Below are 72,089 nucleotides of genomic sequence, written 5' to 3' on the forward strand. Positions count from 1 at the left end.
TTGGACACATTTCTTAACTTCTTGGCCCCTTTTCCTCATCAGTAAAATGGGTCTAATGATACATACCCCATCAGATTATTGTGAAGATTAAAAGTAAAAAAGTATAGGCTGGGTGCAGTGGCTCATGTCTGTAATCCTAGCACTTTGGAGGCCAGGCAGGCGGATTATTTGAGGTCACGAGTTTGAGACCAACCTGGCCAACATGATAAAACTTCTTCTCTACTAATAATACAAAAAATTAGCAGGGCATGGTGGTTCGCGCCTGTAATCTCAGCTACTTGGGAGGCTGAGGCACGAGAATTGCTTGAACCTGGGAGGCAGGTGTTGCAGTCAGCTGAGATGGCATTACTGCATTCCAGCCTGGGTGACAGAGTGAAACTGTGTCTCAAACAAAAACAAAAACAAAAACAAAAACAAACAAACAAACAACAACAAAAGATGATATTAAAATGTACAAGCTTTGAGGTTAGACAGACCTGAACTTGAATCCTAACTCTACCATTTACTAGCTGGTGGCCTTGGACAGGCTACATCACCTCTTGGTCTCAGGTTTTCTTATTTGTAAAAGGCAGATAACATTCACCTTCTAGAACTGTTGTGAGATTGGAAATAAATGAAATATATTAAGTGCTCAGTGCCTGGCACAGTACAGACAATCACATAAATATATGCTTGTACTGTTATTCCTTATAGAGGCATGAGGAAGAGATGAACTCATCACTAAGTGGTCCATGCCTAATCTGAGATGCAACTCTGCTCAAGTCTATCCAGATAGTTAATGGATTTCATAGATGGGATGAATGAAGCCCTATGGTAGGGCTGGGATTTCTGAGGAGAGGAGATCCAGGTGGTCGTTAGGCATTGCCATCCTTCTGGGAATATGTCCCTACCCTCTTGAATTTAGGCACACCCAGATGACTTGCTTTGACCTATAAAACATGAGAGAGGTGGGTGGTACTTCCAGGTGCAAGCTCCAGGAGCAAATGCATGCTTGGTCTGTGCACCACATGTGCCGTGCCTGCTACGTATTTTCCCTCCCTGATGATCAGTGAAGGTTGTGATGGTAGAATCTGGGACCCTGGGTTCCTGACCGGGGCTGGCATGGCACAGGGACCTCAGACAACTCATGATGGACATGCAGTGTGCATGAGAAATAATCTTCACTATTTGGGGGATCATTTGTTTCCACAAATGGACTTTGTCCAGGGGTCAGCAAAGTGATGCTGGCCAAATGATTGGAGCACAGCCATGTGCATTTGTTTACTTACCATGTAGGGCTGCTGTCACACTACAAAGGCACAGTTGAGTAGTTGCAACAGAGATCATCTGGCCCTCAAAGCCTAAAGTACCTACTATCTGGCCCTCTACACGAAGGTTTACTAACTAGCCTATCCTGATTGACATAGGGGTTATCCATCTTCTGCTCTATCTCAACTTGGGGTTTGTGTGGGGCCTGGGATTCTGCATTTCCAACAAGCTCCCAGGACATGCCAATGCTGCTGGTCCATGGACCCTTTTATGAGTAGTGAGGCTCTAGGGCAAGGTTTCTCAATCTCAGCACTGTTGACATTTTGGGCCAGATAATTCTGTGTTGTGGGGGCTTCCCTGTGCATTGGAGGTTGTTTATAGCCGCATCCCTGCTTTCCACCCACAAGATGCCAAGAGTTCCTCCTAAGATGGGACAACCAAAAATATCTCCAGACATTGCCAAGTGTCCCCTGGGGTGCAAGTTCCCATTAGATGGGAACCACTGCTCTAGGGACTCTCCAATAAGCTCACAATTCTCTGGGGTGTTGACAAGAAACCCTCGGGCCACAGGCTTGGTATATCTCCTGTCTGATTCCAAGAATGATGGAAACAGTGCCAATGATGGAGAACTCCTGAGTCAGGCAGGAAGAGCCAGGGTCAAGGGACATACAGAGGATGCCAGGAAGGAAAACAATGAAGTCGTTATATCCTTCTGCTCTGCTTGGAGTAATGTGTACAGTTTAAACGTTTCACTGAAAACCTTGGATAAGATAGGTGGATAAATATCACTGCTTAGAACGTTTAGAGTCTGGAAAAACAACTCTAATGTGTAGGCTTCTTCATGGATGGCTAAGAGCCTTCCCAGGTGTGTCTGCCAGCCAGACATTTGCAGTGGGGCAGTCCCAGCCTCTTCTGCCTCACTCTTTCTCATCACAGTGCTACCCCATGGGAAGGGGCAGCTGCCTGTCGCCTTCACTCTCACTCTGGAGGAGAGAAAGGGGAACGTTATCACCCTCCACCCTTGCCGTGTTGTCCCAAGGGCATGCTGACTTCCATCTGCTGCATGAACAGACCTCAAACCAGATGAATCAGAGGTGGCGGCTGCCGTGCGGACTGAGGGTGCTTTGAAATCAGGGGAAAAAGAATCGTCAACGTGTCTCAGTTTTCACAATTTGCATCTGACCACAGAAGAAAATCCTCACAGTCTGTGTATATATTTTTTGTAGACCCTTTGACATGTAATATACGGTTTATTATTCTATTTATTTTTCTGTCTTGTCTAAAATTATAAGAGCCATATATAATTGTTATTTTGTAATTTAAAACAGTACAGAAGTGGGTACAGTTAAGAGGGAAGCCCTTCTTTCTTCCCTCCAATGCCACATCTCAGAATGAAACACTAAGAATAGGTTGGGTGTGATCCCTCCAGAGATTTCTATATATTTAATACACATGCATAGTGTTTACATACGAGATCATACTACACATGTGTAAGATGGTTCTGCTTTACTGTTTTCTTTTCATATCAGGGCCAGGCCAAGGGTGCAGAATTTAAGGAGGCACCCACTCTCAGGCTCATGTTAGCCCAGGGACATGGTTTGCACAACCCTGACAGTGAGCACACCCTTAAATTTTGTGTCCCAGGTGTCTTACTCTTAAGGAAGTAATGCTTTTCTGTATGTCCTGGTACTCCCTGCGTAATATATCTTAGGCATCTATGTCAGTTCAAACAGCCCTACTTCATTTTTTTCATAATACAGTTTAAATGTAAAGGTAACTACTGCCAGGGTGGTGGCTCGTGCCTGTAATCCCAGCACTTTGGGAGGCCAAGACAGGAGGGTCGCTTGAGCCCAGGAGTTTGAGACCAGCCTGGGCAACATGGTGAAACCCTGTTTCTACTAAAAAATACAAAAAAAAATTAGCCAGGTGGCAGACACCTGTAGCCCCAGCTACTTGGGAGGCTGAGGCAGGACAATGGCGTGAACCTGGGAGGCAGAGCTTGCAGTGAGCGGAGATCACACCACTGCACTCCAGCCTTTGCGACAGAGCGAAACTCTGTCAAAACAAAACAAAACAAAATTTAGCTGGGCATTGTGGTGTATGCCTGTGGTCCCAGCTACTTGGGAGGCTGCGGTGGGAGGATTGCTTGAGCCTGGGAGGTTGAGGCTGCCTGAGGCTGCCATAAGCTGTGATCACACCACTGCACTCCAGCCTGGGTGATAGAGCGAGACCCTATCTCAAAAAAGAAAAAAAAATAATAATAATAAAACATAAAAATAAAATACAGCGTAACTTTTGCTTTGGTTTCATTTTTGTCTACCCAGTGTGATACCCACAAAGTGATTTGGACATAGCTTTTGGAGCTGTTGCGCCTCTGCTACCTTCTGGACTTCTATGCCTGTGTTGCTTGGCTCCATGGCTCCTTCCTTGAGCTGCCCAGGTTAATGGGTGGAGGGGACAGTGGTAAGAAGCTGAGAGAGACAAAGTAGGCTTGAGTTAGGAAAGGTTCAAGCTACCTGGAAAAAAAGAGGTGCACGAGGTGAGAGAAAGGGGCAAGAGCGGGCCTTTAGGAAGAGGCAGAGAAAGGAGATTTTGGGGAGAGTAGCTGCTTCCACGAGTCAGAATTTGAGAAAAGAAATGTGTGAAGAGGAAATGTAGCCTATGTTCCAGGGTGTGATTCAAGTGTTCTTGGAGGAGGAGATTTACATCACTCCTCAAGGTCTTCTGGAGTTAGGTTTATTTAATGGAGTGCATCATGGCCTAGAGCCCAGTCCCAAGGCTAATTGGCCATAATTGGGTTACCTGTGTCTATTTGGTAAAGTTGAAGCGGGATCACAAGAGCCTAGGAGGGTTACTCAGTTTTCAATAATCAGCTCTCTTACCACTAGGGATTTCTTTTTTTTTTTTTTTTTTAACTTTTATTTTAGGTTCAGGGGTACATGTGCAGGTTTGTTTTACAGGTAAACTGTGTGTCGTAGAGGTTCTGTGTACAGATTATTTCATCACCCAGGTACTAAGCATAGTACCCGATAGATATTTTTTCTGATCCTCTCCTTCTCCCACCCTCCACCTTCTGATAGGCCGCAGTGTGTGTTATTCCCCCCATGTGTCCATGCGTTCTCATCATTTAGCTCCCACTTATAAGTGAGAACAGGTGGTATTTGGTGTTTTGTTCCTCCATTAGTTTACTGAGGATAATGGCTTCCAGGTCCATCCATGTGGCTGCAAAGGACATGATCCTGTTCTTTTTTATAGCTGCATAGTAGTCCATAGCGTGTGTGTACCACATTTTCTTTATCCAGTCTACCAGATCTACACTGATGGGCATTTAGGTTGATTCCATGTCTTTGCTATTGTGCTGCAATGAATATATGTATGCACGTGTCTTTATGGTAAAACTATTTATATTTCTTTAAGAATATACCCAATAATGGGATTGCTGAGTCACATGGTTATTCTGTTTTACTGCTTTCCACAATGTCTGAATTAATTTACATTCCCATCAGCAGTGTATAAGGTTCTCCACAACCTCACCAGCATCTATTATTTTTTGACATTTTAATAATTACCATTCTGACTGGTGTGAGATGGTATCTCACTGTGGTTTTGATGTGTATTTCTCTAATGATTAGTGATAGTGAACGTTTTTCCATATGCTTGTTGGCGGCATGTATGTCCTCTTTTGAAAAGTGTCTGTTCATGTCCTTTGCCCACTTTTTAATTTTTTTTTTTTTTTTGCTTGTGAATTTGTGTGAGTTCCTTACAGATTCTAGATATTAGACATTTGTCAGATGCATAGTTTGCAAATAATATGGGGTCCTAGCCACTTTGAGGAGTTTTGGAAATCTACAAAACTATTCCTCAGAACAACACAGGTGAGCAAATACACATAACATTTTGCCAACAGTTTTTAGGGGTTTTTGAACCCAGAGGCCCAACCTCGGCCCCCTGTGTCAAGGAAGCTGGGGAGGGCTCTGCCTGATGCTGCAGTCCCAGCCACCTGCAAATCAACTCATATTGAAAATGTGCCCAATCAGTGAGCACATTACCGTCTCCAAGAGTGCCTTGTGGAGGCAGATATGAACTTGAAAACTGCATATTCTAGAGTCTTGGCCTTTCCTGCTTGACAGCAAGAGGAATATGCAGGAGTTTGGTGGAAGTTTCTGACACAGAAATCTTACAACGGGAGTTTACCTCTGAAATCCCAGTGGAGTCCATTAGTGGAGCGATTTGCAGCTCCTTGCTTTGCTAGGTGTGCCAAGAGCGGTTCTGGTTTTAGAAGGCAGTCATCCAGGACTGGGAAGGGGCAGGCTGGGAGAATCTAAGCCCCACTGAAGGGTCCCAAGTGGAAGATGAAGAATGATGAGGATGTACATTCTTGGTGTCTGGGAGAAGGCTGAAAGACTGGAGGCTAAGACCAGCTTTGAAAATGTATAACAGGAGACTAAGTGGCATTTTCTTCATAATCTCAGACTGGCTGACAGTGGCACAGAGCTAGGGAGATTTCTGCACCACCGCTGGGGTAGGGGAGAACAAGGAGGCAGCACACTGTCCTCAGGCCTGACGAGGTTGGCAGAATGGTCCCTGTTACTACTAATCATCATTACTGCCTTTCCACAAGCTATCAGTTTAAAAGAACAAAATGAGAGGGCAGAGTCCTGTAGCCTTGGAAGGAGTGTAATTCTCCTTCTCCTTCATCTCTTTCATCTTCCTTCAGCTCTTTCTTTTCCTTCTCCTTCTTCCTTTCCTCCTCCTTTTATTCTTCTTTCTCTTCCTCCTCACCCTCCTCCTCCCTCACTTTTTTTTGTTTTTTAAAGCTATTCTAACCTCACTAGGGAAAGGAAGGGGACTGTGCTTTCTGAGGCCAAACAAAAGGAATTGGAAGACTGTCAGGGGTTGTCTTAGTTACAGTTTCCTTAGATGCAGGTTCTGAGGCAATTAGTTTGTTTAGGAGGGGATTCCAGGAAACACTAATAGGAGAAATGGGGAAGCGAATCAGGGAAGGGAAGAAGTCACACTCTTCAGAGTGTGTCACAGAGCAAAGTATCACTGCAGGCAATAGGAGCTTAGTCCCACTGGGGACCTCTAACAGTCAACAGAGACCATGCCTTCTTAGATATTCCTCACAGGGGCTGGGATACTGATTCAACAACTCTAGAGAGCCATTGATTGCATCCTGGTCTTGAAAGGTGTTAATTCCCTGGTTAATTTCAGCCTGCTGCTTGCTCTGGCAGAGTGAGCTCCAATCCTCAGAGGAAGCCCCCAGGCAAAGAGGCAAGGAGACACAGGTGCTGGCCAACGAAGCTAGGCTGACACATTATTTGATTTCATTCATAGCAAGTTCAGAGAGAAGCAAAACAGATCTATGGTGTTACAAGTCCAGACAGCAGGTACCCTGTGAGGGGATGATTAGAGGAAGGTTTGTAAGATTATGATCTTGTCTAATTTATTGATCTGAGTTTGCACAGATGCGTTCATTTCATACAAATTCATTGACCTGTACACTTGTAATCTGTGTACTTTTCTACATGTCTTTTCTATTTAAATATATTTACAAAAACACTAAGTCTCATTTCTTGGAATGGGCTTTTTCTAGTAACTTAAAGTGTCTGAAAAGTTCCAGAATTGAATCAAGATGTCACCAAGGGAGACATTACCCAAAGGAAAATGAGAATTCAGCTGAGCAGAGATGAGGGCAGCAACATCAGACATGACAAATGACCTGCCGCTCCAACAGAAACCACTAGAATCAAACACAAAGAAAGGAAATGGATGGGAAGAAGTCGATTTTGAGATTATTTCCCAGCCCCAATAAACTGCGATTTCTTGAAAAACCAGTTGCAAATGTTTGGCAGCAGCTTTGCAAAGAAGGTCCTCTGAGAAAGGATTCCAGATGGATAGGATGTTTCCCCAATACGTCTCTTGTCTTCAGGCTCCAGGGAGACCTGGCAGGGGCCGGCGTTGTAGCCCAACACACATGAGGGACCCATTGGCTTCTTCAAACTTCCCACTAAATGTTGTGATTAACCACGCTGTGGCTCCAATTAGATCAAATAAAAGCAGCATGTTAAAAGAATAGCAGCAGGAGGTAATGTGCATATCATTAAAGAACAAGTTACAAATATGAGTCCTTTGGTGAGCCTAATAGAGACATGTCGCATGGAGCTGAGACAAATGCAGAGTCTGCTGGTTTGAGGTTGCACCCTGAGTTTGCCATGGGTTGGGAGCTGGGTAGATATTAGTAAGAATGTTATCAAGGAATAATAGCCATTTTGTAGGGCTTCCTATCTGCCAGACACAGTGTGAAGTGCTTTGCATGCAATGCTAATGAAGTAAGTTGTATTTATTCCATTTTATGTTGAAGAAACTGAGGACCTAAGCAGATGGGAGAATTGATAAAGGTTAAACAGTTAACTAGTGGCTGGGTCTGCCTGAATCCAAAGTCCACCTGATTTTAATTTTTTATTGAAATTGAGGTATAACTTACATATAGGAAGATATGGACATCTTAAGTGTAAGGAACTATTGCCTATGCATACACCTGTGCAATCACCATCTAGGTCAAGCTATGGAGCATTCCTGGCATTCCAGAAGGTTCTCTTATGCCCCTTTTCCAGTCACTATCACTCCCAAAGAAAGTGCTGCTCAGAGTAGTTTTGCCTGTCCTTGAACCTCATAGGTGGCAGCCTACCCTGTGTGCTGTTTTGTATCTAGCCTCTTTCACTCAACTTATTTTCGAGATTTATCCATATGTATAGTGCTTGAATTAGTAGCTCATTCATTTTTCATTGCCGAGTAGTATTCCACTTAGAAATATATTGCACTTGATTGATTTGTTCTGCTGGTAGTACTCAGGTTGTTTCCAGTTTTCAAGGCCAAGTGCTTTTAACCACACATATTTCACTGTAGATTGATGAAGGCAGCTGGGTTACTTGTTTTTGTTGTTGTTTGTTTGTTTATTTGAGACAGAGTCTCAGTCTGTCACCCAGGCTGGAGTGCACTGGCATGATCTTGGCTCACTGCAACCTCCGCCTCCTGGGTTCAAGCGATTCTCCTGCCTCAGCCTCCCGAGTAGCTGGCATTACAGGTGCATGCCACCATGCCTGGCTAATTTTTGTATTTTTATTAGAGACAGGGTTTCACCCTGTTGGCCAGGCTAGTCTCGAACTCCTGCCTGCCTCGGTCTCCCAAAGTGCTGGGATTACAGGCGTAAGCCAGCTGGGTTACTTGTAATAGTCGGGCAGGGGAACTTACATGAAAAAAGAAGGAGGTTTCAGAGGTCACAACTATGAACAGTAAAGTTAAGAAAAAATGAAAGCTGAACGGAAACCTCTTGCTCTCAGATTTCTGCATAGCTCCTGCCCTTGTGTCTTTCAGTCCCGTCTTCTTTCAGTCTGGTCTCTGCTCAGATGTCACATTCTGCATACAATGGCACGTCCTAACAGATGAAATGATGGCATAGGCATGCAATCTGCAAAATCCATACCGCAGGATATTCTAGGGGACAAATGACCTGGCCATTTCAACAAAAACCTGCAAGAAACAAAAACAAAGAAAGGAAATGGGTAAGAACCTAAAGACTGAAAGAGATTTGTTTGAACCTGAATTTAAGTAAGGTTCATAGCATGCAAAAATATTTGCGACAATGGGGAGGTGTGAACACTGATGGGACATGATCGTATATTAGGGAGTCCTGGTTATTTTTTAAGTGCGATAATGGCATTGAGGTTATGTTTTGTAAAAGTCTCTGTCTTTTAGAGTTAAAATAAATGACACCTCTCCACCTTCACACTCTAGCTTGCTTACCTTGTGCAGGGGAGGAAAGATTTCTTTCCTCACCCAATGCTAGGTTTATGATTGAGATACCTATAATAAAAGACAGATTCACAAGAGAAAAGCATAGAAATTTATTTAATATAGTTTTATATGACAAGGGAGACTTTAGAAGTGAAAGACTACAAACAACAACAACAACAACAACGGGGAAACCTATGTATTTTTGCGCTAAATTTGATGAAGAGGTGGACAGTCCTGGAGAAGTGTGATTGGACAAAGGGGGTGTGATCTACTGATAATAACCTGGGGGCCTGTTTGTTCAGATTCTTCGCTGAGTCCCTGCGTCATGGACTCTCCTTTCCTCCGCTTATGAGGTGGGCCCAGCCCACATGAGTATTCCACATGAGGTTCTTATGACCGACTTCAGCAGAAGGTCAGAGGATTCTATGATATTTGATGGTGTGCTTCAGGAGAGAAGGGTGGGGGTCAGAGAGACCTTCCCGCTTCTGCGGTTTTCTCAGAAGCCAAGATGCTCTAGTTTGGGGTAGCATGTCCTAAATCCTATCACCTGCCTAATGTTACTTACTAGCTCTCATTTCCCTCTCACACTTGCCCTTTTTGCTTTCTTGAGTAGAAGCTTCATAAAGGCAAGACCTTCATCTTATTCACAGCAGCTGATTCTATCACCTCATATGGCACCTGACACATAGAAGGTACTCAATAAATATTTGTTGAATGGACGCATGAAGTGTTTGAGAAAGTTCCCCTGCAAGCAAAATGTCAAAGAACTGAAAAACAGAAGGAAACGATGAAGCCTGGGGACATGGTTTCTGAAATCAGTTTTTTTTTTTTTACAGTGCAAAGAGCTGGCTGTGAAAGGCAGCTGTGTTAGAACTATTTATGAAACTCTCACTTGTGCCTGATTGGGGGGAGATAAAAATCAACCTCCCCAAAGGCCCCCCAGCTTGAGTTGTGGCTGCTGCACTATGGGCTTGTTTATGTTTAGCAGCTGGGGTCCACAGGGAGCCTGTGACAAGGGCCGGGACTGCAGCAGTTGAAGATGTGCCTGTCTTTATTTAATTAAATCATCGTGGGCATGTCCCTTAACTTCTCGGAGCCTCAGTTTCATCTGTGGTAAAGGAGGATGATTATTCATCTACTCACAGGGGTTCTGAGAGAAGCAAAGGACGGGCTGGTCCCAAGGAACTGCATTTGATAAGCCCCCTCCTCCCCCAACCCTACCCCTTCCCCAGGTGATTCTCAAGCTGGTGTCCCTGGGAGAAACCACACCAGTGGAAGTCACTTGAAACACAGGAGAAAAGATTGTAAAGTTGTGTCTAAAAAAAAAATTGCTAACAGTCAAACTGCCTTTGAAAATTCTCTGGGAAGGGACCTCCCTAGAGAGGACAGCCATCTCTCCAGGTCAACACAGACAGTGTTTCCTCCAGTGCTGGAACAGACCACCGTGCTTTCCCTGGGCCCCAGATGAACGAGGTGATGTGAGGCTCACCCCCTTTATGGGAAGACACTCTCACTGAGAGGGGCTCGGAGAAACTGGGATCCAGTGGTTGGCACAGCCAGGTTCTGAACGCGTACCATCTGGCCCCAGAGGCAAGGACCTACAACCCCTGTGCAGTATGGGTGTCCAAGGGGACCTCCACGGACCGGTGGTGCTTGGGTTAAAGTAGCTTTAGGGCCGTCGGTCTGGACGCGGCGCACAGGCAGAAGTGAAGACGGGAGGAGGGGAGGAGGGGAGGTGTGCAGTGCAGCGGAGATAACCACAGAAACCACGGCAAGGGGAGACGTGGGCCTTCGCCCGGCTTCGGTGGTCACTGGTCCCACGGGCGGGACTAGGCAGGTGAGCTGTGATTAAAAATTGGCTCAACCACCGCTCCTTGACCCAAGCTGCTCACAAATCAGAGAGGCTGGCTGCTTTGAGTTTCCTCTGTTTCTTTTCTTTTTCTTCTTGGTTATAGGCACTGCACAGTGTTGGGACAGGCTAGCAGGAGACCCCAGGACAACAAAAAGGCCTGCACGATCCCCAGCCTGACCATCAACAGGGACCTGCCATGGGTCAGAAATGACCTGCCCACACACCTCCGCACGTCCTCCGAGGCTGGGGAGGAGGAGGCAGGATTCCTGGCTTCCCTCCAGGCTCTGCAACCACTTCCCCTCCTCCCTCTCTCCTGCTATTAAATTTAGGTCTCTTTCCGGAATGTTCTAAACCTTTTTAAAGGCAGCAACACGCTGTTCCTGAGTTGGCTGTTACCTCTGAGAAACCGGGAATGAATTGCCAAGTAATTGCCGACGGCTTTGAGCCTGGACTCTGGGCTGGGATCCTCCTAGGCCCACCCCTGGGATGAGTCATCGTTCATCGGAAGGACCCCTCCCTCCTAAGACCCCTGAGCTGCTCCAGGCGCCGCTGTAAAAGCTGGCCTCGGCATGGCTCCTGTCTCTCCCCATGCCTGACCGCCCTGCTCCTCACCCCACCGTCCTCTCCCTGATGTCAGCTCATTCATTCCACAGACCCCAACAGGCTCTGCCTGTGGCCGCTGACCCTCACTCCTGGGCAGGCTGATCCCACCCTAACGGTTTCCAACAACTGCTGGCTTTGCCCGAGGGTCCTCTCTGGCTGCCCCAGCCAGCCCAGCCCCTGGTACAAGCCAGACCAGAAGTTCCAGGGTGTTACCCCTCCAGTCTCCAGCTGCCCTCAGCCATGCCTGGTAGACACACATGCCAGCTCCTGTGCCCCTCCATGGGGATAGCTAAGGTGTGTTCCATTCCCCATACTGTGGACCCCAGTTCCCCACAGACACACCCTGTAGGGCTTTTTCTCCCTTCCTTCTCTCACTTCCTCTCTCTTACTGGGTCACCTAACCACTTGCACTGACATCTGTGCCAGTGGGAACTCAACCTTGAGAACGCCTTTCAGAGGCTTAACACATACTCATGCTGAGCCAGGTAACTAACCGCTTGGGCTGTCTTAGGCAAAAGAGGTGTGACCGCAAACAGACAGATCTGACCCCAGACATTGCAGAGGTCAGCCTCACAGACACAAGGACTGCTGAAGCACTACTGCCAAATTTGCAATTCGCTTTTAAAAGATTTGAGTTCCTACCATGGGCCAAGCAGTGTGCCAGGCTCTGGTGATATGGGGTTGAGTAAATTAGACGAGAATTTTCTTTACTGGGATATACGTGCTGGTGGAGCTATCCAATGACTAAGAAAAAAAAAAAAGTCAATTGTAAGTGTTATGCAGAGTGTAATGTGTTACTTTAGGTGCTCAGGGAAAGTCATGTTTAGGCTGAGCTATGCATTATACAAAGGAGCCAAATGGATACAGGTAAGACAGATGGGCCAGGCGCGGCGGCTCATGCCTGTAATCCCAGCACTTTGGGAGGCTGAGGTGGGTGAATTGCTTTAGCCCAGATGTTAGAGACTAGCCTAGACAACGTGGTGAGATACTGTCTCTACAAAAAATGTAAAAATGAGCCATCAATGATGATATGTACCTGTAGTCCCAGATACTCAGGAGGCTGAGGTGGGAGGATCATAAGCCCAGGAGGTTGAGGCTACAGTGAGCCATGATCACGCCACTGCACTCCAGCCTGGGCGACAGAACAAGATACTGTCTCAAAAACAACAACAGCAAAAAGACAGGAGACCACAGATAGAGGGACGAAAGCATGAAAATGGGAAGCTTTCTCAGAGTGCTATGAATGGAGCAACTTCCTGGAAGCTGGGCAGTGACTAAGGGCAGTGCCTGGTACAGAGTGTAGGCTCAGCCTGGTCTTGGAATTAGGGCAGAATTCTCTGTGGAAGCAAGGAGACATAAATCTGAAGAATCAGAAGGAGTAATTGAGGACTAGGAAGAGAAAGAGACTTCCAGGCAGAGAGAACAGCATATGCAAAGGTCCTGAGACCAGAGACCACCCAGTACGTTTTGACTGGCTAAATAGGAATTAAGGGGTAGAGGGCTCAAGATGAGGCTAGAGGGGTAGTGTGATTGATAATCTTATTGTTCGGCAAACGTTCACTCTTCTCCCTGCCCATTTAGGGAACAGGATACTTCCCCTGCCCCACTGACTTGAGTCTTGTCCTTGTGACTTGCTTGAGTCAATGGAATATGAGCAACTACAACATAAGCAGAGGCTTGAAGTGTGCAATTCAACGTGGTCTCTGGCATTCCCACTGTTCACCGTGAAAAGAGTATACTCTGGTTAGCAAGTAAAGAAGATTGAGGTCGATCCTCAGCCTGGAGCTAACTGAACTGTACAGTCAGTGGAGAGAATCAATAGTCATTTTAAGCCACCAAATGTTGAGGTGGATTGTTACACAGCATTGTTTTGGTAATAGCTGACTAATACAAGTGGGTAGGGAACCAATCTTGCAGGGAGGCCACTAGGAAGTTATGTACGAAGCTCTTGCTACCTGCTCAGGTTGGTCAGCTGGGTTGCGAGGTTACTTCTATGCAGTTGTCCTGCAAAGATGATGTAATGCAGGTAAATGAATGATTTATGGGAAGCTGAAAAGTTGCCTTTTGAGCAAGATCAAGGAGCCAGGCTGCTGAGAATAAGCCTTCATATGACACAAATCTTAAGTTTGGCTCTCCTCATCTGTCCCAGGTGAAAGGACCGTCTGTGTGTATGATCTAGAATGTTTAGTGTGAAGTCGGGTCATGCTGTCATTTCCAAGGTGAACTCCTTGTGGGCAAAGATTTAACCGTGGACAGAAGTACAGGTAAACATGCTGACAGAAATGAAGAGAAGATGAGTCAAAATGGAGGCATACAAACTCAGGGAATAAAATGTTATACCTTTCAAAGTGACAGTGGAAGGCTGACCACCATTTCGGCTCCGCCCAAAGGAGCTGCTGTCTCTTGAAATGCAAACTCCCAGCAGTATTGGTGGTTCTGGAATGGGAGCATCTGTTCTCCAAGGGAATTACAGGACAGAGCAGGAATCTTCAGTGTGGGGAGGAGACAGGGGAAAAGAGGTGGGGTAGCTCAGACATGATCAGATGGGTCACTGTCTGGGACAAGCCATTTACAAAGGCCACATGAACAAAGTCAACCTTGATCTGGGTTGGCAGCTGGGTGGTGGTGGGGGAAAGAGCGCTATGTACTCAAAAGCCAGGGCTCCTATGGGACATTTCAGGAAAAGTTCCAGCCTTCCCTTGTCAGCTCTTGGAGTAACTAGATTTCCTTCCTCGTCTTAGAAAAATGCTTCTAGAGTAAATTGATAGCAACTGAAACAGTAGAAGCATCCAGTTTTTGTTAAAATCCTGCTTTCATTACAGCTGCAAGGGATGGATCTAGAACTGATTTATGGAGCTTAGGGATTCTGTGAAGTCACACTTGGCCTTCACAGCAGGAGATAGGGAAAGACAGAGAGAGGGGGAAGCAGTCAGAGGATGTAACCTCTCTACTCGCTTGGGATGAAAAAGCTCCTTCTCTCTCCAACATACACAGGCACAGACATCCTCCCAGGGGAGGTATTGTGGCCTGACTCTCACTTTGGGAAGATTCTTCTCCTGCTGCCTTTTAGGACCAGAGCATGCTTTATCTCCAAAGGCTGGGCCCCTGTTTTATGCCTCCAGGGCAATCCTCCTGGACTCACCTTGTTAACCTGAGTATCACACCATTCTCTGTCTTGATGGTAGAACTAGAGAGTCCTGAGGCACAGATGCTCAATTGCTCAGGTAAATCAAATGGTCTCACATACTCAGCTTGGCAGAGGCTCAGAGCATGAACCAATTACTCCTCCCTTTATTCATGCAGCATGTATTTATCCCTTATCTACTATGTGTCACTCACTGGAGCTACAGAGCTGAAGGCACAGTCTGACCAGTGAGAACAATGCTTCTCAACACTTTTGATGCCACAGCACATAGTGAAAAGGCTCATTTTATAGGACACAACTCTGAGATGCATGGTAGCATTTCAGAGTTTCTGTCTCTTTTCTCTACTTTACCTTCTTCTATTACCCTTCGTTTGTATGGACCACATCCCCAAAGGAGGGGGTGGGGGCTATTAACATGCTAAAATCCATACGGGTGGTGAACGTGTTAATGTTGAAAAATTCAAAATAATCGGAATGACCATCTTAACAGAAGCAGATCCTGAGACAAAGATTCAAGTGCAGTTGTTATTGTATTGGGGGGTGTAGACAGCCCCAGGAGGGAAAGGAAAAGTGATATGGAGAAGGACAGGCAGCCAATCAAGGCAGGTTATTAAGCCAAGTACTGCTGTGGGCAACTGGAGCTTGCAGCCATGGAGAAAGCTCTGGGATACTGTGTACAGCACACACCTGAGTTGTCCCACCCAATGGGCAAGGGAGCTGGGGTATTTACACACCAATTCCCTCTTAGTCATTGGTCAAGAGCTATTCCTAGCAGCTGTTAATTCTATGGCAGTTTTTCCTGCTGAAGTGATATGCAGCATGGCATTCTGCAGATCTGAAATGCAGAGCTGGCAGTGGAGTTGGCTGGAACACACAGAAATGTTAGAGATATGGGCAGGGCATGGACAGATCCTGCTAGATGCATCAATGGGGGGTTAGTAAAATATTTGATAACACATCCTTCAAGCCCAGGACAATGTGGAACTATATTCATTGACATAGAAGTGCTCAACTACACATTATTGAGTGAATGAAAGCAGCATACAGAATATCCAGTAGAGTTAGACCATTGGATTGCTTATTTTTCTCTGTGTGTAAATGTGTCCCACACACTGGAAGGCAAGGCCAGGACCAGGGTGAACCAAGCAAGGCTGTTGCTTTGGGGTAAAGTCTAAGGAAATGTCAAAAAGCTCAGTAATCAAGATAAATATTTCAATGCAACATTTAAAAAATATCAACATTAATACAAAAATTCCATGATGAACAAGGTCAGGAGCTGACCTCGTATTTGCACAACTCAGCCTCATTCACTTCATCCTAATCCCAGCCCTGTTGTATTCTGTCTCCCTAAAATTTTGACCATTTGAGGCAGAGAAAGAGAGAGAGGAGTTGGAGAGAAAGTCTGATTTCTTTCCTCTTCCGGCCCGCCAACCTCTTGCTAGTGCCTCCCTTGGTCAATTCCAACCACAGCTAACATTAGAGCCTTAAAATATCCACCTACAAAGGACAGCGTCCCCTCTCCTCCTTCTCCCCATTCTGTCTCTTCTCTCAGCCTCTACCCCCGGCACAGAGCAGAGCAGCTAAAGGGCAAGGACTGGCATGGTTCCCTCAGGAACCTGTAATAATTTGCAGGCAAAAATAATCGGTTCCCGAGCAGGCCAACAAAAGCCCTAACAACTGAGACGTTGTCTTCCAGGTGCAGGTCAGCAGTGGCCAGTTAACTGCACATGTTAGTTCATAGCCCTCTGGGGTGACAACCTTGGGTCAGGCTGACCCGGCCAGAGAACACAGAGTCAAACGCCAAGTAATCAAAGCCAGTTTGTTGAAACCAAGCCATCTTGACTCCCGTCTCCCAGACAATCAGGCCACAGCCAAGAGTTTCCTACCCCTGCCTCCTCTGGGAGTCTGCGTTCTGTGGGCTTGTGCAGCCGTCCCCTTCCCAAGTTGGCTGATTCTCAATTAATCAGGGATCGGGACCCAGTTTATGCTTCCTCCCTCTAGTAGCTTCCACTTGCCTCCCTCTGGTAGCTCTTACACCTGTGGAAAGATGGAGAAAAGTGAGTTCTGTCTGGTTTTTGCAGGGCAGCAATCAGAGAGACCAAAGTAGCTTGGTTAGGAGCAGCAGAAACTGAAAGGCCTGGCCTCCGAAGATTCCATTGACTCTAAGCAGCATTTTTTTTTTTTTTTTTTTTTGAGATGTTGGCTCACATCAGTGTGAACAAAATCATGTTTCTGTCTCAATTGAGTCATTTGGCTGAAGCATTAATTTCACAGCCAGCATTCACACTGACACACACGACCTTTAGTTTTCTTCCATGAAGAATTAACACACAATGACTTGTTTTCAGGTCCCAGGCCACTGGCAACAGTGGCTTTTGTCTTGTTTGTCACAGTGGCTTTCATTCCCTTCCACCTGATGTGCCTGTGATGAACACATGAGGCTGCTGCAGAGGCAGAAAGGTCGAGAAAGGAGGGGGAATTTTGCAGTATTCCACAATAAGCATCAGCACCTTGTTAAAAACAGAACCAATCAGAGAAATGCATCATTCCCTGGATCTGGTAGTCCAGTGGGGTAGAGGAAGAGGGAGGCTTTGATCTATACATCTTCATCACACTTTGGGCCTGGCACACCGGCGACCATGGGATTCCTGTCTGCACCACCTACCTGTCTGGACATCTTTGGACAAATGACTTAATCTCTCTGAGACTCAGTTTCTTCAACCACAAAATGAAACATAGTAGGACCTGCCACATAGCATTGTTGTGGCGACTGAATAAGATCATGCCCTTGGTCACAGTATCTGACAAAAAGTAAAAGCCTCATAAATGCTGTCTTTTATTATTATTCATGGAAAAGGCCAGTCCAGAAACTTCGTTTTAAATGTCTGCTCCATTTTCTCCAGGGCTTCTTCAGCAAACCCATAATTCTGGGTCTTGGTAAAACACTTTCAATAAATGTTTATAAGGTTGACATATGCATTGCATGTCAAAACCCAAGAAGGATGAAAGGCTAGCTGAGGAAGAACAATCCTTCATCTGAAATCCCAGCCCACCCCTGTAATCCCAGCACTTTGAGAGGCCGAGGCAGGCGGATCACTTGAGGTCAGGAGTTTGAGACCAGCCTGGCCAACATGGTGAAAACCTCTCTACTAAAAATACAAAAATTAGCTGGGCATGATGATGCACGCCTGTAGTCCCAGCTACTCAGGATGCTGAGGCACGAGAATCGCTTGAACCCGGGAGGTGGAGGTTGCAGTGAGCCGGAAGATCATGCCACTGCATTCCAGCCTGGGCAACACAGTGAGATTCTGTCTCAAAAAGAAAAAATAAATAAATAAAGAAACCCCAGCCCGGTTTGTCATTCTTAGCTTGGCTCATTCTTCTTTCTCTGCACTGACCCTGACCCACCCCCTTTATGACCTTTCCACAGAGGAAAGCCCAGAGTAGGTGTTGAATAATTGGCATCTATTGTCTTTGGATGCAGACTCTGAAACCAAGCTGTGAGGGCCTGTACTTAATTTGGGAAGTGAACTAGGAGGTACTAGTAGGGGAGTGGGGAGGTGAGGAAGGGAAAGGAAGGCAGTCCATCAGGGTATGTCATGAGCAGGTCACTCCTGTGGACAACTGGACTCATCCCACTACTAGTTACCTCTGGAGACGTTGTAGAGCACACCCCTGAGTTGTCTCACCCAAGTTGTGAGGAAGCTGGGGATTTAGCCACCAACTCCAATCAATCATGGGCTGCCAGCTACTCCTAGGGGCATGTATCCTGTGCAGAGTTGACGGTGGCCAGAGTGGAAGGCAGCAGTGGCAGAAGGGAAGCCAGCAGGTGTGAGCTGGTCCCCAGGAGACATGGGCAGGGCACTGGAGGCTTTGGCTACACTGTCCTCAGGTTGTTCAAGTTTAGCTAATCAATTGCATTTGACTCAGGAAATGTATTGCTTCGTTGGTGCCAAGTCTGATGGGATTGTGTCACTGTAGTGCCCCAGGACCGTGGGTCTTGGTCTCAGGGGCAATGTGATTTCCAGCCATCTGGGCACAGCTCCTGCTAACAAATCCGCCTCCAGTGGATTGTCTTTTCTAGAAGGCAGCCACAGAGACAGAGTTCCAGTGCTCATTCTTTCTTCAAGAGATCTGTAGAATGAGCCAACATCTGGTGCCTTGGGTTTCTACATGATAAGCATTCAGCTGAGACCAGCAATTCATCCTCTTAAGAAGTCACCAGACCACAGCTTTTGGTCAAGGTGACCTGACAGGGCTGCACTGACAACTAAAGAATAAAGCAGTGAGGTGAAGTCTGCTGACCTGGGGGCACCATGACAGTAGTCTCCAAGACCATATTCCAGGCCTTTCTATGTGTCTCTTGGTTCTAACTCAATAGCCAGCATTCATGGAGCTGCTTCTACACATGAGGCGTTAAGACCATATGTATTATGTCAAGAGATGAATGGTGTTAGCCCTGCGTTATAGATGAAGAAAATATAGGCACAGAGAAATCAAGCATCTTGCCAAAGTCAGAGAATCAATAAATGACAATACAGTTGAACCCAGGTCTCTCTGGCTACAGAACCCATAGTTTTAGCCAATATGCTATATTTTGTTTATTGTACAGGTTTTCCTTGTTAACCCTGAAGGGTTATGTCCAGTAGTGTGAAACTGGTCTCCCTGGAGGTAGAGGAGAGGATGGGAATAGCTGTGATTTGGAGCATCTGCCAATTTCTGTAGTATAAATACTCCTACCATGGCCAATTTCAAGCTCCTTAGCATTTAACAAGTGGCTTACGAAATTCCAGAATGTGGAACAATTGGCTCCCACAAGCCAGAAGGAACCAGCTCCAGCCTTCCACTGGTGATACCACCCTCCCAGAGGTCTTCATTATCAAGGTTTCTAGAGATTATTGTTGAAACAGTTTCTTTCTTAGCCATTCCACTCCTTAAATCTTGCCCGAGAGCTCTAGGATTATAAATGAGATCTTGGTATCATTCATTCAACAAACATGAAGTGTCCATACGGCACAAGGGGTGATGCCTCGTAGGGAGACACAGTTCTAAACTGTCTTAGGTCTAGTTTTCCAGGAGCAGACTCAGAGGCAAAGATATGTGTGCTGCATGAGGAAGTGTTGCAGGAAAAAACACAGAGTGGTGAGAAAGTCAGATGGGAAGGGGAAGGGAGCAAGCAGGGGTATGGTGGCAAGCCAAGTCCCATGAAGCAGCAGTCCCCAACCTTTTTGGCATCATGGACCAGTTTCATAGAAGGCAATTTTTCCATGGACCAGGAGGGTGGGGGGATGGTTTTGGGACAACTCAAGCACATTACATTTATTGTGCACTTTATTTCTATTATTATTACGTTGTAATATATAAAGAAATAATTATACAACTCACTATAATGTAGAATCAGTGGGAGCCCTGAGCTTGTTTCCTTGCAATTAGACAGTCCCATCTTGGGGTGATGAGAGACAGTGACAGATCATCAGGCATTAGATTGTCATAAGGAGTGGGCAACCTAGATTACTTGCATGTGCAGTTCACAACAGGGTTTGTGCTCCTATGAGGATCTAATGCTGCTGCTGATCTCACAGGAGGTAGAGCTCAGGTGGTAATGCGAGCTATGAGAGTGGCTGTAAATACAGGTAAAAATTAACTCTCTCACCTGCCTCACCTCCTGCTGTGCAGCCTGGTTCCTAACAAGCCATGGACAGGTACTGGTCCATGGCCCGGGGGTTGGAAACCCCTGCTGTGAAGGGTACTTTAGATTCAATCTTGCAGGGGAGCTTTGGAAAGAGTGGGGTGCATCTGGGGTGTCCTGATGAGGGGTGATTTGACGAAGTACTTCTATTTGCCATTCTCATCACCTGTCATTGGTTAAGGGCTGTCCCCAGAGGGGCACACATTTCCAGGTACTGCCAGCACTTGACTGGTGCAGCAAGGCTCCAGTTGTCTGATGGCAGCCCCTAATGAAGAAGCTCAAGGATAGACTGGTAGGAAACAGAGTCCCTCAGGAGCTGGTGTAAACAGAAACAGTGAAGGGGTTAGGTGCAGAGCTCTGAGAGTGTCTACTTCACAGTCATTCACTCGACCAGCATTTACGAGAGCTATAGTACACTGAGCACTGTCCTAGGTTCACAGGACCCAAGGATGAATGCAAACAGCCAGGTTCCCTGTTCTCAAGGAGCAACTAGACCCCGACGTGATCTAGTCAGAGAGCAGGAGTCTGAGCAATCCAGATGACAAACAGATCATTACCAATTGGGATACATGGCTACAGGAAAACTATGGGGTCATGAAAGAGTAGATAAGAAGACAGAAGGTGGATTGAGGTGGGTTAGAGAAGGCACTCCTCACATTTTGGCAGGGAAACCCTAGGTATTCACTGAGGATCTCAAAAGAGTGTGCAGGTGAACAGCTAGTCTTCTCTGGTCTTTGAGTTTTTTGGGGGGTACTAGAAGACCTGTGCAAAAACACAACAGGTACACCAAGACCACAGATTACTTATGGTGAGAAAGATTCATGGTTACATAAATCACCTACCCAAATTTATGTTGCATTTTTTTCCTAAGCAAAGCCCTATGTACCACTCTAGTCCTTAAAACCTATTCAAGGTATGTTTATTCACAGAGATATTGGGACTTCCATACTTTTGGTTACTATGAAACCTGCAGGCTCTAGAGTCAGAGTGCCTGAGTTCAAAACTGGCTGATCACCTAAGTAGCTGTGTATCTTTGGACAAGCAGTTTAACCTCTCTGTGCCTCAGTTTCTTCATCTGCAGATAGCGGTAAATGTGCCTACCTCACACAGGTTCTTTTGTAAACAGTAAATGGATATGAGTTGATGCTTGCAAACTGCTTAGCACAATCTCTGGACATAGTCTAAGTACTAAAAAGGGAGCATTATTTACATTATTAGATATTATATTTGGACATATATCCTTGATATGGTGTTAAGTGAAAAAGTGAGATTTTCCAATAAATAGTTTGAACAGATGTTCTCAAACTTTGGCCTCAGAACCCTACACCTTTAAAACTACAGGACCCCAAAGAATGTTTTTAAAAATATGTATTTAAAATGTTTATTAATTCATTAGAATAACAATAATAAACCCCTTATATGTTAACATGTATATCACATTTTTATGAAAAATAACTATTTTCTTAAAAATTAGTAAAATAAAGTTGTATTGTTTTTACATTTTTGCCAGTCTAATCTTTTCTTTTCTTTTTCTTCTTTTTGAGACAAGGTCTTGCTCTGTGACCCAGGCTGGAGTACAGTGGCACAATCACAGCTTACTGCAGCCTCGATCTCCTGGGCTCAAGCGATCATCCTCCTGCCTCAGCCTCCCAAATATTTGGGACTACAGGTGCACACCACACTATTTTTTTTTTTTTTTTTTAGCAGAGACAAGGACTCACTATGTTGCCCAGGCTGTTCTTGAACTCCTGGGCTCAAGTAATCCTCCCACCTCAGCCTCCCAAGGTGGTGTTGGGATTACAGGCTTGAGCCACCATGCCTGGCCTCAATTTCTGTCTTAATTGAAGACAGCCAGATTCCTATATATGTTCTTCATTCAATCTATTGTGATGCATTGTTTTGGTTGAAGGATATTTTAAAATCCAGCTTCATACAGTTGGAAACAAAAGGACAATTTTAATACCGTCTTCAGAAAACTGTGGCTATTCTTTTTTGATACTGTACCAAAACTCAACAAGTGGTAGTTTTGTAATGGTTAGGTACAACCTGAAATCTGAAACCCTATCAGTGAGCTTTTATATTTTATCATATTAAAATCAATCTATATTGTGTTTTAAATGGACCTTTTACCCATGTGTGATTCTATAACATTATATCAACTATTTGGAAAATATTGGTTCACAGAGTTCTGCAGATCTACCAAATGTTGACACATTTTGTTATATAATATCAAAAGGTCACATGTGTTAATATCCACACTGATCTTATCAGAAGACTCTTCAAACCTGGGGAAGCCCTCAAGCACATAGTGGAGGATGTAAGTTTTCCAGAAATTCTCTTTTTTGATGGCAAGCTAAAATTTTTTCATTGGCAGCAATGAGAAGGCATGAGATTACTACCTAGCCTTAGTCTCACATAAACTCAAAGCTTCCCTCCCTGATTTCCCTCTTCTTCAGTCTTTGCCATGCACCAGAGGTCCTGTCTTTCAGCAACGCTCTTTGCAAGTGAGGTAATATTGTATTAGCTTTTGTGTGTCACTGATTTTTTTTCTTTTACCTTTTTCTATATAGTCTGGGTAAGCCTATTGTTTCTGTATCTAACCCCGCTAGCTTCAAATTACTTTCTCCTCCTCCCTGTGGAATGGTGGGTTGGTTCCCATGAGCAGTCAAAGACAAGACAGGGAACAGTATGAGGTTACCTACTGAATTGTTCTTGAATCAGTCACCTTCCCCCACTCCTAGCCACCACGACTTAGCCAGAACCCACCATTTTCTTTGGCTAGGATTTTGACAACAGGCTCATAACAGGTCTGCAGGCCTCGAGTGTGGAGGCCTCGCCTAGTCCGTTCCCCTCTGACCAGCCAGAGAGCAAATCTGCAACAGTCGTGTCCCTGATACCTACTGCAACCTGGGAGAAAAGCACAAAGGAGGGTGCAGGGCCCATCTCCAGCCCCACACATGTGGACCCCACAGAATGCAAGTTCAAGAGCTGCCAACCCCTCCCGTACACACACAGTTGCCTCTCAGATTGGCCTGCTGGACAAAGGCTGTAGCGGCCTCCCTGGAGAAGGAAGAGGGACAATAGAAATAGGTGTGCACAGACCCCAAAGGTAGGTTCAGGGTGTTTGCAGCAGGAGTTCCAGGTATGTAAAGCATGATGCATAAAGAAGTGGGTGTAGGTTCCAGGTGGCATATCCTTTGGGATCACCGACTCCTCAACCAGGTTGTCAGGGAGGCAGTGGGGTCCAGGGCAGAGTCTTATAAATCACACCCTAAGCAAGAACCTCAGGTACCCATGTCTAAAGGTGTAACGGTGTACAAATCTAATCTATACAACCCTGCATCAAGCCCCTGAATGGCTCCCTATCACCCCATCACCCACAGGATCAAGTGCCCATGCCTTGGTCTACCAGGCGTCTCCCCATCTGGCTCCTGCCTACCTGTCTTTCTTGCCCTTGACTGTGTCTGGCTCTGGTCCATAGGCGCCCCATGCTCTCTCACTGCAGGGACTTTACAGCATGTGACCTCCTCTGGGCCTTGCCCTGGATGACATCTTATCTTTGCTGTGCTCTGCTCAGGGATCATTCTTCCCTGGCACCCCAGTCCCCCAGCTCTAGCCTAAAGTCTGGGTTGGCTTCTAGTCTTCGGCCTTCACAGCTTTCATATCCTCTCTGTCCTCTACCAACCACAAAGTATGACAGCTATCACTAGGCAGTGCTCACTATTTACAGCTAAGGGTACTGAATGCTTCCAGTAACTCTATGACATGCATGCTGTGTTTATGCCCATTTTACAGGTGAGGGAACTGAGATGAAGCATGGTAACTAATTTGGCCACAGGGCCAGCTAATAAGAGAGTCAGGCTCTGAGTTTAGACACCAAGCTTTTAACCACTGTGCCAGTGATTTTCGGTCCTTAAACTTTTGAGTACAGCAGAATCACTGGTGTGCACACGATTGATGTGCAGCAGAGGGGAGGGAGTAAGTTTATTAAAGTGCAGACTCCTGGGTCCCACCAATCCAGAGATTCTGATTCGATACGTCAAAGGTGGGGCCCAGAAATCTGCATTTTCATAAGCTCCCCAGAGGATTCAGATGCAGGCGTTAGGGGGAACCACACTTTGAGAATCACACGCTTTCCTGCCTAACCGCAAGTCCTAAACTGCAACCCGTAAAATATAATTAGGCCTTCTGGGCTCAGCAGGGCCCCTGAGAAGGAGGAAGAAGACACTGCGTGCATCTAGCAAGTTCTCCACGCCACCTGTGGTGGTGGTTGGAGTGGGGGAAGGCCTTTCCCTGGGGGCAAGATACACACCCTGGTTGCATCATATAGACACAACACCAGAGCCATAATCTGGGGTGTCCGGAAGCCAGCGCACCCTTCACATTTCTGTGACAGTGTTCAGTTCTGGCTTGGCCATAACTGCTTGGAACGTGGTCTGTCTGCCCCACCCCACTGGCTGCTGCTAGTTAACTGGAAGCTGTGGCCAGAGGGAGTATGGGCTGAGAACATAATTAGGGAGCCCATTCCCAGCCGACCAGCAGGAGGACTTTTGCACCTTGTCCATCTCTTCCCTGAGACTTGTGAAGACACTCAGTGGTTGGTCAGCAGCCCTGACTTGGGCACCGTAAAGCAGGGAGGATGAGGGGCGGCAAAGAGGACTGTGTGGTGACCTCATTGGGTGGTCTCCTTCCAGCCTGTCCAGCTCTGCCAGCAAGAACATTGTGACAAGTCCTCTCCTTGGAAGGAAGAAAGAGATGTGTCCCCAACTCAGGGACACCTGGGGTGATCTGAGACCCTGGGCCTTTCTTTCACCCCATTGTTTCCTCTGCCATAATTTTAAATTTTCCCCTGCCTTTCTTTTCTTTTCTTCTTCTTCTTTTTTTTTTTTTTGAGATAGAGTCTCGCTCCGTCACCCAGGCTGGAGTGCAGTGGTGTGATCTTGGCTCACTGCAACCTCTGCCTCCCGGGTTCAAACTGTTCTCCTGAGTCAGTCTCCCCACTAGCTGGGATTACAGGCATGCACTACCACACTCAGCTAATTTTTGTATTTTTAGTAGAGACGGGGTTTCACCATGCTGGCCAGGCTGGTCTCAAACCTCCTGTGATCCTGACCTCAAGTGATCTGCCCATCTCACCTCCCGAAGTGCTGGGATTACAGGTATGAGCCACCGTGCCTGGCCTCCCCTGGATTTCTATTCCTTTCTCACTCATCTTCTTCCCTCTGTCTCAGCCCACTTTACTTTCTGAGAGAGATTATTCCCAGAGTCCCCAGTGAGTCATCTGTAGCCAGGTTGTGACCTCCTGACCAAGCAGGGCCAATGGGATTTCCCTCCCAGTGACCTGGCCTTAGGGCTCAGACTTACGAATCAAGTCACTTCATGGACTAAACCTTTAAGGTGCATAGACTTGGGCTGGAGCTGCCCGCGCTGGGGTGGCTGGGGTGGCTGTGCTGGGCAGGCATTCAGGGGTCACATGTTCTGGTGTGCAAACAGAAAGAGCTCGGGGCTGGTCTACAGCTAAAAGCAGGCAAATGAAGCAGAGAAAGAGAAAAGTGCTCCCTAAGAACCCAAAGAGAGAGGAGGAAATGCCCATTTGCTTCCTTCCAGCTTTCCAATTCCCAGCACCAGTCTGTTGTGAAGCATTTCTAGTCTTAAGCGAGAGGATACCCAGATGAATTCTTGTCCTTGTGACCCACAAGATAACCTCACTCCTCAGGACTGCTTTCCCTGTGTTTAAGTTAGCTCAAGTGAGTTTGTTTCGGTCAAGCAAATCATCCCTGGTGAAGACAGTCCTGGCCTGACACACCCGGTGAGTTACAAACACTGGCTGAGTTTGGGGCTGTGCCAGGCATAGGATTTGATGAACAACGAAAGAGATGCTGACCCCGCTCTCTGGGAACAGTGAGGGTGGGAGGAGTCAGAGGTGCAGAGAAGCAGGATGGGGCTTCATCCTCAGGGAATGGCAGTGATAGAAGTTCGAGCAACGATCGCTCCTATTATGTATGTTAAGCAGAAGGGCTGGGGGCAAGGTCAGAATGCCAGGATTCAAACTGGAGATCTGCCAGGGGCTAACCATGTGGCCCTGCGCATGTTTCTTAAACTCTAGAGATTTCGATTTTCTCAGCTGTGACATAGAGATGGTGACCCTCAGAGTGCACTTATACTTAGAACAATGCCTCGCACTTACGAAGTACTCGGTATTTGTCAACTATTATTTTTTTCTCTGGGTGTTGGGGAGGGTGCTGGGTAGAGCCAAGCATCTTGAATTGTAGTAGCAGGGCCATATCACTGAAGATTTTATAGATCCAGCAAAGGAGTTTTGATTTTTTCCAGAAAAACTATGGGAAACCAGAAGAATTGTAAGCCAGCAAGGGGCCCGGTTAGATGAATGCTGGGGTTTTCAACCAGCCTCCAATCTGAAGACACTGCTAGTTGTTACATTCTGGCCAGGGGCCAGGGAGGTTCAACTGGCCTCTGGTGGGTAGAGGTCAGCATTGCCACTAGCCATCTTACAGGGGGTAGGACAATCTTGTGAAACAAAGAATTATTTGGCCCCAAATGTCAGTGGTGCCAAGGTGGAGAAAGCCTGGATTAATGTATTATAAAGAAGAGAAATTCTCAAAGAACTTAACACAGAGCTACCATTCAACCCAGCAGTCCCATTACTGGGTATATATCTAAAAGAAATTGTTCTACCAAAAAGATACATGCACTCGAATGTTCATTGCAGCACTATTCACAATAGCAAAGACATGGAATCAACCTAAATGCCCATCAATGGTGAACTGGATAAAGACAATGTGGTACGTATACATTGTGGAATACTACACAGCCATAAAAATCAACGAAATTATGTCCTTTGGAGCAACGTGGATGCAGCTGGAGGCCATTATCCTAAGCAAATTAATGCAGGAACAGAAAGCCAAATACCACATGTTCTCACTTATAAGTGGAAGCTAAACATTGGGCACTCATGGACATAAAGATGGCAGCAATAGACACTGCGGAGTACTAGAGCAGGGAGGGAGGAGGACAAGGTTCGAAAAACTAACTGTGGGTACTGTGCTCAGTATGGAGGTGATAGGATTAATTGTACCCCAAACCTCAGCATCATGCAATATACCCAGGTAACAAACCTGCACATGTACCCCCTCCATCTGAAGTTGAAATTATTAAAAAAAAAAAAGAGAGAGAGAGAAGAGAAATTAATTAGAAATGAAACTTTCCCACCCCAGGGGCTCAGTTTCCCATCTATCAAAAGACACACATAGGAGGATGTAGAAGGCTGAGTGCTGTGTGGCTTCCATGCCTGACCTTCCATGATATGCTTATTCTCCTGTTGCAATGGGCCCACTGTCCTGGACCCTTCTGACACCAGCTATGTGGTCCTGACCCTGGGCTCCCTGAGCCTCTCATTACAGATAATCCTGACGGGGCCAGAGAGTATATGAAGAAGACAGGGCTCAGGATCTAGTCCAACTGTGGGATTAGATTCTGGCACCACCCCTTGCCAGTTATGGGACCCAGAACAATTTTCTTTGCCTCTCTGTGCATCAGTTTCTCCATCTCTAGAGTAGGACTGATAACACCTCCCCAGAAGCACAGGTTCGAGGGTTTGCAAAGCTCTCATTCCAGGCCCTGGTTCATCACAGATGTTCCATCAACATCAGCTCCAACAATGTGAGATTGCTAAACACCAGGGGAAGGCATGAGAAATGCAGCCAAGTCGATGTCCATTATCCACGGAGAAGTCATTGCAGACAGGCTCTCTCCAGAAGCCTGTGACAACTCCCATCAGTCAGAAGGAGCTCAGGGAATGTGTGCTCCTTTGAATATTTGCTTGAACTAATCAGGGACGGAGAGCAGGAAAACAAAAGAACCTTCAGAGTAAGGCAGGACTTGCAAACTCAGTGTCACGAGGGCCAGGGAGGCAGTAGACTGCAGGGTTAGTTATGACATTTAATTAGTAATTACTTGAGTGAATAGCACCAGAGACATGGAGACCAGAAGTGCTTCCCTCAGAGGGGCAGGATGGCAGACCCGAGAGGCTGGGTGCTATTTCAAATTCCAGCTTGGCCACTCACCAGCTGTGCAAATTTAGAAAAAGTGCTTTGCCTTTCTGTGCCTCAGTTTCTCGATCCATAGAAATAGAGATATGCAGATAAAAATCATACCCACCTCAAAGGGTTGCTCTGAAAATTCACTATCTACAATATATATAGGCACAAACATCAGTGTCCGACACAGGGTCAGCACTAGGGGTGTCATTGCGGCTGGCTTCTGTTTCCATCTTGTGATAAAAGCACACAATCTGAATTAGCCTCAGTGTCAAGCAGTGTGGTCTGCAGACCAGTGCCATCAGCATCACTTGGGAGCTTGTTAGAAATGCAAATATGCAGGCTTCGCCTCAGACCTACCCGATCAGAAACTCTGCATTAATTGGCTAGGTAACCTGTTAGAAAAATTAACCTCTCTAAGCTGTGGATTTCTTATCTGTAAAATGGAGATTTCTAATATCAGCCACCTCCTCTTCTGCACTCGGGGCTCTAGGATGGCTCCGGCCTTTTGTCAGTTGCTGGGCTCTTTTCTGCCCCAGGGCCTTTGCATTTACCGTTCCATCTGCCTGGAATGCCCTTGGCTCTCCCCATGACTGAGGTGCTATCTTTTAGGCTTCAGTTTAAATAGCACCTTCTCAGAGAGGCCTTCTTCACCAACCCTGCCCCATCTCCCGTTAATCCTTGTCACTACACTCACTTATTTTCTTCAGGTGCTAATGACAATCTACAACTCCCTTATTTTTGAGTCTACTTACTTGCTTCTTGTCTCTCTTCAACTTGTGTCATATAAACTCCAAGAGGGCAGGACTGGGTCTCTCTGTGCACAATGCCTGGCACAGCGTGTGTGTTCCATAAACAAGTCTAGAAGGAATGGAAAAGCCTATCATAGAAGAACAGAGAGTGCTCATCACAGCACCAGGCGCAGGGTGAAGTCCCCATAAGAACAACATGACTGTACAGTTATTATCATAAAATAGGCCACCATGTAGCCCTGGGCTTCACAAACAGCTACGCGGAGCAGCACAGAGGCTAGCGGTGGCCTTTCTGTCCCTGGCACCCGTGCTTAGTCTGCACTGTGTGACCCTTGCACCCAATCATGTAACAGGGCTGCTCTGAAGAAGCTGCCTCATTAAAATATGGAAATAGTTGTCACGTTGCTATCACCCAGCCCAAGCCATCAAGTGCTCCAAATTGGTTTTTGCCATTTCGTAAGGCACAACATACATTTGTTAACTTTTCAAACAGTAAACACCACCTGCAAAGTGCCTTTAATATTTAATGTAACTATAAATTGTTTTGAAAATAAATCCAGCCATGTGGAAAAGCAGCAGAAGGAATGGGAAGTGAATCCAGGAACCTGCTCTGCATGGGGGCAGCGCGGGCTGCGGGGCTGAGCCTCGAATTACTGGTCAGGCACTTGGATGCCCCACTTCAGTGCTTTATGGGGCCGATGGGTAATGATTGCTTCCCCTTGATGCTCTGAGGATTCTGACCTCATGACAGTGCTTATTTGGTTCTCCAGAGGACGTAGGGTAAAGCTACAGAGGGGTTGCGGGGGTGCACCTCCACCAAAACCATCTTGGTGGGGAGCACTGGTTAATGCCAACATTACCCATGGCCTTAGTGGAGAAAAGCATGTCAGCCATGAGCTCTTCTGGCCAAACCAACTGGTAACACTGCCCAGTGTCATGGGATGTGTGCTTGGGGCTAGTGACTGGTCTGTGACAAATTAATTTGTCACTGCTCATCACATGCTGTATTTGCTCCTTTCTGTCTCTCTCTCCATCTCATTTCATGCACTATATAGAACTTCAGAAAAGTACCTGTTTCTGTCTTACTTCCCTCATAGGTCAAATTGGGATGCTAATGATACCTACCTCATTGCATTACTGTAGGTTTAAGCAGGTGACTGCCTGTAAAGCGGTTAGGACAATGCCCAGCATATGGGGCCATTTTTAAATGTTTGCTGCGCTGTCACCACTGCTGCTTCTGCTGCTGTGAACAGACATGATGCCACCTGCTCCCTGTGGCCCTCTTCATTCCCACTGCGGCTGTACTGGCCTCCTTTTCATGCCTGGTGTCCTCCATGCTCCCTCTTGCCACCAAGCCTTTGCACGAGCTGTGTCCTCTGCCTGGAGCACTTTTCCTTTCTTTTTTTGCCCGGTTACTCTCTTAGCTATCGGCTCAATCAGCTATTAGGTTGGTGTAAAAGTAATTGTGGTTTTTGCCTTTGAAGGTGTGAGCAAAACCACAATAACTTTTGCACCAACCTACTGAAATGTTGAACTTCAGGGGAAAAGCCAAGCTCTCTCCTCCTGGCATGTCAGTCACTGACTAAATCTCTGGAGCTGGAATGGTGGCATTCTCTGATTAGCCCACACTAGTCATCTGCTAACATGTGGCCGGGGCCAGAGGACCAGGATCAGCAGTCCCATCAAAAGCCACATGCCATGCAGAGAGAGGCTGATAGAATTCTGAGAGTTGCTCTTCTTGGCAGACAAAACCATCATTGTCCATTACAATGAGATGTGTGTCCTGGCAGTCACCATGGAAACCGGGTGAGGACCAACTGCTGTCAATCGGTGAGCAGTTAGGCAGCTATTACTTTGATCCATGCTAGAAGAGTGAAGCCTGACGATTTGCAAGACATTTCGAAGATACAACCGAGAGAGAAAGAAGATAATTCTGAGGCTTCTAACTTGATACGCAGAAGAGTGAATGACACCACTGGTGTCTTATTATTGGCCTCATATGATGCAACGGAAAAAACTGGCTGATTATGGAGGGATCTGACATAAAGGTATCCAGCTTAGACTGGGAGACAATTTTGGGGGTGAAAAGGGAACCTAAAGTCTTTCAGTTCATACCCTTTAAGTAGACACATACATATAATGCTGGCACTTATTCAACTAATTAGTAAAGGGGTGCTAATGCCAGGCTAGCGATTGGCTGGCCCTTCTGGCCAAATTCAAAGCTAATGTATATTATGTCCCCAGGCTCTCTTGATTCTTCTGGACTTGGCAAGGGCTCTGCTATGGGTCCATCTTAGTGTCTGTCCCCTTGATTCCTGACTCTCCCAGGGATCATGTTCCCCTGTGTGAGAAGGCTGGCTCCCTTGTGGAGTAACTTCTGAATAGCCACGGAGTTATCTGAATGGCATGAGAACCCAGATGGACCCATGTACAGAGAGATGCTCTGTGCTCTGCCTCTCCCTATGCTATCAGGCATCTCCAAATAGCATGCCCCAAAGACTTCTCAGTTTTCCTTCCCAAACATGACCTTCTCATTTCAGTAAATGACACCATCATTCACCAAGATCCTCAAGCCAAAAGCCTAAAATTTGAATTCCATCATTCCCTTTCCCCCACACCCAAACTACCAATATATCTGGTTGGCCCAGGTTCTCCCCAACCAATATATATCCCTGTCAACTGTGTTCCCGTCTAGTCCAGAGGCTGGCAAATGTTTCTCATAAAGGGCCAGATACTACAATGCACTATCCACATGGCAGCTAGAGTGATCTTTAAAAAGTAAGCAGCAGTTGTCTCTCTCTGGCTTAAATTTGCCCAGTAGCTCCCCATTGCCCTTAAATGAAAATTCAGTCTTTCCATACTGTCTCCACCCCTCCATGACCCGGTCCCTGCCTCCTCTCTGACCCCACGTTCTGCCCACTCTTTGTCCACACTGCTCCACACCCCCTAGTTTCCCTTTTACTCCCCAAACACTCCAACTTCTTTCCCTTCACTCTTCCCTGGGAACATTCTTCCCCCCCACCTCCCCCACCAGTTCTCTCCACATCTGGGTTCTTTTTCATCAGTTAACTCTTGCTGACTGGGCACAGTGGCTCACGCCTGTAATCCCAGCACTTTGGGAGGCTTGGGGGGGGGGGGGGAGATCACTTGAGGCCAGGAGTTCAAGACCAGCCTGGCTTGAACCCCGTCTCTACTAAAAATACAAAAATTAGCTGGGTGTAGTGGCACGCACCTGTAATCCCAGCTACTCAAGAGGCTGAGGCAGGAGAATCACTTGAACCCAAAAGGCAGAGGTCGCAGTGAGCCGAGACTGCCACTGCACTCCAGCCTGGGCCACAGAGCAGACTCTGTCTCAAAAACAAACAAAACAACAACAACAACAAAAAAACCTCTTGCTTCCATGAAGAGAACAGTCTGACTCTTATCTAATGTGGCCCCATCTTTTCCCCATTGTCCCATCTGAAATTATCTTATTTGTTCAACTGCTTGTTGTTCATCCTCCTGGAACATAAGCTCTGTGAGAGCAGGGACTACATCCGTCCTCTCAGCACGCACATCAGCACTCTTTACATCCTCAAATAGTTGCTCACTGAACAAATACAGGCTCCTGGTCTATATTTCTGGGCAATGCCAGATGTCTGTGCACCTCAGATTTCTCCAGCTTTCCCAAGCCCTTCCTATGCTGGCCTAGAAGAGGGCTGCCAAAGAGTTCGTTCCCTGCGTATGACAAAGCCTGAAAAAACACGCTGCTTGTCTGAGTCATTGTGCTTGTCCAGGGACCTCTGTGCAAACTGATTTGTGATCGCAAGGCCCAGCCGATAGAAGGGCGGCTCTTCCAACAGCTGGACTCTACACGGGAGCCTCTTTAACAACAGATGTGATATGGTGGAGAGGCGGTGGGGAGGCCGGGTCCCACGGAAGCTCCCATGCAGAAACCCTGCCGTCTGTTCCTGGTACTCCCTGACATGTGGCAGAGCTTACCAGAGCTTAATTTCCTTGTTTCCAAAGTGCCCTCTCCTAGGCGCCCTCATAACTCTCATTTGCTCACTCTCATCTCCCAAACCCCTGTACCCCATCTCCCTTTTTCATCAACGCATTGAGACCAGAGACTGCTGGTTGCCACCTAAATGCTTTTTGTCCCTTCTTCCTTGGTCATAGAAGCCTGATTTTTTTTAAGATGGTGATGAACCCAGCAAAGAGACAACATTCACCTACCCCTTTTTCAGGTAGGGGTGGCCAGGTGATGATGTCTGGCTAATGATGTATAAACAGAAGTGCCGCTGGAACTTCTGGGAAGAATGATGAAAGGAAGATGACTTCAGCCACTAAGACTTCAGCCACTATCTTAGTCTGCTGGGGCTGCCATAAAAGAATGCCACAGACTGGGAAGCTTACACAACAGAAATTTAGTTTCTCGCAGTTCTGGAGGCTGGAAGTGCAAGATCAGGGTACCAGCATGGTCAGGTTCTGGTGAGGGCTTGCTTCTTGCTTCCTGATTTGCTTTTCTCCATGTGTTCACATAGGGGAAGGGGACAGAGAGAGGGAGAAAGTAGGAGCATGGAGAGAGGCAGGAGAGGGAGAGGGAGAGAGGGGAGAAAGGGAGAGACAGAAAGAGAGAGAGGAGGAGAAAGACCCTTTTCCTCTTCTTCTGAAGCCACCAATCCTATCAGATTAGGATCCCACCATTATGACCTCATTTAACCTTAATTACCTCTTAAAATCCCTATCTCTGATATAGTCTCGTTGGGGGTTAGATCTTCAATATATGAATTTAGTGGGGACACAGTTCAGGTCATCACAGCCAGGCATTACATCATTTAGTTCTTCCCTTCCTTCTGCCTTCCTCCCACCTGGAATCCGATGTGATGGCTGGAGCTTCAGCAGCTATACTGGACAATGTGGTAACCTTGAGAATGAATGCCAGGTGCTGAGGCTGGAAGTGCAGAAAGATGGAAAGAACCTGGGTTGACTTTGTGCCACCATTATATTATCATGGAATTGTTAGGAGTTGCTTTATGTCAGAGCTCTGGTTCTCAGTCACCCTGTATATTGGAATAACCTGGGATCTTTGAAAAATGCTCATGCCTGGATGTCACTCACAGAGATCCAGATATAATTGATCTTTTGGGGCAGCCTAGGCATCATGATTTCTGTTAAATTTCTCCTGGTGATTCTAACGTGATAAGCTTGAGAATACTGCTAAAGAAAATATCCTGGTGTAAGGGAATTGATTGCGTTTTAAACAATGGTATTTTAGTTTTGTTATGCAGACTAACTCAACTTCAATGAGAAATCTAATTCTAGAAGATGAATCACTTCCGTCTTCTAAGACTTCAGAACAAGCACCGCCCAAAGCTATCAGGAGACCTGGTCGCATCCTACCACATTCAAGAGTAGATATGAGTAGATATCAATTCAAGCTGAATGGTGACAGATCTGTGCAGTATTAAGTATAATTTTCTGTCCTTTCACTCACATGAATAAAACAGTGTGTGTAACTTAAAATAAACTTTAGGATTAAAATAAGCACTCAAATTCAAAATAGTCAGATGTGGTACTTTTGTCAACAAACATCTTTTCCAAAAGTGAAATCCATTGGTAAGGATCATTAGAGGCCAATGAACTCTTCTTTCCTGTGATCCAAATGTCCCTCCTTGTCCCCAGCCCAAGTCAGAAGAGCTCAAGGGGAGGAGCTCGGCCAGCTGGTGAGAGAGTTGGCTTAAAATAAACAGGTACCAGGGTTCAACTCTCAGCTTCGTCACTTACAGCTGAGTGCTCTTGGGTAAGTCATTTAACCCCTCTGTGCTTCAGCTGCTTCCTGTGCAAAATGCAGTTCATGATTTTGTCCAGGACTCGGGACTGTGGCAAAGACTAAAAAGCAATGTCCAAAAAAGCACTTAGCATTGTGTCTGGCCCATAGTAACTGCTCAGTAAATGTCAGCCATCATTCTTAGGCTATGGCCAGCCACTCTTCCCGAATGATGTGTCCTTCCCCTTCATTTCTGGAAAAGAGTGCCAAAACAGGGCTGCTTTTATGAATAGGGTACTAAATGAGCAAACACATGTCTGGAAATAAAGGTAATTCATCCCTGGGGAGATAGCATCTCCCAGGTTCAGGGGTTAATGGGCTGGAGGATTCATAACAAACGGTGCCCGAGACAAATTGGCTGATGGAACTGAGCAGCTATTGTTTCTCAGACAGCTCTTCAGCTGTGGCCCATTTATTAGCATGGCTGCCGGAGAAACAAATTAAAAGGCAAGCCCCTCAAAGATAACAGAAATTGAGTGCGAGGGGCAAAACGCCCTGAAAGTTTGAGCCGCCGACAGAGAGGCCATGCTTCTTCATCTGCTGCCAACCTCCAAACACTGAACTCTGGAGGAGGCTGGACGGGAGCCAGCCTCTGACGGCGTGTGCTCTCTTCGGTAAATATGGGAACTGCCAAGAGCCAAGCCCGTGGAAAAGCACTTACAGATTACAAGCAAACACATGGCAAGCAGGACCCTCTGCAATCGTAAAATGCATCGTGGAGGAAGAGGAAAGGAAACAAACCATTCTCTTTGGGACTGTCCATCTGGAAGCGTGGAGCCAGGAGCATTATTACAAATAAATGTATCCAGCCCAGCAATGTCTGGGAGTCACTGGATATTTTCATCCTCCCGGAACCTTTGAAAGAGCTCTGTCCACAAATACAGACTTCTGAAGCTGCAACAGAACCCTGGTGCTGGGACACCAATTCTGCCCTTCACCTCCTGTGAATTGGTTTAGCCCATTTTCTAGGGAAGGCTGGGGAGTGGTGAGGGCTTAATACTCCAGAAGCTTTGTGAGTGGGGGTGTGAGCCTGGAAGGGAAGACTGGAGGCCTCGCAGGCTGTGGGATACGTGGCCAGATGGAGCATTGGCCTCTGTGCCCAAATGGCTTCTACTAGACTTTTCTAGGTGTGACCCTGGAACCATTTTTATCCTGGGGTGCTGACTAATAGATTCCTGGGTCCTACTTCAGACCTCCAGGATCAGCCTCTCTACAGGGAAGTGCAGGGGTCTTACATTTAATATCGCTTCTTAGGCGACTCCTCTGCATACTAAAGGAGTGCTTCTCAAGCTAGAGCATGCGTGCACCAGCATAACCCTGACAGCTTACTAAACACAGATTGCTGGACCCCACACTGACAACCACCCCTGATTCAATAGGTCCAAGGTGGCACCCGAAGATTTGCATTTCTAACAAGTTTCCCTGATGCTGGTGCTGCTGGTCCAGGGACCACACTTTGAGTAGCACTGCAAGTCTGCAAACCCACTGAACTACAGGGTCTGCTCTCAGGCTGAGCAAAGTTCCATTTGTCAACAAACATGTACACAGCCCCAGTTGGGCGCAAGAGCCCTCTATTCCTGGACATCATGGTGTCTGGGAGCTAAACCTTCACTCCTACGCCCCCCAAAGGAACCTGAAGATGTTTGAATTAATAATGACTCCAGGACGAGTTTGTGCTAGGACTTTCCTTGTAAAAAAGAAAGGTCTAAATAGTGGTTCTCAACTTTGAGTGAGATTTTAAAAACACTCCAGTGCTGGGGAAAAATGTGGGACCTGGGCATCATCCAGATTTTTAAAGTTGCTCTGGAGGAGTCCAACGTGCAGCCAGGCTAGAAAACCTAGCACAAATGTTGTTAACACTGACTACCATCAGTAGCACCCAGGGAGTGGCTAGAAAGCATTACATTGGGCCCCACTCCTCCCTTGCGATTCTGACTTCCGTGATTCAGGGTGGAGCTTGGGCGTTGGCATTAAAACAAAAGCTCTCCAAATGTTCCACGGTGCACCTAGTGGCAGGGATCCAGACCTGCCAGCCTAGTGGAAAGGGACTCAGGAGCAGTAAATCCTGGGAAGGCTTAAGGGGTGGGATGAGACCAGAGACTGGGGCTGATTCATTTGGATCACCACAGTAAATGACAATGGTAAAGCAAGTCTCAGTTGTGTAAAGCAGTTTTATGAAGTGCAATCAGAAGAGATTTCTTGTTCTTACCCCATAAACAACTGCACACTCAAACTCTCTTCCTTGCTGGCCTGAGCAGGAATTTGTTGGAGGGGAAGGGAGGCTAAAAGCTTCCTCTGCCGACTTCAGACGTGCCTCCTCTGGGGTGCACAGAGCAAGGGGTGCCCCTGCCAGCCATGAAGCCCTATGCAACTGGGTTTCTACAGATCTGCAGGGGCCTAGGAGGAAGGTTTGCTAGAATTACTGCTCCATGTGACTGTCTTTTAAAAATTAACTTGAAGATACCTGGGTGCTATATCAGCTTTCTCAACCTGGAAGTTGGACCCTGGAGCCTGCATTTTGAACAGATGTTCTGGGCAATTGCAATGTGCATTATAAGTGGGGAACCATGTACATGAAGGTTCTACCTACCTGAGCAAAGGTGGAAGTTGGGAGAGATAGGGCCAGAGAAAAGAGTGGATAGTTCTTTGCCATCTTTGGTTTCCCCGAGGTCTCTGCTGGGCAAAGAGTCTCTCAGAAAAACCCTTCTTTAAAGATAAGAGCCTGACTATTTACCAAAATTTACATATAGGTCCAATAAATGGAGCTGACTTTACCCATGCAGGGCTGGGTGTCAGACTCAGCTGTCTCTGTCATGATGCACTTTTAAGGTCTTTTTAACAGGATGAGCTAGATTACTGGCAAAGAAATGAATTTCTCCTATCTCCAGAGAATTCTAAGTCTCCTCACTAGAGAATTAGGCTGTCTGTCCCATTTCCAACAACAACACATGTTGAATGGCCCAGCTTTGGCCAATGGTCCTGGCCTGCCATGTCTTCTCACAACAAATGTTTCCTTGCAGTTTGCTCACTCTGGGGTCAGTAAGAATTTCAAATTGGGACAGAAAGAGAGAGAACTGTTTTAAGTGGGCTGACCTTGGCCTTCACAAATTACCTCTGAAGTTCCAGGATTTGTGAATGACCCAAAGGTCCATGATCCACAGTCATGCACCATTTGAATGAAGCATGAATTTGGATGGTGTGCATCTGGAACCATGGAGGGGAACTGGGTCTCACGGCTGGGGAACACCAGCACCTTAGCTTTGTGGAACTTACGACATGGTGGAAGTTCTGTTTCTTAGCAAAAAATGGTCATGTGGTTGAAGAGAAAGTTTCAGAGGATATAGAAATAACCATCAACTTGTGGTAGAATGGCACTGGGTGCTCATGGAGCTTTACAAGACACGTGAAGTGGGAGGAAACCAGGAATCTGTGTCAGCATTTCCAGTGCTCCAAATTCAGGATCCCTGGAGGTTTCAGAATCAGTCCTCCCAAATATTTATGGAAAGAATAACAAATGCTTGCATTTATTGAGTGATAATTACATGCCAGGCAAGGTGCCAAGAGCTTAGCCCACATCATCTCCTGTGACCCTCACAGCAACACTCCAAGTGCGTACTTTTACGATCACCATTTTCTAGAGAAGGAAACTGAGCACAGAGTGGTTGTCCAGTTTCAACAAGAACCCACAGCCAGACAGTGGCAGAGCTACGATTCGAACTGACAAACACTCTCTCCTCGCCCAAACTTTAGTTCGGCTCCCCTGAGCCCTCTATTCGACTAGGCCTCAAATATGGCCCCAGTCCTGCCCAGCAAAAATCATACCAAGCCAGTTTAGCAAAAATGTCTTCACCTTTGATCTCTGATCACCCTTGAAATCTGATCAGTTTCCTCATCTCCCACCCTTAATGTATAAGTCCTTGACCTGCTTTTAGCAAGAATCCTGTTCGGTCAGTTTAGCAAGAATTCCCCAACCCTGGGTGTCTCCTCTTCACAATTTTTCATCCACTGACTCTCCTTACTCTGCTCACTGACTATAATCCCCCACCTGTCCTTTCTGTATTCAGGGTTGATCCCCATCTCCCTCCCCTATTGCAGTACCCCTACTGTGATAGTCTTAAATAAACCCTTCCTTACCTTTTAAATAAGTCTCAGAATCATTCTTTCATGAACAGAACATAGGCAGTTGGACTCTGGTACCTGCATTCTTAATCCACACAGTATCCTGCCGGACCAGTGCTGTCCAATACAACTATAATGGAAGCCACATGTGTAATTTTAAATTATCTAATAGCCACATTAAAAAGGGAGAGAGAAACAGGTGAAATTTTTTTTACAGTTTTTACCTAGTATATTTGAAATGCCATTTCAACATGTCATTGATTTCACAAAATTATTAACAAATATTTTACATTCTTTTTCCTTACTAAATATTTGAAATCTGGAGTGTATTTTACACTTTAAGTACATCTTAATTCAGATGAGCCACCAGTGGTAAATGGCTGCAGTAATGGGCAGCATGGGGCTGGGTTATCCCCTGGCGGGCAGGATACTTGATGTAGTTTGGATGTGTGTCCCTGACCAAATCCCATGTTGAAATGTAATCCCCAGTGTTGGAGGTGGGGCCTGCTGGGAAGTGATTAAATCATGGGGGCAGATTTCTTATGAGTGGTTTAGAACCATCCCTTAGGTACTGTCCTCGCGATCATGAGTTCTCACGAGATCTGGTCATTTAAAAGTGTGTGGTACGTCCCCCCTCCCTTTCTCTTGCTTCTGCTCTGGCATGTGACATGCCTGCTCCCCCTTCGCCTTCTGGCCACAATTGTAAGTTTCCTGTGGCTTCCCCAGAAACCAAGCAGGTACCAGCATCATGTTTCCTGCACAGCCTGCAGAACCGTGAGCCACTTAAACCTCTTTTTTTCATTTATTGCCCGGTCTCAGGCATTTCTTTATAGCAATGCAAGAAGGGACTAATACAACGCTTGCGTTGGAAAATTTTTTCATGGGAGTGCCTAGGGTAGAGGAAGCACAAGAGAAAGGAGGAGAGGAGAATGAAGAGACAAGGAAACTGTCTGGGACACCTGGGTGCATGGCTGCCTGTGCGGCTGGAATGGAGAGACCATTTCAGGAGCAGGGTGTGGGGTGATTAGATCTGAGCAGAGGCTCTGAGGACATCTGTGCGGGTGGAATCCAGGAGACTATATGTGAGAATTACACTGAATAAAGATAGGGCTTTGGGCCTCCAGTTGTGAAGTGTGCCTGGGATGGAGGTGAAAAGCGACTTAGAGTGGATGGAGAGAAGAGTCGGGTAATAAGCAACCCCAGAGGAACTGCCTCCAAGTCTGGGCCAGGCAATGTGCTGTCTGATTGGGAAGAGCGGGCAGGTGATGAAAGAGGACAGTGTCTCTCCAGCTATCGTGTGCACAGATATCACCTGGGGATCTTGTTCAAATGCAGGTTCTGATGCAGTTGATTTGGGAGGAGGCCTAAGATTCTACATTTCTAAAAAACTTACAGGTCTGATGAGGCTGCTGGTACATGAACCTTCATGATCTGAGTAGCAAGGACTAGGACACAGATTCAGGCTTTGAATGGTTAAGTGGCATGGAAGGGGAAGAAGTAGAAACTTAACTAAGCTCTGGAGAGCCTTCAGCTTGTACTCTTTCCAAGCTGTGGCAATAATAACTGTGACTTGCTTCCACTGACAACCTACTATGTGCCAGGTACTGTGTGTTGGGCTTTATACCAGAGATTAGCAAACTAGGGCTCATGGGCCAAATCTGGCTGCTTCCTGTTTTCGTGAGTAAAGTTTTATTAGAACTCAGCTACACCCATTCATTTATTTACATATAGTCATGGCTGCCTTCATGGTACAGTGGCAGAGTTGAGTAGTTGCAACAGAGATCATTCACAAAGCTTAAAATAGTTACCATCTGGCCCTTTATGGAAATACTCTGCTGATCCCATATTTGCACATTATCTTACTTAATTCTCATCACAGCCCTGTGAGGTAAGTATTGTTATTGTTCCCTGTTACAGACAAACAAACAGAAATGTAGAGGCATCAAGGCACTTGCCCAGGGGCTCAAGCTAATACAAAAGACAGACAAGTTCCTCATAATCAAGGCTGATGGAGGCCAATGCCCGTATTTGGTTTTGTGCTCCTGCATTAATTCACTTAGGATAATGGCCTCCAGCTGCATCCATCTTGCTGCAAAAGACATGATTTCCTTCCTTTTTTACGGCCGTGCAGTATTCCATGGTGTCTATAGACCACATTTTCTTTATCCAGTCTACTTTGATGGGCATTCAGGTTGATTCCATGTCTTTGCTATTGTAAATCATGCTACGATGAGCATATGTGTACATGTGTCTTTGTGTTAGAACGATTTATATTCCCTTGGGTATATACCCAATCATAGGATTTCTGGGTCAAATGATAATCGACCATTCAATTACCTGTTTCCCATTTTAAGTTCTTTGAGAAATTGCCAAACTGCCTTCTACAGAGGCTGAATTAATTTACATATCTCATGTTCTCGCTTAGGAGTGGGAGCTAAACGCTGAATACACATGGACACAAAGAAGGGAACAACAGATGCCAGGGCCTACTTGAGGGTGGAGAGTAGGAGGAGGGTGAGGATAGAAAATCCCTATTAAGTACCATGCACATTACCTGGGTGATGAAATAATCTGTACTCCAAACCACTGTGACACGCAATTTACCTGTACAACAAACCTGCACATGTACCTTGAACCTAAAGTTTAAAAAGATAAATAAGTTAAATTAATGCACTAGTCTCATGGAAACAGGAGTGGCCTCTAGAAAGCAAGCGTATATGTGTGTAAGCAGCAGGAGGCCGAGGGAGACCAAGATGCTGTTTTATGGAAAGGACCCAGTGTTTCCTTTTGTAGTGGCTTCTCTCACACCCCACACCATCTTCCCTTGCCTACCTCTGAACTTACCTGCGACAGTGTCTTACTTAACCCAAGCACTGGCCTCTCTTCCTATTGTGGGATGGCAGTTGTTAAATCCCCCAATGTCCCCACCCCTCGTGGGACAATCCAGAGGCATGTTCTACACAATTCCCCCGGGGTCTGCAGTGAGCTTGCGCCCCAGGTGCCCACAGTGGTCACCTGCTCATTACTGGCTTCTCCTATCCATGGCCCCCACATCACTCTCCCATTCTCCCACTTGTGGGAATCACCTCCCAAATAAACTACCTGCACCCAAACCCCATTTCCGGTTCTGTTTTCACAGAAACACAAACCAAGACACATCCTCAGCTGTGCAGGTATCATGACAGTCATGTAAAAAGCCTGTGGGGTTTGCCTTTTACAGATAAAGAACTGGGACCCAGAGAGGAAAGCTGCTTGTCTCAGTTACAGAGGTTCCTAGCCAGGTCCATCTGACTCATTCATTGATGAGTCCTACAGCTCATTCTTTGAATAATAACAATCATGGCATCATCATCATCATCACATGCTTACTGTGAACAAATGAGGAGTCCATGGCTCAGAGGAGTTAAGAACTTCGCCAAGTTTTGCCCACGTGTTAGAATGGGGATTTGCACCCCCAGAAGCCTGGAGTAAGAGGTGAAAACCCCCACAAGCAAGGCTGCAGTGGGCACGGAGCTGTCTCCTTGGGGCTGAGTGCCCTGGTGTGGCCTGGCCATCCCTCAGCCCTACCCACTGGATGGGATAAACATCTTCCTCAACGACTGCTCCGATGGCCGGTTGCCATGGTTACCTCTGGGTACCATCTGAATATTGAAGGACAGTGACGGTAACCGCAGCCACTGTCACCGCCTCTGTTTGACATTCTTACCGCCCCCCCCCCCACCCCAATTCCTAGTACAACTGGGGCTGGAGAGTGGGAAGGGGGTAGGCCTGGTTGTCGTGAGAACAAAAGAGCAGTTCCCCATGACCTCATCTCTAGAAATCCCGGGAGCCTGGCGGCTGCGGCTGGGAGCTATCACTGCTCTGCTGTCTTCCCTCCCCTTCCAAGTTTCCCCAGCCTCAGCGTAAGCAGGAGCCTGCCTGCCAGTCCGCATGTGCTGTTCACGCCTGCGCCTCTCGTGTACAATGATTATTCTAGACCCACGTCTTGCCTATCTCTCTCCCTTCCTCTGTCTCTCCCTTCCGCCCCCACAGAAATTCACTGTCTTATAAAGGATGCAGCCCTTTGCTGGTGTGTTATGCTTCGGAGAGAGGCCCATAGAGTTCTGACTGGCCCCTCCTGGGGCTCTGAGAGTTTCAGTGATGATCCCCATCTTCTCATCTGTAAAACGGGGACAAGGGCTGTTGGAAAGATTAAGTAAAGGCAATAGCAGAAGCATTAAGAGCTTGATCCCTGAATTGGACAGACTTCTATTTAAATCCTGATGTCTCACTGCACCACCTGAGGCAAGTTAATTTTCCGAGCCTCCGTTTCTTCTTCAACGAGGATAATAGGTGTATCCACCTTTCAGGGATTTAATTTGCTAAGGCTTAAAGCATGGAGCCTTTCTTTGTCCCAGTGCCCTTGCCTGCTTCATGACCCTCTAAGCCTTTGAGTCTGTAAAGGGCAATGACCTTTGTTCTCCCTTGTTCCCAACCAAGGGCAGTGACACGAGACTCTGCCCTTCACTGAGAAAGAACAGCTCGCCTTCCAGCCGGATACAAGCAAGGCAGATAAGATACCTCCGTTTCCTCTCTTGAATCCTGTGGCTGTCACCAGCCTCTGATAAGATAGCACCAGCTGGGTGGCCCCACAGCTCCAGTGGGAGATTAAGAGCTTGGGCTTGACAGGGATGGGGTGCTTTCTAAGCTTGTAGTAGTGGCACCCTTGATCAGTTTGCGGCACAGGGCAAAGGTGGTGGAGCTTCAGGAGGAGGAAAAGGGAAGGATCTGCAAAATTCCTTTTCCCCCAAAATATTGACCCTTCCATCATCCTTCCCACCAGCCCTCAAGACACTCTCACAGTGCAGGAGGGAATCAGGGAATCCTCCAAATCCATCTTGAGCTTTGGGCTATTTTTAAAGTCTCCAAGAATTTGAGTAAAAATGTGCAAGTATGTGCATTTCACTAGGGTGAGAGAAAACAGAGTGTTCATTCAATTCTCATGGGCAGGGTTCTTCAAGCAGCAGCCCTGTCATGGTGTGCTGGCACCTGCCTATACCAACTTTCAAGAGCCAATTGTTAAGTATTTAGGAATTTTGTGAGCCGGTTGTGAAACACAACATTAAATACTAAATTACAGAAAATTACAATTAAATAAATTATACTAAAAATACCTATTTCCTAATTATTCTATTTTTCATTCCTTTCACCTATGCTTTTGTATCTGTAATACAACATAATGGTGTGTTGCAGAACATCTCTTCCCAGCTCGACACTCAGTGACATTGCATGGATAGCTTGAAATTGAAGTGGGAGTATTTACACCCCTGGAAACTGGCAAATGCTACAAACCAGCCAGCCCACTCCCAGGCCCCAAGTCCTTGTTAAACATTTACCAGCACATGCCAGTCCCTGCACCACCCACAACAGAGGTATCTAGGTGGTCTTTACAAATATAGACCCAGAGCTGCTCTCTAGACACACTGAATCAAAATGTCTGGGTTTGGGGCCCAAGAATCTACATTTAGAGAGCTCCCCCTGAGATTCATAAGCACACTGAGAACGCTAGGAGATTGGAAGGGAATAAAGGAGGGAAGAAGGTGGAAGGGAGTGAGAGAGGGAAGGAGGAATGTGGAAGAAAATAAGAGGCAGAAGAAAGGGTTCACAAAGCAACTTGTCCCCGGACTAGCCGTAGGACAATTTTGAAGTGGGTGAAGGCTGAACTGCACCATCTACTCTTTATTATTAGTAGTATTGTATTGTTGTATTGAGAGAGACATCTATTAAGCACTTACTATGGTTCAGGCACAATGCTAAGTGCCTTAAGTGTATGTTTCATTCATATATCACCTTGATGTAAAAGATTTTTATTGTTCCCATTTTACAGGTGAAGAAACTGAAGCTCAGGCTAAAAGTGCATTGACCAAGGTCCACACTCAGCAAGAGTTAGAGGCAAAAAGTGACTGGACTCCAGAAGTGGCGATCTGAGTCAGCTCTAGTGACTGGCACGTGGAAGGGCCTTGGTAAACATTGGTGAGTGGACTTATCCCAAGGGTGCCACCCTGTCAGAGCCGTGTTTTCTCTGGAATGAGTTTTAAACTCAGGATGATTTCTTGAGTGCCTTTAACTGCCTCACATAAGCAAGGAGAAATGCAGCTCATCTCAAGATGTGTACAATTCAGACAGAACATGCAGGGGCTAGGCATCTGAGAGATGGCCCACGCTGTGGTTCACAGAGCAAAGGGCTCTTCTTACATGGCTCTTCACTGGCTCATCCCTCAGTTCCTTGGCTGGGCCAAATGCCTGCACTCAACCCATGTTGGTCAGAAAGAAAATGTAGATGGCAGTGATCAGGAGCTCCCAACCTGGTTTGACAGGTTAAGACAAAAATCAACCTGAAAAATTAGAAACACTACAGGAGTCAACCAAGAAAACCAAGCCACCATCTCTTATAAGAAATTTAGCTCACAAACATGTTTAGTTAGTTCAAGTTGAATGATGAAGAATCATTAAAAAAAAAAAAAAAAAAAAAAAGAAAAAGAAAAATATATTTAAAAACATATTTAGTTTGGGAGAGAGCAGGCAACTCTGGTGGGGGTGCAGGAGGCTCAGAATGGAGTTGTGAGAGAATAAGTTCACAAGGGCCATGCTTGGGAAGCTCTTGGGGGGCCCTGGAAGAGTCCAACTCTGTTGGTGTGAGACTGTGTGTCAGTTCCGTTAGCAGCTTATACTGAGCACCTGGAGGCAGGGGTCAAGAGGTGGCGGTGACCTGGGAATGCCCCTGTAAGGTCTGGAGCCCAGTCTGGCTGGGTTCCTCTTGGCTTCCAAAAGACCCCAGGGCAGTGTTTAGCTGAGGCCACGAGAAAGCCTTTTCTGCTCTCAATTCTCCATCGTATGGGACCCTAAGAGTAGGGGTTCCCCAAACTGAGATCTGTAGGCATTCTGGAAAAAAGACAGCCTCATACTCAGTTGAGTTGGGGAGTTGCTACATGTGCTATCCTTTCCATAGAGATTGCAATGATCACATTAAAAGTTCTGAAAAGTTCTGTAGACAAAAACAAAACACTTTCAAATTTGTAATTCATTTAGAATTGCTGGAGGTAGCAGACAATGGCAGGGCTCCACTCAGATAGACACAGATCTCTAGTTTCTGTTTCTGCCCCAACCCTGGTTTCTGCGTGCATAAAAGTGCTCTAAAATTTACATCCCCTAGGGACAACCTTCACTAGTGACCAATATGTCGTCCTGGGTGGGGCAGCTCTGAGACATCATTCACAGTTGATAGTTCCCCTGTGGGACCAGCCTAAAGCCATCCTCTATGGGACATTGCCCAGGATCAGTTCTTCCTTTGCACACGAGTCCTCAGCTCAGGGTCAGCCACTGGGGAACCAGATCTAAAATGCCTGCTTTCTCCAACATTCAGGCTGTTTGTGTCTGCAACATCTTTCAGTATCATTTAGATCTAGTATTCTTTGGCACATACTTTGAAAAACTCCTCCTTGGAGAAAAATTCATCCCCTGAAATGATTTGCTGGAGAAGAAGAGCCTGAGGGGAAAAAAACAAAACAAAAGCCTCCTTTGGAGTCTATCGCTAGCTCAGCCCTCTTTCTCTGGAGCCTTTCTGTGCTGTCCTTAAACACTGTCAGGGTTTCTGCAAGAGGCCTGCTATGGCCTGAGTATGACTTGTCCCCAACAAGACTGACACTGAGGCTTGGTCCCAAACATGACGGTGTTGAGAGGTGGTGGGACCTTTAAGAGGTGTTGGGTCATGAGAAGTACATTCACATGAAGGGATTAATGCAGTCTGTCTCTGGAGGGACTGAATTACTTACTGCCAGAGTGGATTTTTATAAAGCAAGGCTGACTCTTGTAGTTGCTCTCTTCTGCACACCATTTCCCCTTCAGCTTCCCTGTTGTGTTACATCATAGCACAAGGCCCTCACCAAAAGCCAACCAGATGCTGGCACCATGCTTCTTAGACTTCCCAGCCTCCTGAACCGTGAGCTAAATAAAACTCTTTTCTTTATAAATCATCCAGTCTCAGGTATTCTGTTACAGCAACACAAAACAGACTATGACAGGGCTGAAAAGAGATGTCCTTTGTCAGTGTCCAGCTTGCATTGGGATTTCAGGAGCATGCCTTGGGGAATTCAATCGATTTGGTGACTGGATTTTTCAGGAAAGCATAATTCATCTTTACCACAGTGCACATTTGTTTTTGGAGAATGTGGTCACATCCCCCTTTCCTACTGTCTTTTTTTAATTTAATTTAATTTAATTTTATTATTATACTTTAAGTTCTAGGGTACATGTGCATAACGTGCAGGTTTCTTACATATGTATATTTGTGCCATGTTGGTGTGCTGCACCCATCAACTCGTCAGCACCCATCAATTCGTCATTTATATCAGGTATAACTCCCAATGCAATCCCTCCCCCCTCCCCCCCCATGATAGGCCCCGATGTGTGATGTTCCCCTTCCCGAGTACAAGTGATGTCATTGTTCAGTTCCCACCTATGAGTGAGAACATGCGGTGTTTGGTTTTCTGTTCTTGTGATAGTTTGCTAAGAATGATGGTTTCCAGCTGCATCCATGTCCCTACAAAGGACGCAAACTCATCCTTTTTTATGGCTGCATAATATTCCATGGTGTATATGTGCCACATTTTCTTAATCCAGTCTGTCACAGATGGACATTTGGGTTGATTCCAAGTCTTTGCTATTGTGAATAGTGCCGCAATAAACATACGTGTGCATGTGTCTTTATAGCAGCATGATTTATAATCCTTTGGGTATATACCCAGTAGTGGGATGGCTGGGTCATGTGGTACATCTAGATCTAGATCCTTGAGGAATTGCCATACTGTTTTCCATAATGGTTGAACTAGTTTCAATCCCACCAACAGTGTAAAAGTGTTCCTATTTCTCCACATCCTCTCCAGCACCTGTTGTTTCCTGACTTTTTAATGATTGCCATTCTAACTGGTGTGAGATGGTATCTCATTGTGGTTTTGATTTGCATTTCTCTGCTGGTCAGTGATGATGAGCATTTTTTCATGTGTCTGTTGGCTGTATGAATGTCTTCTTTTGAGAAATGTCTGTTCATATCCTTTGCCCACTTTGTGATGGGGTTGTTTGTTTTTTTCTTGTAAATTTGTTTGAGTTCTTTGTAGATTCTGGATATTAGCCCTTTGTCAGATGAGTAGATTGCAAAAATTTTCTCCCATTCTGTAGGTTGCCTGTTCACTCTGATGGTAGTTTCTTTTGCTGTGCAGAAGCTCTTTAGTTTAATCATATCCCATTTGTCAATTGTGGCTTTTGCTGCCGTTGCTTTTGGTGTTTTAGACATGAAGTCCTTGCCCATGCCTGTGTCCTGAATGGTACCACCTAGGTTTTCTTCTAGGGTTTTTATGGTATTAGGTCTAACATTTAAGTCTCTAATCCATCTTGAATTAATTTTCGTATAAGGAGTAAGGAAAGGATCCAGTTTCAGCTTTCTACTTATGGCTAGCCAATTTTCCCAGCACAATTTATTAAATAGGGAGTCCTTTCCCCATTTCTTGTTTCTCTCAGGTTTGTCAAAGATCACATGGCTGTAGATGTGTGGTATTATTTCTGAGGACTCTGTTCTGTTCCATTGGTCTACATCTCTGTTTTGGTACCAGTACCATGCTGTTTTGGTTACTGTAGCCTTGTAGTATAGTTTGAAGTCAGGTAGCGTGATGCCTCCAGCTTTGTTCTTTTGACTTAGGATTGTCTTGGCAATGCGGGCTCTTTTTTGGTTCCATATGAACTTTAAAGCTGTTTTTTCCAATTCTGTGAAGAAACTCATTGGTAGCTTGATGGGGATGGCATTGAATCTATAAATAACTTTGGGCAGTATGGCCATTTTCACGATATTGATTCTTCCTATCCATGAGCATGGTATGTTCTTCCATTTGTTAGTGTCCTTTTATTTCACTGAGCAATGGGTTGTAGTTCTCCTTGAAGAGGTCCTTTACATCCCTTGTAAGTTGGATTCCTAGGTATTTTATTCTCTCTGAAGCAATTGTGAATGGAAGTTCATTCATGATTTGGCTCTCTGTTTGTCTGTTACTGGTGTATAAGAATGCTTGTGATTTTTGCACATTAGTTTTGTATCCTGAGACTTTGCTGAAGTTGCTTATCAGCTTAAGGAGATTTTGGGCTGAGACAATGGGGTTTTCTAAATATACAATCATGTCATCTGCAAACAGGGACAATTTGACTTCTTCTTTTCCTAACTGGATACCCTTTATTTCTTTCTCTTGCCTGATTGCCCTAGCCAGAACTTCCAACACTATGTTGAATAGGAGTGGTGAGAGAGGACATCCCTGTCTTGTGCCAGTTTCCAATTTTCAAAGGGATTTTTTCCGGTTTTTGCCCATGCAGTATGATATTGGCTGTGGGTTTGTCATAAATAGCTCTTATTATTTTGAGGTACGTTCCATCAATACCGAATTTATTGAGCGTTTTTAGCATGAAGGGCTGTTGAATTTTGTCAAAAGCCTTTTCTGCATCTATTGAGATAATCATGTGGTTCTTGTCTTTGGTTCTGTTGATATGCTGGATTACGTTTATTGATTTGCGAATGTTGAACCAGCCTTGCATCCCAGGGATGAAGCCCACTTGATCATGGTGGATAAACTTTGTGATGTGCTGCTGAATCTGTTTTGCCAGTATTTTATTGAGGATTTTTGCATCGATGTTCATCAGGGAGATTGGTCTAAAATTCTCTTTTTTGTTGTGTCTCTGCCAGGCTTTGGTATTAGGATGATGTTGGCCTCATAAAATGAGTTAGGGAGGATTCCCTCTTTTTCAATTGATTGGAATAGTTTCAGAAGGAATGGTACCAGCTCCTCTTTGTACCTCTGGTAGAATTCAGCTGTGAATCCATCCGGTCCTGGACTTTTTTTGGTTGGTAGGCTATTAATTATTGCCTCAATTTCAGAGCCTACTATTGGTCTATTCAGGGATTCAACTTCTTCCTGGTTTAGTCTTGGAAGAGTGTAAGTGTCCAGGAAATTATCCATTTCTTCTAGATTTTCTAGTTGATTTGCGTAGAGGTGTTTATAGTATTCTCTGATGGTAGTTTGTATTTCTGTGGGGTCGGTGGTGATATCCCCTTTATCATTTTTAATTGCATCTATTTGATTCTTCTCTCTTTTCTTCTTTATTAGTCTTGCTAGCGGTCTGTCAATTTTGTTGATCTTTTCAAAAAACCAACTCCTGGATTCATTGATTTTTTGAAGGGTTTTTTGTGTCTCTGTCTCCTTCAGTTCTGCTCTGATCTTAGTTATTTCTTGCCTTCTGCTAGCTTTTGAATGTGTTTGCTCTTGCTTCTCCAGTTCTTTTAATTGTGATGTTAGAGTGTCAATTTTAGATCTTTCCAGCTTTCTCTTGTGGGCATTTAGTGCTATAAATTTCCCTCTACACACTGCTTTAAATGTGTCCCAGAGATTCTGGTATGTTGTATCTTTGTTCTCATTGGTTTCAAAGAACATCTTTATTTCTGCCTTCATTTCGTTATGTACCCAGTAGTCATTCAGGAGCAGGTTGTTCAGTTTCCATGTAGTTGAGCAGTTTTGATTGAGTTTCTTAGTCCTGAGTTCTAGTTTGATTGCACTGTGGTCTGAGAGATAGTTTGTTATAATTTCTGTTCTTTTACATTTGCTGAGGAGTGCTTTACTTCCAATTATGTGGTCAATTTTGGAATAAGTGTGATGTGGTGCTGAGAAGAATGTATATTCTGTTGATTTGGGGTGGAGAGTTCTATAGATGTCTATTAGGTCCACTTGGTGCAGAGATGAGTTCAATTCCCGGATATCCTTGTTAACTTTCTGTCTCGTTGATCTGTCTAATGTTGACAGTGGAGTGTTGAAGCCTCCCATTATTATTGTATGGGAGTCTAAGTCTCTTTGTAAGTCTCTAAGGACTTGCTTTATGAATTTGGGTGCTCCTGTATTGGGGGCATATATATTTAGGATAGTTAGCTCTTCCTGTTGAATTGATCCCTTTACCATTATGTAATGGCCTTCTTTGTCTCTTTTGATCTTTGATGGTTTAAAGTCTATTTTATCAGAGACTAGGATTGCAACCCCTGCTTTTTTTTGGTTCTCCATTTGCTTGGTAGATCTTCCTCCATCCCTTTATTTTGAGCCTATGTATGTCTCTGCATGTGAGATGGGTCTCCTGAATACAGCAGACTGATGGGTCTTGACTCTTTATCCAGTTTGCCAGTCTGTGTCTTTTAATTGGAGTATTTAGTCCATTAACATTTAAGGTTAATATTGTTATGTGTGAACCTGATCCAGCCATTATGATATTAACTGGTTATTTTCCTCGTTAGTTGATGCAGTTTCTTCCTAGCCTTGATGGTCTTTACATTTTGGCATGTTTTTGCCATGGCTGGTACCGGTTGTTCCTTTCCATGTTTAGGGCTTCCTTCAGGGTCTCTTGTAAGGCAGGCCTGGTGGTGACAAAATCTCTAAGCATTTGCTTATCTGTAAAGAATTTTATTTCTCCTTCACTGATGAAACTTAGTTTGGCTGGATATGAAATTCTGGGTTTAAAATTCTTTTCTTTAAGAATGTTGAATATTGGCCCCCACTCTCTTCTGGCTTGTAGAGTTTCTGCTGAGAGGTCTGCTGTTAGTCTGATGGGCTTCCCTTTGTGGGTAACCCGACCTTTCTCTCTGGCTGCCCTTAAGATTTTTTCCTTCATTTCAACTTTGGTGAATCTGGCAATTATGTGTCTTGGAGTTGCTCTTCTCGAGGAGTATCTTTGTGGCGTTCTCTGTATTTCCTGAATTTGAATGTTGGCCTGCCCTACCAGGTTGGGGAAGTTCTCCTGGATGATATCCTGAAGAGTGTTTTCCAACTTGGTTCCATTTTCCCCCTCACTTTCAGGCACCCCAATCAGGCGTAGAATTGGTGTTTTTACATAATCCCATACTTCTTGCAGGCTTTGTTCATTTCTTTTTCTTCTTTTTTCTTTTGGTTTCTCTTCTCACTTCATTTCATTTATTTGATCCTCAATCGCTAATACTCTTTCTTCCAGTTGATCAAGTCGGTTACTGAAGCTTGTGCATTTGTCACGTATTTCTCGTGTCATGGTTTTCATCTCTGTCATTTCATTTATGACCTTCTCTGCATTAATTAATCTAGCTATCAATTCTTCCACTCTTTCTTCAAGATTTTTAGTTTCTTTGCGCTGGGTACGTAATTCCTCCTTTAGCTCTGAGAAGTTTGTTGGACTGAAGCCTTCTTCTCTCATCTCGTCAAAGTCATTCTCTGACCAGCTTTGATCCGTTGCTGGCGATGAGCTGCGCTCCTTTGCAGGGGGAGATGCGCTCTTATCTTTTGAATCTCCAGCTTTTCTGCCCTGCTTCTTCCCCATCTTTGTGGTTTTATCTGTCTCTGGTCTTTGATGATGGCGACGTACTGATGGGGTTTTGGTGTAGGTGTTCTTCCTGTTTGATAGTTTTCCTTCTAATAGTCAGGACCCTCAGCTGTAGGTCTGTTGGAGATTGCTTGAGGTCCACTCCTGACCCTGTTTTCCTGGGTATCAGCAGCAGAGGTTGCAGAAGATAGAATATTGCTGAACAGCGAGTGTACCTGTCTGATTCTTACTTTGGAAGCTTCCTCTCAGGGGTGTACTCCACCCTGCAAGATGTGGGGTGTCAGACTGCCCCTAGTGGTGGATGTCTCCCAGTTAGGCTACTCAGGGGTCAGGGACCCACTTGAGCAGGCAGTCTCTCCCTTCTCAGATCTCAGCCTCCATGTTGGGAGATCCACTGCTCTCTTCAAAGCTGTCAGACAGAGTCATTCGGGTCTGCACAGGCCTCTGCTGCTTCCCCTGTTGTTTTTTAGCTGTGCCCTGTCCCCAGAGGTGGAGTCTACAGAGACAGGCAGGTTTCCTTGAGCTGCTGTGAGCTCCACCCAGTTCGAGCTTCCCAGCGGCTTTGTTTACCTACTTAAGCCTCAGCAATGGCGGGCGCCCCTCCCCCAGCCTCGCTGCTGCCTTGTGGTTAGATCGCAGACTGCTGTGCTAGCAATGAGGGAGGCGCCGTGGCCGTGGGACCCTCCCAGCCAGGTGTGGGTATAGTCTCCTGGTGTGCCCGTTTGCTTAAAGCGCAGTATTGGGATGGGAATTACCCGATTTTCCAGGTGTTGTGTGTCTCAGTTCGCCTGGCTAGGAAAAGGGATTCCCTTCCCCCTTGCACTTCCCAGGTGAGGCAATGCCTCACCCTGCTTCAGCTCTCCCTGGTCGGGCTGCAGCAGCTGACCAGCACCGATTGTCCGGCACTCCCCAGTGAGATGACCCCAGTACCTCGGTTGAAAGTGCAGAAATCACCGGTCTTCTGTGTCGCTTGCACCGGGAGTTGGAGACTGGAGCTGTTCCTATTCGGCCATCTTGCTCCGCCCTCCTCCTACTGTCTTGAATCCATTTCTGTGCATTATGAGATTTGCCTGGATCAGAAAGTCACAAATTCAAATGTCTGCATTGGCCAGACAAGTAATGGAAATGAGTGCATCAGACCTGATATAAAACAACTGGGAGTGATGGGGCTTGGGACAAAAGATGTCCCATCTAAGGGGGCAGCTGCCAGCAGCCCCAAGCCAATTGTCACTGGGCAGGGATTGGACCCAGGTGCTAGGATTTTTTTTTTTTAATAAGAGAAGGCAGAGATACAGATTTTATTTGAGATATCTTGACTTTCTAATATTGGCAAATAGTTCAAAAGTTTTTAAACTATGCAACCAAGCAGTACAGATTTACCAGCTTGATGAAAGATTCCAGGTTATGATCTTGATCTTGGCGATCTACAAAAGATCAAAAGTAGAGTGAGGAGAGACTTAGCCATGGAGTACGAGGTTGCAAGCTCACCCTCCCTCACAGTGCTGTGCTCTCCCTTTGCACATGCTCTCCCCTCTGCCTGCAACACACGTCCCTCCACTGTTTGCCTGGCTACCTCCTTTTCATCCTTTAGACTGGGGTCCACAAACTCTGACCTGTTAGGTCTGTGGTCTGTTAGGAACTGGGCTGCACAGCAGGAGATGAACTGAGCAAATGAGTGAAGCTTCATCTGTATTTACAACCGCTCCCCATCACTCCCATTACCACCTGAGCTCTGCCTCCTGTCAGATCAGTGGCGGCATTAGATTCTCATAGGAGTGTGAATCCTATGGTGAACCATGCTTATAAGGGATCTAGGTTGCACATTCATTATAAGAATCTAATGCCTGATGATCTATCACTGTCTCCCATCACCCTATCACCCCCAGATGGGACCATCTAGTTGCAGGAAAACAAACTCCAGGCTCCCACTGATTCTACATTATGGTGAGCTATATAATTATTTCATTATATATTGCAGTGTAATAATAATATAAATAAAGTACACAATAAATGTGATCTGCTTTAGTCATCCCAAAACCATCCCTCCTACCTTGGTCTGTGGAAAAATTGTCTTAAACAAACTGGTCCCTGGTGCCAAAAGTGTTGGGGACTACACTTTAGACCACAGCTATTTTCTGACTCCTCAGATGGGCTTAGCTTCCCCACAAGAGCTCCCATAGCCCCTGAGCCTCCCCTTTTGTAATTACTCATTCAAAGTCTCTCTTCTCCACAATTCTGCAGGTTCCATAAAGACCAGAACTGTGTCTGTCTTGTTCTCGGTTATATTCCCAGCACTGGGCCCAATGCTTGACACAGAGCACCTGCTCAAAATGACTCTTTTCATGAATGAAAGAGTAGAATGCCCAAAAGGTTCCCCTAAGGTGAAAGGAAGATTCTAGACTCATCCCAGAGGATTCTACTGCCTCCTTGAAAACACTCCTCCAGGACAGTGTAAGGCACTCATCTGGATTGTTCCTGTTTTCCCAGAATTGAGGCCCAAAGAGCACACAGTGCTAAGCAGAGCCACAGCTTAAGACTGTGTGCATTGTGCTTTGTGAATGGAATCCCCTAGAATGAAGGATGGCACACTATAATCCTGGGGCCAAATCTCCTCACTGTCTGTTTTAGTGAATACAGTTTTATTGAAACACAATTATACTCATCCATTTATGTATTGTGTATAGCGGCTTTCTTGCTAAAACAATACAGTTGTATAATTGAGGCAGATCTTACGTGGTCTGAAAAGTCCAAAATATATTTATTTATTTATCTATTTGAGACAGAGTCTTGCTCGTCGCCCAGGCTGGAGTACAGTGGCACGATCTCGGCTCACTGCAAGCTCTGCCTCCCGGGTTAAGTCCAAAATATTTATTATCTGACCCAGTACGGTAAAAAGTTGCAGACCCCTGCCCTGGGAGTTGGGCAGTGCCCAAACTGCACAAGACATGTTGCAGCCATAGTGTTAAGTGTTCCTCAATCCAGATTCTGAGAACCACCAACTGCCTGGACCAGCCACTTCCCTGCAGGGTTTGTGGGTGGTGACATTTTGGCTGAATCTCCAATACCATCAGCCCCCTCTATTCCCACCCATGGATGGAAGAGAAGCTGGGTAGAGAGAGAAGGGCAGTAACCTTGTGGGCTGATTGCAGCATGTGGGCAGCAACCTCCTCTCCCCTTTGCATATCCCACCTCTTAAAAGATGGTGCACGTGGAACATGTCAGGGAATGGTGATAGTCTCTTTGGCCCAAAATTGTCAAACTCTAGTCCAGGAGCTCCTAGGAATGGAGAAAGGGGCAGGAAGGAGATGGAGGAAATGAGACAGTGTCTCTAGGAGGGGTGGGGTTGCCTGCAGGCCCAGCTAGGGGCCTAGCAAGGGTATGTCAGTCTTCCGTGGGTCAGCGGATACCAGTGAAGGTAACTGGGCTGTTCCCACCAGAAGCGCCACCCTCTGGGCACAGGGACCTTGCTACTAAAGTCTGTCATGAAGCTGATCTCCCAGAGCAGAACCCAGGGGTGGGGGAAGAGTTACTTGAGCCTGGACCAGATCACCTGTGTCTAAGCTCTATGCAGCACGGAGATCCCCAGTGGGTTTTCCAAAGAACCGACCATTTTTGTTGTGGTTATTTAATACTGGGTACCAAACCATCCCAATACTTGGTAGCTTAACAAAACAACTCATCATTCTGCTTATGAGTATGCAGATTGGGCAGTTCTCAGCAAGACAGCTCCTCCCTGATCACTTATAAACAGCTTGAGTGGCTCCAAGGCCGAGAGCTGGGGCCTCTCACTCCCACGTCTGGTGGTGAATGGTGGCCCTTGGGGGAACTTGCTGGAGCTGTTGCCTGAAATACCTACGCATGGCCTTTCCATGCTTGGCTTCTGCACAGCGTGGTGGCTGGTCCCAAAGGCAAATACTCCAGGAGACAGAGCCAGGTGGAATTTGGATCACATTTTCTAACCTAAGTCAGAAGCCACACTGCATAACTTCTGCCACATTCTGTTTGTTAGAAATGAATCACTAAGCCTGGCTTATGTTCAAGGAGAGGGAAACTAAAGAGTCTATGGGCCTATTTTAAAAGTTCCACAAATATGCTTCACCAAGAATGAGCCTTTGGGAATTGCCCTACAGAGAGCTCGGAAATGATGATAAAGAAAAAGGAGACATCCACGCCAGCCCTGGGCTGCAGAAGAGAAGAGGAAGTCAGTTTTCCGTCTCTCTCCCCATCACCCGAGGGCTGGGCCTTTGTGGGGAGAACCACCTCTCGGGCCACCTCCCTGGCACAAAGTAGACAAGCTTTCAATCAAATATGAGATTGGAGCTTTAAAATGAATAGAGCTGAGCCTTAAGATCCAAAGTAAGACCATGTCAATGATCAGCGGAGATGGAAAGTTACGGAATAGGATTAAGGAATCAGTGAAGGAATCCTTTACCACTTGGAGATGCAGGGACGGGATGAGGGTGGATGTCCATGCTGCACTGTTCATAGTAGCAATTGCAAAGGTAGAAATGGCTCAGATTTTTATACCCCAATATGGATAGGTTGAGACACCTGTCCAGGTGGCTTCGTTTGGAAGGCCTTCATCGGTAGTCTGATCCTTCTGCAGTTTGCTTTTCAAGCCCTAAATTTGGGGGAATTTGGAAGAATTGGATAAACGATCTCTAGGGGCCCCTCGAGGACTCACAGTCCCTGATTATCTTGCTAACAAGGACTGGGTGCTGACAGCTTACAAAGGAAATGGTCTTTAAGAATGTGTTTATTTAATTAAAGAATCTTTCAGTACAGAAATCATAGTAGTATCTGGAGAAATTAGCTCTGTTCTCTGATTTCACTGAAGTACAAGTAGTCACATATGGTCTTTCCCAGCCTCTCTTCTTTCCCTCTCCCTCCCCCTCTCTTCCTTCTTCCCTCAGCTCCTCTCTCAGCCTTTCTCAATCTGTCCCACACATACCCAGAGTGGTGATTTGAGGAGAGACTTTAGCAAGCTTCCAGCGGGGTACCAAACTTCTGCTCTGATGTCTTCGCTATTCAAGTCCGTTTTACAGTCCCCTCCTTTAAAGCTTTGCTACTCAAAGTGTAGTCTGTGAACCACCAACATCACCTGGGAACTTATGGAAAATGCTAAATCTCAGGCCCAATCCTGGGCCCACTGAATCAGAATCAACATCTTAACAAGAGCCCCAGGGGATTCAAGTCGACAGGAAAGTTTGAGAAGGGCCGTTTAAGGATCCCAGTTCCTCACCTCTGTCGTTCTTCCTTGTCTTTTTCAAGATATCTTGAAGTAGATGATCCCCTGTGTAACTCCCCTGTGTTTCAGACCCCTCTGGGTCCTTGGCAACCCCTTTAGAGCTGACTTTTGATTTTTGACTCTTAGTGATTCCAGAGCCTTAGAGAACCTAGACATAGCTCACCTTCAAGCAATACCTAACAGGAGTCAAGCCACACTTCCAGCCCTTGGATCTCAAATACTCTTGATCTGTATCTGGAGAAATGTTGGGCAGAAATCCTTATGGGAAATGGCTTATATTCAGATGGCATGTTGTGGAACACCGTTGTCATTTCTTTTGAATCCAGACCCCGCAGTCACTTTCATCTCCCTGTGTACTTCAGGCTTTAGTTAATGTCAAGAGACTTGTCTCCTTGCAAATCTCAGAAACATTTCTGTGACAAGGTCGCTTGCCTAAAGCTATTTGTTTACAAACTAACTGAGCATTGGGAAGGTACCCTAACCACCCTTTCATGCCCTGGAAAAATCACACCATTGTGTTTGGCTATTGTACAGACGTTTTCTGTTCCTTTATCTCTTTGCTTTGAGGACATAAAAACCAATGGGGGGAGAACGGTTATTATTTTAGGCACCCACAATTTTATACAGTTGGGAGGGTGAAACACTTTCATCCAACTTGAAGAAATACTCCAAACCCTTCCAGGCATTTTCCATTTTCAACAAATTTCAGCTTAGCCAAGTGACATCCATCTACAGGTGGACTCGATCCACTTTCTTAGGGCCGTTACTAAAGTGTATTGACACCCCTTGGGTCCCTGAGATGGCCCACCTTAAAAACAGGGTTTCCCAGCACCCGTGTGAACTCTCAATCCCAGACAAATAACCACAATGGACATTTCTGAAATGTCTGCTTGACATTTGCTAAACCTGGTTGTGACTTTTAATTATCCTAAGTTTGGTTTCCCCTGAAGCCTGAGACTGCAACAAGGGCTTGGATACAGGGGATTGACTTGAGGGGTGATTCTAGGAAGCCGGAGTATGAGGTGGGTGACTGTCAGGCTCATATAAGGGGGCTTCTCAAAATTGCTGTTCCAGACCCCCTAAAGCCAGCTGCAGTGGGGCCTTGGAGAAGCATGGAGAATGCCTCCAAGAAATGTTCCTGAACCTCACAGAGGTCTGAGCACTGATTCACTGCTTCTAAGCCTAATTGGTAGAAGGTTACTCTTAGGGCCATTAACTCTTCTGCTGTCCTGGCCTCTGCTTTCTGCACTGGCCAAGCAAGCTGCTTCGGCACAGAAAGCCTTAAAGCAAAATGCAGAAAGATGCTTGCAGGCAAAGCAGGTGAGTCTGAGTTCAACCAGAACTGCTCACCTCAGGAACATCCAGGGGCTACTGCCACGCCTCTCAACACCTTTGCAGGGTAAGTATTATTCTTGTTATCCCCATCTTCAACCTAAGGAAACTGAGCCTCAGACAGGTGAATAGTCTGACCAGCCAGGAGGCAGGGGCTGGGGTCCTAGCACAGGCTGTCCGCTCCACAGCCTCTCCTTGGAGCCTGCCACCCTGTGGGGCAAAGGACTGGAGGGAGACCAGCCATCTGGTGTGCCCAGGACTATCCAAGTTTTAGCACTGAAAGTTCCAGATCCCAGGAATCCCTTAATCTCAGGCAGAACGAGATGGTTGGCAACCCTCATGGGTCTCTCTGCCTCTTCAGCTCTTGGCTCTCCCAACGGGCTCCCTTGTGAGCAGCAGCAGACATGTGGCTTCAACACTGTCTTTCTTCTCTTCTCTTGCTCCGCTTCTGCATTCTGGTAAGGCTGTTTCTAAGTAAGACCCAGATAAAACTGGCTTTCAAATGGTGATTTCCCCTGAGTAAACCTTTTATGTAGAAGGTGAGAGACAAGAAAGTTTTTCTTTCTTACTTCCTTTAATGAAGCCCTTTTATTCTAGTGGTGGAGAGCAGGGGTGGGTGGTGATGACTATAAATGAAATTTGGTTGATTTCTTTGCTAAGCATTCATGATCATTTTATATTTTAGGGGCTTTTTTAAAAAAATGAAATAATATGTGTGTGTGTGCATGTGCACGTGTGTATGTGTGTGTGTGCACATGCAATGCACATAGGCAAGTACATGGTAAATCTATGTATATTAGTTTGCTAGGGCTTCCCTAACAAAGTACCACAAACTGGGTGGCTTAAACAACTGAAAGTTCTTCTCTCACAGTTTTGGAGGTCGGGAGTCTAAGACCAAAGCGTCCACAAGGTTGGTTCCTTCTGAGGACTGTGAGGGAAGGATCTACTCTAGGCCTCTCTCCTTGGCTTGTAGATGGACGTCTTCACCTTGTCTTCCTTTATGCATGTCTCTGTGTCCAAATTTCCCCTTTTTATAGGAACACCAGTCATACTGGATTAGGGCGCACCTTAAAGACCTCATGTTGACTTGATTACCTCTGTAAAGATTTTCTTTTCTTTTTTTGTTTGTTTGTTTTTTTGTTTCTTTTTTGACGGAGTCTTGCTCGGTCACCCAGGCTGGAGTGCAGTGGTGCGATCTCAGCTCACAGCAAGCTCCGCCTCCTGGGTTCACGCCATTCTCCTGCCTCAGCCTCCCCAGTAGCTGGGACTACAGGCTCCCGCTACCACGCCCGGCTAATTTTTTTTGTATTTTTAGTAGAGACGGGGTTTCACCATGTTAGCCAGGATGGTCTTGATCTCCTGACCTCGTGATCCACCCGTCTCGGTCTCCCAAAGTGCTGGGATTACAGGCGTGAACCACTGCACCCGGCCCAAGATTTTATTTTCAAATACAGTCACATTCTGAGACACTAGAGGCTAGGATTTTGACATATGAATTTGGGGGTACACCATCCAGCCCATAACACTATGTCGTCCCTGTGTGGAGGTAATGAAAATGCCCAGCCCACAGTGTTGCCATGAGGAGTAAGACACAACCTAATTTCGTGCCCCTCAGTATAGTCTAGCACACAGTAGGCATTTGGTCAATATTTGTCAAATGAATGAAATGTATGAATTCAAGTTACCGAACTAAAGTGATGATAACTAGTAGCTAATGGTTTAAACAGATAAAGGAAAATACAAAATGGTAAGTGCCACCCCAGCTGTGGAAGACAAAGACACTGTGATTTTGGTCTGTTTAGCATGGCTCTTTGGGGATCCCCTCTCCAACACCATGGGTTCCACTGGAGCTGACCCAAAGTGACCTGTCTTCTCCATGCAAGATTGGATCTATGACCCAGAGTGGCCAATGACAGAGAATGTTATCCTCTCTGGCCAAAGTGATGTGGTTAGTGATGGGCAGGGGAACAACAGGGCAAATTATTCCTCCTTAGGACTGGCATTTGTGTGAGGGAGAGAGGGCCTTGTTTTCCACTGGGTTTGTAAAACTGGAATTAGGTGCAGATGGCAGTCACTGTCTCAAGCTGCATAGGTGGGCATATGGAAAAGGATAGAGCTAAGATGGAAAAGGTGGGCATATGGAAAAGGACAAAGCTAGGGAGATGTAAAGAGAAGGAGAGAGGAAACTCAGGAAGCTGACAAAATTGGCTGAGACCCTGGATCCAGCTATACCTGAACATCAGCTACATAAGTCAGTAAGTTCCTGTTGGGCTCAGGCACTTGCAGCTGCAGCATTTCTGTCTAAAAATGGGTATGAGCAAAGTGACTGGGAGCCCAGAGGGCAGTCCCATTAACTCTGACCAGGGGAATCAGCTTAGGTTTTCTGAAGGACGTGATATGTGGGCCATCTTCAAAGATAAGTCAATTCTCACCCAGCAAAGGAGTCCAGGGCACTAGCGGGAGGTAAATATGCACATGCAGTGATAAGTGAAAGGGCAAGGTCTGTTAAGGGCTGGTGAGGAGCTGGCTGTGGTTGGAGCTGGGCCATGTTATTGGGAATGGGGGCTGTGGCTGGAAAAGTCAGAGACCACAAAGGGCTGAATGCCATCACTGAAAGCTGCCGTTCACCCATCAGACTCCTCTCAGCTTTCTTCTCCCACTCAGGGCTTATGACTTTGGGAAAAAGGCATGGAGATGGGAGGAGCTGTTTGAAAATAGAAGCAACCCAGTCTCCAGCCTGTAGAATGGGAGGTACCCATTTCCCCCACATTCCCCGTGCCCAACCTAAAGAAGATAAATGAATGGCAGTGACCAGTTCACTGGGAGGCAAGGGACCCCACGCTGCCTAGGGCCCATGTTTCCCAGGCCAGAACACTGTCTGACAGATACAGGTGGGCAAAGACCCCAAAAGGAGACTCACCACTGCGTGGAGACCCCAAATGCTCTATCACAATTTCCTCATTAAAGGGAAAGATGGGAACATGGAAGAGAAGTCAGGTAAGTGTGGTAGATAGAATGACATTCCCCCAAAGATTTTCACATCCTATCCCGGGGACTTGTGAATATATTTCCTTCCATGGCAAAAGGGACTTTGCAGATATGACTAAGTTAAGGATGTTGAGATGGGGAGAGGAGCCTGGATCGTCCCAGCGGACTCAATGCAGTCACAGTTATCCTTATCCAATAGAGGGAATAGGGCTGGAGTCAGAGAGGGAGATGTGATGAGGCCAGAGTGACATAATTGTTGGAAGGTATGTGGGCACGCCCTCAAAGCTGAAAAAGACAAGGAATGGATTCTCTCCCAGAGCCTCCAGAAGGGATGCAGCCTGGCTGATACCTTAATTTTAGCCCATAACAACCATGTTTTGACTTCTGAACTACGGCACTGTAAGATAACAAATTGGTATTAAGTCACTAAATTTGTGATAATGTGTTACAGCAGAAAAAGGAAACTGATATGACAGAGTAGCAATGGAGATCATAACTATGAGTCAGTAGAATGAAAGCTCAATGCATGCATTTCAGGGCCAACTTAACCTGGATTTATAAACCGGCTTTGATACTTTATAGCTTGAAAAGTTACTCAAGATCTCTGGGCCTCAGTTTCTCCCACTGTAACCTGCATATAGTAATACCCTCCTCTTACCATAGCTGGAAAAAAATCAAAAAAGATGATGTACATAATAATAATTACAGTGTCCCATATATGGTAGGTGTTTAAGAAATGTTAGCCATTTTCCTTTTTATTATTTTTATCATGATATACATGAACAAATTTAATATGGTAGCTAGCACTCAATGTAAAAAAAAAAAAAAGGCAACATTTTTTTCTACTTTTAGATGTTTATCTTCCAAATCCTTTTCCCAAGGGTGTTTTGGGATGTTATTTGTTACATAAAACAAGAGAACTATGAAGGAGGTTTTATGTACACTTTTAATAACAAATTTTACATTTATATGGTGTTTCATGGGCTATGCCTAAACACATAAACTGATACTGAAAACCAAAGCAAAGACAAGCAGAGTTATGTTAAACACAACGAAACCACAACTTACTTTTATAACAGCTGGCTATAAAACATTCCAGTTGACTGGATAAAGGTACTAGGTTGTTTCAAAGTACACTACTTATATTTTGATGCAGAAACAAGGACTATCTTTCATTTGCAAAGCATTGTATGAAGGCCCATGCACTTTTCCACACACATTCCCATTTTGCAGCTCAGGGAACTGAGTTTTTGAGGGATCTATGTCCTATGTCTCAGAGTTGTACATATTAGAATACATCAAGGTTTTTGTCCTTAGCCTCTCTTCTTTCCTTTCCTCTTCTCCTCTTCTTGCATTGATATTCTCCATAGGTGATCTCACCCAGTTCTATGGCTTTCAATGTCATCCATGTGCTCAGGAATCCAAAAATATATATACCTCCAGCCCTGGCCCTGCCCTTGCACACCAGATTCCTCTACCAACAGTCTATCTGATGTCTCCACTTAGATACCTGCTAGGCACTGCTAACTCCACCAAAAAAGAACTTCTGATTTTTCCCTCTCTTGGTGTGCTCCTCTCCCAGCCAGTTCATCCTCAATGAATGGTGTGACATTCCTGTCTAAATTCCAGGGACATTCCTGACCACACTTCATTTGATCATACCCACATCCAAATTATCAACAAGTTCTGTTGGTTCTATAACCACAGTATGGCTCAAACTCAACCACTTCTCAGCACTGCTATTGCTACCATTTTTGTCACCTCTCCCTTGGAGCACAGTACTGGCCTCCTGGATGCTCTTCCTGCCTTATGTGTGCCTGACTACATCTGGTGCTCCAGAGTAGCCAAGGTGAACTTTTAAAGATGCACATTGGATCACATCATTCACATGCTTTAAACCCCGTAGCGGCTTACCATCTTCCAATAAAACTAAACTATTTACTATGGCCTATGGGGCCGCTATGAGCATGTCCTCATAGGGCATATAAAGAACATGTTCTGACTGAGGGGATATGGAAGAGGTGAAGCAGAAACTACTTGTAGCACCCTAATATCTGCTCTATCCTTTTCTTTAGTAATAGCAGCCCTGATTTTTACTGGACTCATGACTGGAATAAAGACTAAATTTCCCAACCTCCCTTGCCTCCAGGTGTGGTCATGCAACTAAGTTATAGCCAACGCAACGTAAGGGTTTGTGTGTATGATTCCGGGAAGTGTCCTTTTAAAAAGGGGGTGTGGTCTTCTTCAACCCTTTTCCTCATTCCTGCTGGCTGCAACACAAATGTAATGGCCGGAGCTCTAGCAGCCATTATGATACATGAGGTGACCTTGGCACAGAAGCCACACAGTAGAACTCAAGAAGGAAGAAGCCTGGGTCTCTGGTGATGTGAAAGAATGTCACGCCAGCCCTGGATTTCTAACCTCCATACTTCTTACACTGTTATTTTGAATGTGTCAGAGCAGAAACTAACGATAACTTCTGCAGAGGAGGGGTGTGGCAAGAATAGAAGCAGGAATAAGAATGTGGGGGTGTCTGCAGCTCTCCAGCAAGAGGCCTGAGTGGGGCGGTGGAGACAGAGAGATGTGGGAAAAAATTGAGAAAGATATGGCATATGAAAACCTCGATAATAAATTAGAAATGGAGTATGAGTGTGTGAATGAGAAATGTCAAGGTGCCTCCCAGTTTTTTGGCCGAAGCAACCACATGGTTGCAAGTCCAGTTATGGAGTTAGGGAATCAGAGAGCACACGCAATTAACATTTCTGCAAAAGAGCTGTCTAATGCTGTTTAAGTCTGGCATTTTGTTATCTGAATCAGTGTATTTATGTCCCAAATTTGCAGTGAAATGACCCTCTCTTTAAATCAATGCATAGGATACTGCTATTGTATAAATTTCAATGCTTTTCAAAATATCCCTGTAATTTCCATTTCTCATGAAGAGAAATGCTTTTGTTAGAGTCTATTTTTAGGGGCTGATTTCTCAGGTAACAATGTTATTCTCCCTTTGAGCTCCGAGTCAGTACAATCTAAGACACGTGCACATCAAGCCCTGGTGAATAAAAAGAATGCCATGAAAGATAATCTTCCAGGCCCTTCTCCACAGGCCCTACTAACATTGGATTTATGATTTGGAGGGGGCAGGGTAGCTCTAAAATGTGCTTGGCACTTTAACTCATTTGGCCTTCCCTCTTATTTGGGTTGGCAGAGTCACTCATCTTCTTTATAAAAGCTTGGCACATTGAGGATGGTATTTTATATTTTTTATGTTAAGCTGGAATTTCCGGATTGGGTTCTGCAGCATATGGCTCTGTTTTTATTAGGTTCTGGTGGGCTTACAAAGGAATTTTCTCTCTTTTGTTTACTTCACGCTAGAGTTTAGGATCTGTTCACTGTGGAGGAGGAGGTAGAAAATTGGCAGGGGAGAGACTGCCTGTCCAGACACAAGTCTATCCAGCACAAGTCACATTTTGGTTCCAACTCTGGCAACTTGGTTATTCTCAGACTCAAGGCCAGAATCACAAGCACAAGTTAAATAAACTGCACTGATGTCCTTACTTTCACAACATAGAACATGTTGGCTACATAGTAAACTGTTACATTAAGCATCTAGTTGTGGACCTAGTAGATGTGGGATGGGGTTCCCTGACTTGACTCCACAGTAGAATTGATTGTCAGTTTCATAAAGACATCAAAAATAGTTGACTGATATAAAAGAAGATGAATACTGTGCCAGCCTCTAAATGGTCCCCAGTATTCCCCACCTCCTGATATTTACATTTGTATGGAGTCCTCTTCCACTTGGAATAGGGCTGACTTGTGTAAACAATTGGATTCTGCAGAAATGAATAATGTGACTTCAGAAGCTAGATCTCAAAAGACAGCTTCCATCCTCCTGCTCTTGCTGGATCACTCACTCGGGGCCACCATCTGCCGTGTCAGGAGGACACTCAAGCAGTCCTTTAGGGAGGCTCATGTGGTGAGAAACTGGGGCCTCCTGCCAACAGTCATGTAAGAACACCAGCTTGGAAGCAGATCTTCCAGCCTTCAGGTGACCTCAGCCCCAGCTGACATCTTCCCTCTAATCTCACAAGAGCCCCCATGCTAGACCCTCCCAACAACGCTGTCCCCAAATTCCTGACCCACAAAAACTGTGAGATAATAAATATTTATGGTTTTAAACCACCATGTTTTGGAACAATATTTTATACAGCGACAGATAATTAATACAGGTGTACTTCTAAAAGACATGATGATACAACTGGAGGATCTTATTCTATTTACCTTAAAACAAGGTAGCAAAATAAAAGCTTTAAGTAGGGAAAAACCTACAGTTTTCCGCCCCCCCCCCCCCTTTTTTTTTTTGAGACGGAGTCTCGCTCTTTTGCCCAGGCTGGAGTGCAGTGGCCCGATCTTAGCTCACTACAAGCCCTGCCTCCCAGGTTTACGCCATTCTCCTGCCTCAGCCTCCTGTGTAGCTGGGACTACAGGTGCCCGCCACCTCGCCTGGCTAGTTTTTTCTATTTTTTAGTAGAGACGGGGTTTCACCGTGTTAGCCAGGACGGTCTCCATCTCCTGACCTTGTGATCCGCCCATCTCGGCCTCCCAAAGTGCTGGGATTACAGGCTTGAGCCACTGCGCCCGGCCAGTTTTCCCCCTTATAAAAAATCTTGTTAAAATCTTTTGTTGCTATCGTTTTAATGGATGTGTGATTATTTGACGTTTGTGGTTGTTCATCATCAATTCCCTTTACCTCATAGCAGCCCAGTTGCTTATTAGGGAGTTGACTCTACCCTTTTGCATAGACCTGGTTAAGACATTTTAGTACGGGTTCCCCTGAAGCAGACCTTGGGACAGAGATTTAGGTGCAAATGGTTTATTTGGGAGGAGATCTCAGGAAGCACTAAGAAGTGCAATGTGGAATGGAGGAAGCCAATATCCCTTACTGACATTAATGCACAGATTACTGCTGTGGCAACTTGGCTCATTCGCACTGAGAGACTGTGTAGAACACACTTCAGAACTTCCTGAGGGTCAAGGATGCTGGGCTATTGATCTTCCAAATCGTAGCCCTCATGGGTTGAGGGTAGCCCTCTGGCCACAGAGATGGAGACAAACCTAGAGGCAACTTCTGGGGGAGGCCAAGAGGATACACATGGGTACTGACAGCATCATCTGCAGAGGGCAATTCTTGGTTACCACTTTCAAGTGGGAAAGTCAGATTCCCTGCTCTCCACTCTAGTTGGTGAAAGGAGTTGGGAAGAGGGGGGAGAGAGTGAATAAGGCCTCAGCTGAGTCACCCAGGCACTTCCTCCGTACACTTTTTGAGTTATGCCCAGTACAAAAGGAGGGACTGGCTAGAAGTCTTTCGTGGTGGAGTCAGAGGCATTTGGATCAGACTTTCAGGTTCCAGAGAGGAGCTCTCTTCTCTGCTTCCTTGATACTGTGAAGCTTTCTTAGTTCTTACCTATGTCAAATCTAGTCCCTAAAAATTGTGCAAGTCTCCCCAAAATTTGACAAGCCCTTAATGTATTTTCAATAAGTTTCTCTTTGCTTAGGTTAGCCACAGTCGGATTCTGTTGCTGGCAACAAAGAAGCCTCACGGAGACAATGCGTTGCACTGAAATTAATGGGAAAGTTCACACTATTCCAACCCAGATCCCAGTGGGATGGGGGTAGATTTAAGAACTTGCTAAATGGAGTCTAAAGGTCATCTGTATGTGCAAGATATTCAAGAAGGTTTTGAAAAGGAAATGTGAGGCCACAAAGATCTATGACTGCACTAAGTGGAGACTATGGTTTGTAGAACCACCAGTTTAAAGATAAAGGGTCTCTGGCTGGTCTAATTTGGCAGACAAAAATTTCATTCCCTAGTGCACATAGCCTCTCACTCTGCTGGACTGAGCTGAGATCCTATCTATAAAAGCTGGCTCTCGATTTCAAAGGTCAGCACTCACAATGTGTACATCTGCCACCCTCTTATTGAAGACCAAAGCGTGGCTGGGAGTGATTTGATATTTAAGCATGACCTGCCTGTCTAGACCTTTTTCATTCTCTCTCTCTCTTGCTCCCACCCTCCCACTCACACTCCACCACTTATAGATCTCACAGATTCAAAACTTTTTTTAGCCTCTCAGAAAAAGATGAAGAAAGGATCCTTGGAGTGAGTGCATCTGAAAATTGTCAGCAATAATGCTGATCATTTTTATCCGGTGTAGTCCAGATACTAATCTGTTTGTATCATTATTTGGTGCTGGGGGGAAAAAACAGTTTCTAAAAATATTTCAGTGATCTGCTGAGTTTTGTGGAAATGGAGGTTTCCAGTGGCGTGGCGTAGTGGTTAAGATCAGAGTTTGCACTCAAACAGACAGAGGAGGGATTCAGTAGGGATTCAGTTCCTGGTTTGTTATTTTCTAGCTCTGTGATTGTAATTTCTTTAAGCTTTAGATTCATCTTCCATAAGGTGAACTAGTAACACTCACTTCATGGAATTCTCACGGGGATTAAATGACACTGCGTTTGCAGGACTTACAGCCAATGTTTAATAAAGTTCATTGTTACTGACATTAGTCGGGTTGTAGCAGGAAGCAAATGACAGACTTAAATTGGGGAACTTGGGGAGATTTTAATAAAGAGACTATTTACTAAGTGTGAGAACGGTATAGGGACACCAAGAGGGACACAACTCCACCCAGATACTGGAAGACTGGGCATTTCCTACGACTTTAGCAAACTATTTTGAAATACCCACCATGCTTTCCCAATTTTTAAAGTTTAGATGGAAGTGTTTACTGGTAACTGGAAATTCTGACTCTTGGTTCTCAGCGTTTTGGAAATGGCAGGCCCTATATACTCAACTCTGACCAGACACAGATATGCTCCCCCTCAGCGTGTTCTGCAGCTGAGATAACCCTACTGGGCTGATTCCAAAGGCAGACTCCCTACCAAAAGCGCCTCCTGCAGTTTGCGCACCCCTTTCTTGAAGGGAGATCTGGAAGGAACATCACCATCTTCTCCCCAACAACTTTATAAGGGAAGATAGGATTTTATACCCACTGTATTGATGGGTAAACTGAGATTTAAGGAACTGAATTATCTTGCTCAAGATCATGCCGCTACAAATCCACAAGCCAGTATCTGACCCAAAACTTTCAGCTCACAAGTTTTCATATTCATAAATCTTAGATTTTAGAAAGGAAATTCAGTGCATATATCATATATACCACTACACCTCTATGCTACTTTCTATTATTACCGTTAAAATTAGCACAAACTTAATGACTTAAAACAATACAGATTTATTCTCTTATACTTCTGAAAGTCAGAAGGTCTAAACTCAAGGTCAGCAGGCCTGTGTTCCTCCTGAAGGCCCTGGGGGAAGATCTGTTTCCTTGCCCTCTCCAGCTTCTAGAGGTTGCAGGTGTTCCCTCACTCACACCCCTCCCTCCATCTTCAAAGCCAGGAGCGCAGCGTCTTCAAACCTCTGTTTCTCTAAGCTCTGCTACTGCCATAGCATCTCCGATGCATCTGAACCTTCTGTTTCTGACTCTGCATCCCCTCCTAGAAGGACCTATGTGATTACACTGGGGAAGGTGTGATCACCCAGAGAAAGGAGGCTCATCTCTGCATCTTCAAGGTCCTCCATTTAATCACATCTGCAAAGTTCTTGTCGTCATGTAAGGTAACACATCCACAGGTTTTAGGGATTAGGACCCAAGCATCTTTGGGGACCATTAGTCTGTCTACCATAACCCCAGAGGTATCTGGGACAGCACCCAATAATCAGAATCATGAATATTTCTACAGCAAAATGTCTGAATTGTTTGTGCTAAATAGTATACATCAGAAGTCAGCAAACTACACCCTGTGGGCCAAATCCCACCTGTTTATGTAGATCAGGTTTTATGGGAACACAGCTGTGCCCACTTCTTATGGTTGCTTCCCTGCTACAAGGGTAGCGCTGAGTGCCAAAAATACTATCTGGCCCTTTACAGGAAAAAAAGATTGCCAACCTCTGGTATAAATGATCTTTCTAAATAATGCAGGTCAGTTTTGCCACCAAACAACTGTAAACCTACAGAAAATCTTTTGGGTTTCAAAGTTGTTGAATTTTGGAAGCACAAACAATGGAACATGGGCCCCTAGTTAGTGACAGAGCAGAGGACTCAACCCCACATTACTGCAGAGCCCATGTTCTTCATCCAAACAAGCTACAGTCCTATGTCCTTTGTATTTAAGAGTGAGATGGACCCCCTTTAGGATCACAGACACCCAAAAGCTTAGGGCCATATGTGGCCCTGGGCATCATTCAGTTCCCACGGATGGATAAGATAGTCTGCAGGCCGAGTCAGGACAGAGGCACGTTCCTCAGGCAGCACTTTAGCAATAATGCACCTGAAAGATTTTAGCCAGGAGTGGACACTCTTTTTACGTTTTTATTTTTTATTAGAGACAGGGTCTCGCTCTGTCACCCAGGCTGGAATGCAGTGGCACAGTCATAGTTCACTGCAGCCTCAAACTCCTGGGCTCAAGCCATCCCCTAGACTTCAGCCTCCTGAGTAGCTGGGACTCCAGGCACACGCCACCACACCCTGCTAAGTTTTTTTGTTTTTTTTTTTACTTTTTTAAAGACAAGGTCTTGTTATATTGTCCAGGCTGGTCTTGAACTACGGGCCTCAAGCAAGCCTCCCACCTCAGTCTCCCAAGTAACTGGGACTACAAGTGCCACCCACCATACCCAGCAGTGGATACTCTGTGGTTAGCCACAATCACCCACATTCTCTGCCTCTTTATTGCCTCACCCAATCTCCTTCATGATAGACATTTCCAGCCTGGTCCCTGAAGGCTTTTGAGATTTAACTGCTGACCTAATCTTCGTCTTCTATACTATAGAGAGAAGACAAAAAAGTTCAACAGCAAAGCCTCTCATATAACGTTGCAGAAAGTAAGTGGCCAAGTTGGGACCAGAACACAGGGCTCCTGTCCCCTCCACCAATCTCTTCTACTTCATGCTCAGGTACTTATCTTGGCTTGGGGCCAGTGATGATTCATACCAACAGCTTTCACTGGCTGCTTCTGCCTGCTACGTCAGTCCCCTTCTCTGCTTGACTTTGTTTTCCCTGCAGGTTACCAGTAAATCACTTGCCTAAACAATCATCACCTTCAAATGTTCAGTGCTGGTCCCAGATGTTGTAATCTCTCTTGGCTTCCTTTGATGCTCTGGAAAGAAGTTTCCTTGGAGATCTTCCAAATCCAGGGCTGGAAACTTGTTATCACATGAATTTAAGGCTACGTCAGACCCCGGCTTTCAAAGTCATCACAGTTTACCTTTCCTCTAACACAACTGAACTATGGCCTGCAGGTGAAGGCGCCCGAGTCTTGGCTGATCCCTTCTAGATGGAGTTCTGGGGTCTTGTTTTTGGAAGGAACAACTCTTGGCCTGGGGATGATGATCCACTGACATCATTCTCCCCGAGGTCATTCCTGCAGGAATTCCAGAAGAAAAGCAAAGCATCTACCTTAATTAGAATAGGTATAAAATATCTTCCAGCTGTTGGCCTTTTGTGAGGGTGATAAAGTTTATTTTACTGAGTACCTTTCCTCTGGTTTAGGCTCAGCTAAACGTCATCCATAAGGTATCCACCATAGGGATACAAATCACTTTTGAATTAGAATCCCTCACCATTGGTTCAGGGATAAGGGCTGAGAATACTCAACTATGCTCCATGACATCTTCTTTTTGGGAGACAGTATAAAGAGTTAGATGTTTCTAGAAGTGAATGTCTGTTTTCTCTGCATTTGAATGTGGCTATTATCTTCATCGCTTCTTAGTCCCTTCAACTAGTATATGGTCATTGATGTAGACTGAGAGTTGTACCTGGAAGAGGTCTTGTACAGGGAGGAAAAAGTTAATTCTCCCATAATTTCCATCAGCGAACCTCCTCAAGCCATTCCAATGAACACACAACCTCAGTGGAAATAATGAGTTTCTCTGCAGTTGCACTTCACTTCGATGCTGTGACTCCATGCCATCCCCTTTCTTCTGCCATATTGTC

General features: G+C 45.6%; 1 long non-coding RNA gene across 1 annotated transcript; it reads right to left on the bottom strand.

The window, feature by feature from the left end:
* Nucleotides 1-14,275: 14,275 nt before the first annotated feature.
* LOC111532550 lies at nt 14,276-37,335 on the bottom strand. Its single transcript, XR_002728580.2, has 3 exons — nt 37,162-37,335; nt 29,147-29,252; nt 14,276-16,682 (listed from the first exon to the last, which is right to left on the bottom strand). It is a non-coding gene; the product is annotated as an uncharacterized LOC111532550 (long non-coding RNA).
* Nucleotides 37,336-72,089: the final 34,754 nt, after the last annotated feature.

This window comes from Piliocolobus tephrosceles, chromosome 2 (assembly GCF_002776525.5).
Source record: "Piliocolobus tephrosceles isolate RC106 chromosome 2, ASM277652v3, whole genome shotgun sequence".
Taxonomy (NCBI): domain Eukaryota; kingdom Metazoa; phylum Chordata; class Mammalia; order Primates; family Cercopithecidae; genus Piliocolobus; species Piliocolobus tephrosceles.